Genomic DNA, 66,953 nt, shown 5'->3' with positions numbered 1-66,953 from the left:
CACAACTAAACAAACAAATGCCACTCCTTATAATAATAATAATAATAATAATAATAATAATAATAATAATAATAATAATAATAATAATAACAATGACGCATTTATAAAAGGCACATTTCCACTCAAAGGTGGTCAGACAAAATTGCATTACTCTTTACTGAATATGCATGCATACATGTAGATAGTAAGAAACAATTGAATTGTAAATAAATTATATGGAGATAAAAATTACTTGTTTTGTTTTTAAGGGTTTTTCGGCGCTTGCACCACATTTAGGTCATATCAGCGCCAGTAAAAAGGAAAAATAATGGATGGTGAAAAGATTCTAGATGTACAATAAAAAGGACTTGAGGAAAAAATTAAGACACAAAGGGGAGTGGTTCAAATAGGGAACAGATGTAGATTCCAAGAGCACACCATCAATGTACTTAGTTTGAGATCACCTAAATGTCTCACCCACACACCAGCACAAGATCCCAGTAAGAGGAAAACACTCAAATGCTTACATCATACATTCAAAATAACAAACATAACAATACAGATTATAGAGATGATTTACAAGGGAAAAAAATATCATCTCCCAAAACCCTAACTATGCATTTGACTGTTTCACTCCCAGCCAAGCACTTCGGCCAGGACAAACCAAGTAATCTCATTCCAAGACAAAGACAGAAAGCAGATTGGAAAACAGATATAGGGGGATAGAAGACACAGTAAGTGCCACCCTACCCAATATGGGAGATAAAAATTACTTGGAAAACATAAAATATTAATATATATTATATTCAATGAATGCTTTTAGGTGTGATCTTTCGGGGTATTGTTTTCACAATATAAATTAAATCATATGGAAAACATCCGTTATTTCTATTGGATTTCCCTTTTTTTTTACATCGTTAAAAATACATCTGGACATCATGGGTAGGTTACTTTGTAGGGATTTCACTTTTTTTTTTAATAAATAAAAAACAGAAAAACATTTGTACAATATGGGTAATTTGCACGGGTTTTTAAAAAAATATTTTTACCTTTAATAAAAAAAACAACCTTCTGAATAAAAATAAAATAATGAATAAATAAATAAATAAGTATAAATAAAATGATAATAATAATAATAATGATAATAATAATAATAATAATAATAATAATAATAATAATAATAATAATAATAATAATAATAATAATAATAATAATAATAATAATAATGATATATAATAATAATAATAATAATAATAATAATAATAATAATAATAATAATATATTTTTATATAGCGCTTTACCCCATATCTCAACACGCTCAAAGAGATAATATCAGTTATTCTTAGGGTTTTCTGCTTTTCAAATAATATAATTGTGAACAGTATCGGTTACTTGTAATTTATAAACGAAGAAAAAAGTGAATTAAACAATTTTTAAATGGTAAATTGTTAATCTATAGCTTTTGGTTTAGTTTTGTTCCCCTACTTGGTAATGTAAATGTTGCTTCTCGAAGCTTGAAGAAATAAATAACAATGTGAAATTGAATGTAAGCTTCAATCTAATATTATTCGAAAACAAATAAAATGGATGTTTTGGGTTTCCCCTTTATCAACAAAACAGGATGAATGAAACACTACAGACGAATGAGATAATATGGTAGTGGCGTTGTTTGTTTGTTTGTTTATAAGGGTTTTACGACACTTGCAACACATTACGGTCATCAGCACCAGTAAAAAGGAAGAAAATGGGATAGGAAAAAGTTCTATAATTAAGTTAAAGCACCCAAGAAAAGGTAAGACAAAAGAGGAATTGGTTCAAATAGGAAACAGATGTAGATTCCAAGAGCACGCTATCAAAGTACTTAGCTTGAGATCACCTAAAAGTCTCACCCAGACACCAGCACAAGATCCCACTAAGAGGAATACACTCAAATGTTTACAAATACATTTTAACAATTTAAAAATAACAATACATAGAGAGATGATTAACAAGGAAAAAAAATAGCATCTCCAAAAACTATAACTATAAATTCGACTGTTTCCCTCCCAGAAAAGGACTCCGGCCAGGGTCAGGATAAAGCTAAGTAATCTCTTCCAAGACAAAGACAGAAAGCAATTGGAAAACAGATACAGGGGGATAGAAGACAACAAGTATCTCCCTGCCCACTATGAGAGGTCAGGAACCCCACCCAGGTAGTGGCGTTGTTATCATTCGTTTGTATTGTTTCATTCATCCTGTTTTGTTGATAAAGGGGAAACGCGAAACGTCAATTTTATTTGTTTTCGTATATTAAATTGAAGCTTGCATTCAATTTCACATTGTTATTTGTTCCCCTACTTGACACATAAACTGTAAAGGCAAATAAATTCCCAGATCCAAATCATACTCAAAAATTCGTTTGTTTTTTTTTAACAGAACTATGCTTCAAAATCAGGGTGGAGATTTCATATCATACTCTCAAGAAAGAGAAATTAAAACTTGAGATTTTATATAGTGCAATATCCACTAAACACTCTCAAAGCGCTTTACAGGGGGTCCCTTGCCAACAGCAACACCTAACATGTAGGACGACATTATATTTATATGACACCTGTTAGACAATATTACATTTTTTTCGGATAGTGACAACACTGTTAACAGTCAGATATCATTATACACCTGAGTACGGTGAGAGAATGTGAATAAAAAGCTGTTTCCAAGGACTCAATAATGCGCCACCCAGAGCAGGACTCGAACCTTGGACCTTCCGATCCGAATGCGAGTGTCATACCACAAGTCCACATAGCCGCACAAATTACAAATATTATTATTATAAAACAAATGTCAAGAAATTTTCAAACAACCCATAATTCGAACAAATCTTAAAATGTTACCCATGCTGCAACATGGTATTATGTGAACCGAAAAGTGAATTAAAAATAATAAATAAATAAAAAAATAAATTGACCAGAAAAGTGAAAGTTCAGCTTTTTCTCACTTATGGAAAATATAATATTTCCTCCCCACATTAAAACGCAACCACTCAACTTTCATATTTTTATCACTACCAATTCAACATTCAGCATCTAAAAATAAAAGCCTGTATAGTATATTACCATTTTGTAGGAATTGGTCACAAATGTACAATTTTATCTATTCTATTTATTTATTTATTTACTTATATATTTATTTTTCTTATAGGTTAAATAATTAATTTATCTATTTATTTATTTATTTATTTATTTATTTATTATTAATTATTTATCTATCTGTTTATTTATTATTTATCTCTATGTATTTCGGACTTTTTATTTATTTGTTTATTCATCTCTCCATTTTTTTAAAGGAAATAAAATAACTTTTTACAAAAATTATAATAACTATCTTTCTTTAAAACATAACTTTGGGGTAAAATCTTGTGGTGACTGGAATTTGATGGCAGGTTCTTTGGAATCGTGCGTATATATAAAGATAATAGCTGGAATATTGTTTGTGTTAAATGGTTTTACGGTATCTGCAACAAATTTAGGTCATAGCGCCAGTAAAAAGGACGAAATGGGATAGTCAAAAACATTTCTAGATTTACATTTGAAAGCGCACAAGAAAAAGTAAGATAAGAGGGAATGGTTCGAAAAGGGAACAGATGTAGATTCCAAGAGCCCACTATTAGTGTACTTAGTTTGAGATAACCCAAAATTCTCATCCAGACATCAACAGTATCCCACGAAAAGGAACACAGTCAAATGCTTACATTAAACATTTAAAACAACAAATATAACAACACGTGACAAAGAGATGATTTACAAGGGAGAAAATATCATCTCCCAAAACTATATATTTGACTGTTTCCCTCTCAGCCAGGGACTCCGACTAGAGAAAGGACAAAACCAAGTAATCTCACTCCAAGACAAATAGAGAAAGCAAGTTGGAAAACAGATGCTCACTGTGGGAGGTCAAGAACCCCAACCAATAATAATAAGGAAGAGAAAAACATCATGACAAAATAAACAAAAATATACAGAAATATGTAAAGCTGTGGGAAAAAAAGCTATATGAAGACTAGAACAGAACAGTAAAAATTAGAGATGTAGCAACTATAACAATACCGTGAAATGAAAGGTTTGAAGTAGGTATTATAGATTTATTGAGCGTTTTTTGAAACGTCAAACAGTTCCTTGTATGGTTATTTTGTATTCTTTTCAGGGGTTTTCTAATATAAATATAATGATGATGATGATGATGATGATGATGATGATGATGATGATGATGATGATGATGATGATGATGATGATGATGATGATATAAATTTTCAATTGGAAGATCATCTTTTTTATGCAATCTAGTACAATGCTGCCTTACTCTGGAAAGAAACGATATTTTAAAATTTGGCCAGAAAACTCGTCCTTCAAATATCGATCAATTTAAATGACCCTCATCTTGGCAAAAACCCTCAAACCTAGTATTTCGTAAAGTCCCAGATTTGAGAGTTTCTGCCAAGATGAGGGTCATTTTCGATATTTGAAGGACGAGTTTTCTGGCCAAATTTTAAAATATGCGTTTTTTCTAGAGTACAGCAGAATGGGAATTGAGCACGATTTCTTAGTTACCGGATTCATCTCCCTCCCCAACCCACCTCCAGTCCAAAAAGATAAATAATATACATCTCATATACTCACATTTATCCTCATGAGACACCCAAACGTGTCAAAGTGCGATTTAAGCTTAAATTTCGTTTTTTTAAACTCAAAACATTTTGAGGCATCAAGTGAGGGAGAATTATGAGACACTTTAGTGATTATGTAAAAATTGCAACAACAACAAATTCTCTTTAAACTAATTAAATAAAAATTAAAAAACAAATAGAGAAATAAAAATAAAAATAATAACAACAACAACAATAATAATAATAATAATAATAATAATAATAATAATAATAATAATAATAATAATAATAATAATAATAATACTAATAATAATAATAATAATAATAATAATAATAATAATAATAATAATAATAATAATAATAATAATAATAATAATAGATAATACTAATAATGTGTCATGTAACGCTTTTCACTAAATGATTTGTTTAAAGTAATGTATTAATAGGGCAATAAGATGAAGACAAGGTGTCCATACAGTGAATGGAATAAATCTAGGATGTCATCAAGGTTATATTATTGATATGATAACAATAATCATTCATAAACTGTGTAGCACCTCTCACCAAGGCCACAAAATGATGTATAGAAACAATTAAAATTAAAGCGCAAACAATGAAAACACATTAGTATTGCATTCAATTTTACATAATAGAAACAAAAACAAAAAAATGTGCAAGCACATATACAAACCTCAACACACACACACACACACACACACACACACACACACACACACACACATAGACACACGCACACAAATACATGCATACATACATACATACATACATACACATAATTTGCTTTGGACCTGAATAAATGTACAGAATTAGAAAACCCACTGCGCTGTGTGGCCTTAAGCGAGTCATCTCGCCCTAGCTCAGCCAACGCCTGGGCTATTCCAGTGTTCCCTTAGAATAGGCCCTAAAAACAAATTTCACCCATTTTTAATTTTTTTTTAAATTTATACACGTGACCGACCGTGTTGAGTACATGTTGTTCATTATTTCATTACAAAAATGATGGGTAGTGGCTACATGATAAAGGATACTTCAACTGCATTGGCCAGGTGCCTGCTATGAAGTATCTAAAAAAATTGGGGGCAGCGTGGCTCTGCGGCACGGTCTTTGGTTTGCACCCAAAATGTACCGAGTTTGATCACCCGCTACTGCGCTGTGTGGCCTTGAGCAAGTCACCTAGCCCCAGCTAAAATGCGACTGTACTGCACTGCGGCTGACGCCTGGGTTATTTCAGTCTTCCCTCAGAATAGACCCTAAAGACAAGTTTCCCCTGTGGAAGGAAATATTATGCAGGAAGGATGGAAGGAGGGTGGAGTTAATGCAAGGCTGTTACATAGCAACAGCCCCTTGAAGGTGTAAAGATGATAGTTACGAAAGTCTCTCATAATAAATGTGATTCAATTCAACTGAAAAGGTCAAATACAAACTGCAACCAAAAATCATGGCACGATCAATAATAGTAATAATAATAATAATAATAATAATAATAATAATAACAATAATTATAATAATAATAATAACAATAATAATATAATAATAATAATAATAATAATAATAATAATAATAATAATAATAATAATAATAATAATAATACTAATACTAATAATAATAATAACAATAATATAAAATGCAGCAAAAGGCATGAAATCAAATTACACAGCAAATAGTGATGGAATAATTCAGGCACATGTGAATTTAAAACATACAGTTTTATTGTTTTCTTTGATGACTGAAGGACCTTCAGTGACCTTCTTATTGGAGACACGAAAAGCTGCTGAGGTGTGAAGAGAGGTGTGAAAAAAAAAAACAACATAAAAAGCCGGAGAAAACCGGACAGTTGGCATCCCTGTATATTGCCATTCTCTAAATTATTTACCTGAGTTGTCTTATCAACACATCATCATAGTGATCCTGAACACATGAGAAAAAAAATATCAATTTTTTAAACATTTCCCAAATAAACAGGAACTTAATTCTTACAGGAATATATTGAGTACACAAGTTGTATCGCAAGGCACGAGTAAAAACACTACAAAAACATTTTTAAAATTTTCAAAATATACAGGAACTTAATTCTTCCAGGAATATATTATTGGATATGGTAAACATTTTGTATCGTAATGCGCTGGTAAAACACAATGAAAATGTTGCTGCTTGAAGCTCGAAGGAAAAAATAAAGATAAATATTGAACTGTAAGCTTTCGATTTATTAAACTAGGAAAGATACTGTGGACATTTCAGGTTTCCCCTATATCACCAATACAAGATGAATTAAACACTAAGGACGAATGAGATATGGGTCCACAGTATCTGTCTTCGTCTACTAAATTGAAGCTAACAATTCAATACTTATTTTTATTGGTAAAAAACAATAAAACCAAATAAACAAAATAAGTACTTGACAGATGATCCATTCTTGAGACAATTAAAAACTCCTGTGAAATGAACTACTTTTAACACGCACCATAAACATCTATCAATCCAAAACATTAAAACATTGTTTCAAATAATCCAGTAGAGAATAAAAATGAAGAATTTATAAAATGGTTTTTCTTAATAAAAACGGAGCACAAACGAAAATAAAACTGGGTTTTCCCTTGATCAAAATATAATTTTTTTAAAAGCCATTTTGATAAAGGAAAAATCTGAAGAGTCGATTTTCACATGTGTTGTAGTTTTAATCAACAACAAAGTGTTGTAGTTTTAATCAACAACAAAGTCCTATACAACTTCCATTACCATTCTTTTCTGAATAAGTAGCTCTAGGAAAGCACACATTTGAGTCCTATTAAGTTCGTTTGTTGTTTTTTAAAATCGCATTCTTCCTTGAGAATTAATAGCTTTCTTCACTTCAAGCAAAACCACTCAGTTCATTCTTCAATTCTGGAAGACTTTACCATTTTCATAATCTAAAAATTCTATAAAGTAAGCATTGATGTGCACAGTGATAAAACAGGGTTAAAATGCTCTTGCTTCATCCAGGAATTCAAAACACAGGACAAAATAGTAATAATAATAATATTATAATATTGCTTTAATGCCTTTTGTGTCCATAGCAATGGAAAAAGAAATTGTTGTGTTACAAAGCCATCACATTTTCTTGTGACTTTGGCACACCGTTCTGTCTGTTGCTGAGTTGTCTCTGATGAGATCGGGCAGCCCCAATCATGTCTTTTAATCTAACGGCCACCTGCGGAGACGAGAAAAAAAGTGGAAGATGTTGGGATAACCACAGTTCTATTTTGCAGATTATTCTTTTTTTTTTCTGAGTTAAAAGAGCAATCAGTAAATTACCCCAGTTTGATTGCGTGTCAATAATTAGGTACCATGCAAATTGGATTATTGAAACTACTGCTTGAAATGCCTCTAGAAATGTATTTTTAATATTGACAGAACTTATTACTATTAGAAGATGATAAAAAAAAAAAAGAATCTACAAGAATTTTGTCCCAAACACTGTTGACAATGGGGGAATCATGTCAGCTTCACAAGCAAAGGAACAATGATTGATCAGAGTTGACATTGAGAATTTTTTCTAATCCTCCTGTCCACCCAGCATTGATTGGGTCCTTGTTTTGTTAAAACTCGTGAAAAATACTAGTTACCTATCCAAAGGGTAGCAAGTAATTGCACTTTTCCATTTAACACTATGGAAATCAGGATAAACTTCAGTTCCATAGACCTAACAACTCTATATAGGACTACCAGGATAAATAATGACATAGAAAAAAAGATACAACTTATTTATTGTACAGCACTGGCATCCATCCTTAATCCATAGACACAATTTACAAGTAACTCATGCATGAGACATGCACAACGATATGATATCATCATATTGCACTTAACTTTAATAAGTGGAAGCCAAAGGCTTACATGGCAGTCTCCATAGCTCAGTTGGTAGAGTACTCGTTTCACACGCAAAAGGAACTGAGATCGATGCCGGGTGCAGTCGAGAATTTTTTTTCTGACCCGTCTGTCCACCCAACAGGTATTGGGTAGCTGGGTCTATTAGACTTGGCATAAAGTACTCGTGACTGTGGGACCTGGTATGAGTGTTGTTTTCTTTTGTTTTGCATAAGGCTATATCAACTGGGATTGTTGTCAGTCCCTGACGGGCCTTAAAGAGGACTTTGGCTTTTCTGTATAATTTGCCTCTCATTATATGTGTACAAACTGAGTTCCCCTGGAATGAATGGGAAAAAATGAACAGAGCACAGACAAATCTTGGGAGAATAGCTGGAAGCATGAAAAAGTGGGTGCTGGCTGAGACTGGCTCATGTACACGTGGATGCCCAGAACAGACGATGGAGCACATCCTTAGAGAATGCCAGGATGGGCCAAGCTGCACTGACCATGACCTAAGAGTCTGCTCCCCAGATGATGTGTAGTTTGTTCGGTGTTGGAGCGACAAGCTATGTTGATAATGATCCAAACGATATTACCAAATTGCAGTTTACTTTATCGCCTTTCCTCTCCCTTTTTGATGAGTGGACTCTTAACGCTTACCTGTTTACACTGCGGCCTCAGACTAGGTCTCTGGTCCCAACACATCTTCATCAAAGATTTGTATGCGGCCAGCATGTCCACATTAGCTGGCGTGTCAGGGCGACCTCCATTCTTTACAACCTCAATCACCTTGTGTAAGTAAAATTGGAAATATGGATGACATTTTTTTTTAAAAGTATGCATGAATAATGAATAACTATAATAATAATAATAATGATAATAATAATGATAATAATAATAATAATAATAATAATAATAATAATAATAATAATAATAATAATAATAATAATAATAATAATAATAATGATGATGATGATGATGATGATGATGATGATGATGATGATGATGATGATGATGATGATAATAATAATAAGAATAATAATAATAACAATAATAATAATAGTAGTAATAATAATAATAATAATAATAATAATAATAATAATAATAATAATAATAATGATAATAATAACAATAATAATAATAATTAATAATATTATTATTATTATTATCATTATAAGCTTACATATAAAGCCTTGTACACCAAAGTCTGGCAGAGTGCTGTACAGAGGTAAATATATATTGATCTTAAATAGCGTAACTCAATCATTTCATTAGGCTCAATGCATTTTGCAATCATAATATACTCATCAGCAGGTCAAGTAGAATTTAATTTCTATTTCATACAGAAAATCGACTGTTAGGCATCCTTTTGGTATTAATAGCACTCTTACACTATCAGTCACTCCCAATAGCCACAAACTCATTCACACCGGAGTCCAGTGCTGATTGTGTGTGTGATGTACCTTGCTTAACAAAGGCATGCAATTGGATCAGGATCAATCTCCATTGCAGTCGAGATTTTTTTTTTCTCAGGAGTGAATGGGTAGATGGGTCTGTTAGATCTGGTGGGAAGTACTTTGCGGTAGACTAGCATCCTATCTAAAGGGTAGCAATCAATTGTAATTCATGCTTTAGAAACCAGAATAAACTTCGACTCCTAAAGGCTCTGAAGGATTAAAGGCATTGAGTCAATCACTCCTTACCTCAGCCTCTGTCTTGATCTGATGGAAAGGGTCCCTCACCATCACCATTTCCCACAAGACCATGGCAAATGAGTAGACATCACAAGCTGTGGAGATGGTGCTGCTGTCTCCTTCTTTGGATCGAGGACTTTGCAAGAGCTCTGGGGCTGTCCACCGAATCATGGCTGGACACGCGCTCATCAGACGGTTGCCTAGGAAAGGGAGAAAAAGAAACAGAAAGATTTGATTTTATCGGAGTCATAAATTAGAGAGCTGAGTATTAAAAGTACTAAAATTAAGGCACGGGAATTAAATTTGAGAGAAAACGAATGTTTAAGTTTGTATTCAGTTATAAAGAGCACACAGAAAATAAAATTGTACTGAGATAGAATGGGATAGATTATTTTTATCATGGAAATAATTGGTGAGTGCACAAAGATGATTATGCCTTGAGTTTATCATAACTTATAAGTAACAATGTGAAATTGAATGTAAGCTTCAATTTAATATACTAAAACAGATAAAATGGATGTTTCAAGTTTCCCCTTTATCAACAAAACAGGATGAATGAAACACTACAGACGAATGAGGTAATATGGTAGTGGTGTTGAATAATTTTAAATGATTATTCTCTGGGACCGGCATGTATGAAAATGCATACATGGCCACATTAAAACATTTTTTAAAATAAATATTTGTACACAATGGTGACTTTTATGTTGATGTTTTGTGAAGAAGTCATTGATCACCGTCTGTCTTTGTCTGGAAGGGTTGATCTCAAACACCATCAGTCCATTGTATGGTCTATCAAGAGCATTCATTGGCTGAAAAACAAGGTTTCTCGTTGGTTACATGTCGTGTGAGTGTGGGATATCATTGGCCGAAAACCAAGCTTATTCATTGGCTATGTGGACAAATTTCATTAGTAGAACAGCTAGTAGTTTCATCAGACCAGAAATTTCAATGTCGCTAATTAGGGTTTTTGCTAAAATGTATGTCGCTATAGAGAGTTTTTCATTACTGTCAATATTTTTCGAAAAATATCAGGACCTGGAAACCATGTCGCTATTGAGGGAATGTTGCTATAACGATTGTCACAATAGAGAGGTTGCACTGTAGTTATGATCATATCAGGGACTTTTTCATCTGAATCTTTTTATTTTTTTCACAGGGCATTTAAAGGCCTTTGACCTTAGCAACCCTTGTTATGATAGGTTATGGTATTTTATGTTAGAGTTGTGCACCTCACACCTCCAAGCAAATGCTCAAATTTGAGATAATTCGGAGTACAATACAGATACAGATCAATATGTCTTTTGGGACCTACAGGAACAGTCATCTGTGTCACATTGTTCCCTCATTGGCTGTAACAATTTGGTCAAGCTGAAGTCTGCCACCTGTGGTATATAAAAGGGTAAAGGTGAAAGGTTGGGGGGGGGGGGGGGGGGGGAATGTGCAACAGTGATGGAGAGGAACATCATTATAATGGAAGATTCAGAAGAATAAGTTTTAAGCATTCAACCTACAATTTGTGTCTTATCCGTTTGACAAAACGATATCTTTGCAAAATGCAATGATTTTATTCGTCCTACCCGTATAAACAACCTTTTTAACAGTGCAGAAATAAAAACAAACAAAAAACGAAACAAGCTTTTAGTTTTTACATGTAAATGGTAGTTGAACAAAACAATATATGTACATGCTCATTTTTAATACATTTTTTTACAATTTTGAAAAGTAGCAAAAATCTCTAGGATTGAGCGAGTTAATCACTAATTTGTAGTTTTACTCCAATCAATCAATCAATCAATCAAACCATTACCTGGAAATTCTTATTTTGTGGTTTAACTAAAAGCAATCAATCAAAAACATCTGGCAATTCTTATTTTGTGATTTAACTAGAATCAATAAATCATTATCCATATCATTTTACCTTGATGAGGTCATTGTCAGAGAGAAATATATTTCCACACCGCAAATCTCGGTGTATGATGGGTGGTTTGGTGTTGTGGAGAAAGGATACGCCTTCAGCAATTTGTTGGCACTGAGTTTGGGGGTTGAAAGAAATTGGTTGGAGGGGACAGAGAGGGAACAGAATTCGTATTCAATAAATTTGATTTGGTGAGTTTGGAGGTAGGACTAAATAAATAACTCTAAGTGAAGGGCTCACTGACCTAAATGCAGGAATAGATCAGTATCACAATAACCTAAAAAACAAACCATAAAAAAAACACAACAAAACAACACATTTAAGTAACTTGGATCTTAATAATAATGTTTATTTATTCATTTATTCATTCATTCATTCATTTGTTTTTGTTTATTTGTTTGTTTATTTATTTATTTACTTACTTATTTATTTATTCATTCATTCATTGATTCATTTATTTATCGATTTATTTATTTCTTTATGCATACACGTTTTACAACTGACCATTCTGACCCGTTGTGGCCAGGTCAACAAGTGTCCATTAGACTTGAGATGGTCTTTGACGCAGTCTCCTAAAACGTACTCGGTCATCAGGAACGGTAAGCGCCCATCAAGACTCAGTCCCATCACACTTACAATGTTCTTGTGACGCTGACGACTGAAATGATATCATAATGACTATCAATTGTTTAAAGCATATCGTGGGTTAAAGGCTAATAGTAATAATTCCTTTAAGTGCCTTTGACAAAACTAGGAATGAGAATAATTAAAAATAGTCACCAATCAATGAATAAATTTCTTAGGATTGAATGGTCTAGACATTATTCATTATCTGTGTAGACAAAAAGAAACCTCAATAATTAAGAAATTTAAAATGATCACGAGAACATGTATTTTTAGTCTCAAACTCTTTACTATTCTACATTCGATTTCTGAGGAATTTTGTCTGATATTAGTAATAATAATAAGAAGAAGAAGAATTATAATAATAATGATAAAAATAATAATAATAATAATAATAATAATAATAATAATAATAATAATAATAATAATAATAATAATAATAATAATAATAATATTAATATTAATAATAATAATAATAATAATAATAATAATAATAATAATAATAATAATAATAATAATAATAATAATATTAATAAAAATGATATTTGTTGAGCACTCCTCCATATCACGAGGAAGTGCTCAGAGCGCTTTACAGGGGCATAAACAATTCAAGTCTTAAGATGCCTTTTAAACATATCTTCCAATAAAGAATGATGTATTTCTTTTGGAAGTTTGTTCCAGAGGGTTGGGATCTAAAATGTATTTCAAAACACATTTTGAAGCAAATGAACTCAAAATTGAAAACTTCAGCGACCTGGAATGTATGAAAACCATTGCACAAGATCAGTAACACTGGAAAGACGCAATTGGGGATTTGATCCCTTACCTGATCCAGGAGACTTCTTCTTTCATTTTTTCCATCATCTCATTGGTCAGTTGGTCCAGGTGAATGGACAAAGTGAGTCTCTTCACCGTCACAGTCATACCGTTGAATCGACCCAAGTGGGTGTCCCCAAATCTTCCACCACCCAGGCTACAAGAGACAATATAAGTGTGAAAATAGATTAGCATTAGGAGAAAATGCAAATATGACTTTACAGGAGGGGGGGAGGAGTGGGAGGAATTTTGAAATTTCAAGCTCATCCGTCAAAGAAAAAAAAAAAACAACAAAAAAACTTGAGCTTTTATATAGTGCAATATCCACTAGACATGCTCAAAGCTATTTACAAGGGGGTCCCTGATCAACAGCAACAATATGAAGAATGAGACATGAAGCCTGTTAGGCATTTTTTTTTTCGACAGAGACAGCATTGTGAATGGCCAGGTACTCATTGTACACCTGAGTAAAGTGAGAGAATATGAGTAAAGAGCCTTTTCCAAGGACTCAACTATGCATTGAGCGAGCTCGAACCCAGAACCTTCTGATCCAAAAGCAAGTGTCATACTACAAGACCACACAGCTGCACACTATAACACTTTCCCTCACTGCTGATTCTTTCACATATCGCACACACCAATTTCAGAATATTGAGAATTTGATAATTTGAGCTGTCATATACAATAATTAAGTGAAAACACATCAAAACATAACAAATCTGGATGTAAATTATGCTGAGGGAAGTAGAAATGTTACCTTACTCCCTCATGTAATTTTGTTGAGATTCGTCAAATCATTTTAAGCAAGTTAATTCGCAGTCTGCAAATTGCGGCTTACGTCCCAAATCTTAAAATCATTTAAGCCGCAAAATGTGGAGGTGAGGGAAAGTGTTGATATAGAGGTGAAAGAGGGGTAACCTTATATAGTTATACACAATTTTCAATGGTTCAGATCAAATTGACTATAAAACATTCTTTACGTACTCTCACGTAAAATATAATGGTGGAGACTACATTCTGCTACAACTGTTCATTAAAAATATATCATTGCAAGGACAGTAAACTGATTCGACCCTGTCCTGTCACAGATAGTTCTTCTGAGCCATTTTTTTTTTTTTAGTGCTAGCTTAGTATTTACTTAAGAGAGAAAAAAATATTGCATGACAATTAATGGAGGAATTCTGATTTTTGTTTTCAGATAGGACTGGAATAAATTGTTAATAATAATGTGTAAGATTGAAAGTTACAACAATAATTATTTTCTATACCACTTGTGTGATTTAAACAAAAAAGTAAAAATGAAAAAAAAAAAAAAAAAAAAAAAAATAAGACTACATATTTGATTCTTGCCAATAAACAAATATAACAAAATATCGTTATTTTTCAAATATGAAGTTAATATTAGATATGAGCAACATATTGATAAAGTTTGAAGCATCAGATTAAAGCATTTTGCATTCACATTAAGATGGACTCAGAGAGGGAAAAGAAGGCTCAAAACAATGGGGTATAGGATGGTGGAAATGGTGAGGAATGAAAATGGATGGCACTCCTGACAAGGGACCAGGAATGTAGCCTAAGACTGGATGAAATGGAAGAAAAATGCCCAGCATTATGCGCTGTGAGATTAAGGTTAGGTTATGGTGAGGGGGAGGGGACAAGGAGTTATTTATCCATACCGTTTTCCCATCTCTACCCTGGTAGAAGGAATACAAGAATCTTCCAATACAGGCAACAGTTTATGTCGGACACCAGCCATAGCCGATGGTTCGTAATCTCTGAAGTCTGTCGCTCCCTTCCCATCACCCCCAGCTCCATGGACACTCCCTGCTCCCATGCTGGACCGGACACCTGGAAAGGTAAAAGTGAAAACAATAAACTCAAGTGATATTTAAGACGCACAAGAAATCTGAATTGAGGAAGAGAAACAGGAGAAGGAAGAGGAAGAGACTGACGATAAGGAGATGATGAAAAAGAAAAAGATGAAGTAGAAATGGGAGAAGCGGGAAAGGGAAGATGATGAAGAAGAAGAAAAAAAAAAGAACAAGAACAAGAACAAGAAGAGAAGAAAAAGAAGAAGAAGAAAAAAAAAGAAGAAGAAGAAGAAGAAAAAGAAGAAGAAGAAGAAGAAGAAGAAGAAGAAGAAGAAGAAGAAGAAGAAGAAGAAGAAGAGAAGAAGAAGAAGAAAAAGAAGAAGAGAAAAATAAAAAGAAAAAGAAAAAGAAGAAGAAGAAGAAGAAGAAGAAGAAGAAGAAGAAGAAGAAGAAGAAGAAGAAGAAGAAGAAGAAGAAGAAGAAGAAGAAGAAGAAGAAGAAGAGAAGGGGTAGAAGGAGGAATAGAAGAAGTAGGACGAGGAGGACTAAGACAAAGACAACAAGAAGGAGAGGAGGGAGGAGAAAGAGGGAGGATGAGTCCTTCAGAGCCGTTAGGCCAATGGAGCTGAAGTTTATCCCAGTTTCTGTAGCGTGAGATGGAAAATGGAAATTGCTTGCTATCCTTTGGATAGGACGCTAGTCTATCTCAAAGTACTTTCCACCGGATCATACAGACTCAGCTACCCAATCACTGCTTTGCTGGGTGGACAGGGGGGTCAGAATAAATAAAAACTGCACCTGGGATCGATCTCGGTCCCATTGCGTGTGAAGCGAGTGCTCTACCAACTGAGCTAGCAGGACCCTCATAACCACAGATACATTACAAAAAGAAACTAAAAGTTAATATTTCCTTTCATTTAAATTGATTTAAATTCTTAATTCAGTTTTCATGCATCAATTCCTCTAGATAATAATACTGCTTTGACACGATTGGTCACACCCAACAATACAGACACACCCACCAGGAAGCTTGGAGTAGAATTGGACATTGGTCCGCTTGACGTAACACAGCCCACCAATGAGGAGGACACTGAGAAGAAGGCCCACCACTGTCCCCACAATTACCAGCATTGTCTCTCCGTCTTCATCTATGATAATAAAGGAAAAAAATAAAAGAAAGAAAATGTGAGCTTATATATGACCCACTAGCATCATCTTCCCATCTGCATCTAAGATTTTTAAAAATAAAAATAAAAGAAAGAAAATGCGACACATATAACTCACTAGCATCATCTTCCCATCTGCATCTACGATTTTTAAAAATAAAAATAAAAGAAAGAAAATGCAACACATATAACTCACCAGCATCGTCTTTCCATCTGCATCTACGATATTAAAAAATATAAATAAAAGAAAGAAAATGCAACACATATAACTCACTAGCATCATCTTTCCATCTGCATCTACGATTTTTTAAAATAAAAATAAAAGAAAGAAAATGCGACACATATAATTCACTAGCATCATCTTTCCATTTGCTTCTAAGAGAATAAAATGAAAAAGAAAAGAAAGAAAGCAAGGGCTTTTCTACAACTCAATATCCACTGAAAGTACTCAAAGCATTTCACACTGGGACATTAAACAAGATTTTAGGTACCACATCTTACAAAGGCCAACTCTTCATGAGTGTGTCTACTGCTATGATATTTCAGTTTGATTAATAATGTCATTAATCGACTCCAAAAGACACAGAACAAAGCAACTCGATGAGTAACGTTATCTAGAAAGCGCGAGCATATTAACCCCATTTTGGAGGACCTACACTGGCTACCTATAACGTTTAAACAATTCTGCTCCTGTTTACCGTCAACAACTTATCCACCTTTATGAACCCGTCGAAATTTAAGATCTGCTAATTTAAACCTCCAAGGGAACCCCCAAAAATCAATAGTTTTGCATGATAAATCTTTTGACCACCATGTCCCCGATTGTGAAATCAGAAGGTCTGAGGTTCTATCCCCAGTCGAGGTCGACTGATTTTTTGAGATGTTTTTTTTTCTTGTATTTTTCTTTCTTGCTTTGTCTGGCAACTTTCATACACACTTGTTCAGTTCTTTATCATATATCTTTTAGCCTACCTCTCTGTACACATAATGCCATTTATAATTATGACACCTCAACTTTTAGCACGAAATTTTATGACTTGTTACCCCATTCATGTGAGATTGTGTGATAATGTGTGCCATCTTGATAAGCACACTGCCTGTATTGTGATAAGATATCATATCTGTTCACATGCATTCATTCTCTACTCGCTGCTTTATATGATGTTAAAGCATTCACAAAGTTCTTCCCTCCATCATACATTCATTCACGCATCAATTCATTCATTCATTCACCCATTCACTTATTCATACATCCATTAATTAATTATCATTCATTCATTCATTCATTCATCCAATCTCTCATTCATCATTCATTCATTCATTCGCCAATTCACTCATTTATACCTCCATCCATTCATCCATCCATCCATCCATTCATTCATTCATTCATTCATTCATTCATTCATTCATTCATCCATTCATTCATTTACTCATTCATTCATTCATCCAAAGATAAAAAAATCATCAAGACAAAATCGTATTGTGTGATTTGATATTTGTAACCAACCATCTCAACACAGTGGTAATATGCCTGGGTAACCCCGAGGCATCAAATCAGACCTCCACAAATACACCATCATCTTTGAGTTAACATTATGTAAGTAATTTCTTGAGTTACAAAAGTGTGTAATTGTGGTCACTTCAACTTTTAACTTATTTTTCTTTATTTGACCCAATACCAGATTGACACTGTGGGTCAATTCTGTTTTTTCGCTCAATATCCACTACATGTTCTCAAAGTGCTTTACAAGAGGTCCCTAGCCAACAGAAATAATGAACATGTAGGATGAGACATGACGCCTGTTGGGCGATATTACATGTTTTTTTCAGACAGAGACAACGGTGTTAACAACCAGGTAATCATTTTACACCTGAGTACAGTGAGAGAATATGAGTAAAAAGCCTTTTCTAAGGACTTAACTATGCACCACTCATAGCAGGATTTGAACCCAGGAGCTTCAGATCTGAAGGTGAGTGTCCTACCACTAGACAACATAGCCGCACATATTACTTGCTTGCTTACCTTTTCCCTCTTTCTCTTTATTATTGCCATTGTTGATAAAGCTTGCATCTCTGCCTGCACTTCTAGTGTTATTATTACCCTCTTTATTTATGTTGATGCTTGCATCATTGCCATTGCTAGTGTTAACACAAGCCCCAGCACAACAACAACGATGATGAAGCTCAGCAAAGAAATACAAATGAAATAAAATAGAATGATAATTAAAAATTAGAGAACGTAGAGATAGAAAGATGATTAATAATAATAGAAATGATAAAGAAGATAGATAATAATAATAATAATAAAATAATGAAAAGAAGAAGAAGAAGAAGAAGAAGAAGAAGAAGAAGAAGAAGAAGAAGAAGAAGAAGAAGAAGAAGAAGAAGAAGAAGAAGAAGAAGAAGAAGAAGAAGAAAGATTTCCAATGTCATGTGTGGGATGCCCATTTTCTAGAAACATTCAAACTCTCCTCCTCCTCCTCCTCGCCATCGTCCTCCTCCTCTTCCTCCTACTCCTCCTTCTTCTTCTTCTTCTTCTTCTTCTTCTTCTGCTTGCTCCCCCTCCTCCTCCTCCTCCTCCTCCTGCTCCTCCCCCTTCTTCTTTTTTCTTCTTCTTCTTCTTCTTTAAGGCAGATCCTTATTGGATGTAGCCTCCCAAACTTTGTTTAAACACCTTCGAAAATTTATTGTTTCTGATATTGTCCGTTTAACAAAATGTTCAAAGAGCACCAAAACACTTTGCTTAATGTAAAACTTATATGTCTTTTGTAAAGAGTTCAAACAATCTCCTTGTGGTATAGGTCAACAAATGCAATTATGATGATGATGATGATGATGATGATGATGATGATGATGATGATGATGATGATAATGATGATGAAGATGGTCATGATGATTATTATTATTATTATTATTATTATTATTATTATTATTATTATTATTATTATTATTATTATTATTATTATTATTATTATTATGATTACAATTGACTCCACTTAAACGCACACCATCGGGTTTTCGGGGTAGTGTGTTGAATAAGCGGAGTGTGCGTGATAAACTCCGGCACCATATATCCTATGGCTCTGAAAGACTACTTCTTTAGCTCGCTTGGTTTTAGAAAGCTTATCGAATTATTTCAACCCTTACATTACCCCAACTAAAATTGGAATTTGCATCTTTACATGGTGCATATATATTATTCATTTCTTTCTATCAAGTCCCTTACACTATCAATATTACCCTCTGGCGATATGCAAAATCTCAAGGGGACAATGCATGCTTCCAAAAAAAAAAAAGAAAAATGACAAAGCATGCAGTCCTGATAGCTCAGAAGGTAGAGCACCCGCTTCACACACAAAGGGACTGAAATCAATCCGGAGAGAAGTTGAGAATTTTTTTACAGCCCCCTCCCTCCCCCTCCCCTGTCTACTCAGCAGTAATTGAATAGATGGGTCTGTTAGGCTTGGTGGAAAGAACTTTGCGATCGATTAGTGTCCTATCTAAACTAAAGGCTAGCAAGCAATTGCTAATTTCCTTTCATGCAATAGAAACCAAGATAAGCTAAATGGGTGTAATGGAAGGACATTGAATATTTCTGAAAATAACAAATTAAGAATAAAGAAACTACGGAGCAGGCACCGGTGTAAGATAAAGATCTGAACAAATGTGAATGAAAGGTGCCAGACAATCCAAGAAAGAAAAATACAATTTAAAAAAAACCATCCCAAAAAATCAGTCCACTTCGACTGGGGTAGACTGAATTTTTGGGATGGTTTTTTTTTTCTTGTAGTTTTCTTTCTTGCTTTGTCTGGCACCTTTCATACACACTTGCTCAGTTCTTTAATATTTCTGAACACTGATAACACTATCTTAGTCATATCTATTTTATCAACAAACAAAAAAAAGAAAGAAATTGTTACTTACAACACTGTATTTCCCATCGTCTGCTACAATTTTAAACAAACCCTGATCAGTTGATGACCTTAAGGGATCACAGACCAAAGTCACGACTGTTTTGGCCACACGCCTTGACCTGTAGTGGATGGAGTGAAACGATAAGGGTCACACACTAAAAACCATGGCTAAAGTCATCCTGAACATGAATTAAAACTGATATAAAAAGGTGTTTAGTCTAAGATTAGGGGGTCCGGATAGCTCAGCTGGTAGAGCACTCGCTTCACACGCAAAGGGACCGAAATCGATCCCGGGTGCAGTCGAGATTTTTTTCTGATCCCCTTGTCCACCCAGCAGTGATTGGGTAGCTGGTTTGTTAGATCTGGCAGAAAGTACTTTGTGATAGACTAGCGTCCTATAGAAACCGGTATAAACTCCGGCTCCATGGGCCGAATGGCTTTGACGGACTACCAAAATAAATAAAAATCTAAGATCAAGCCACAAATCTTTTAGAATACTTGACCACTAGGTGCATATATTGGTAGGTCTGATAACCGAACACAATTAGGAGCTTGCTTTAACATTGTTGTAATAGGCAATACTTTGCATTGGTTTGAGAGTACATTTTATTTCCATTACAACAATGAGCCCACAACAATTTGGATTATCAAACCTGTAATAAAGTACACGTCACTCAAGCACAATTCCGTTAAAAGACAATAAATCGCAAGCTTGTTTTGTTTGTTTTTTGTTTTTTGGGTTTTTTTTTTTGTTTAAACTCTCTCCTTACCGGAATTTCCCCAAAACTTCACAACTAACCAACCCAAAAATACTTTTTTTTCACTCAAACTTATCCAAGGTCTATCCATATATATTTTTTTATCAGCAAAACAAGCAGTACAAAACAGTGTTAAATATAACAAACATTTTTCGTTAAAAAGTTTGTGATGTACAAAAAATACATTAAAAAATAAATAAAATTCCATTTATTCATCCCATAAGGAAAATTTGTCTTTAGGGTCTATTCCAAGGGAAGACCGGAATAACCCAGGCATCAGCCGCAGTGCAGTGCCGCAAATTGAGTTAGGGCGAGATGACCTTGGGTGATTGAACTCGGTACCTTTCAGGTACAAAGCAAAGACTGTACCATAGAGCCACGCTGCCCCGTAAAAAGAAGTCGGAATGAGAAAAATGTTGGCTATATTGTTACAAATGTGATGATTTTCCTGTGGTTGGTAATGAAAGGGTTTAGGGTTTTACAGAACTTGCAACACTTTAAGGACACTTCATCACCAGTAAAAAGGGAGAAAATGTGATAGTAAGAAAATAAAATTATAATTTTACAATAAAAACAATGATAAAAAGTAAGAAAAAGGGTATTGGGTCAATGTGTTAATTTATCTTAAAAGTTGAAGATGAAACAGTATGATGTTTTTTTTTAATGGTTTTTATGGCGCTTGCAACACATTTAGGTTATACCAGCACCAGTAAAAAGGAAGAAAACTGGTTAGTAAAAACACTCTAGATGTACAATTAAAAGGACTTGAGGAAAAAGTAAGACAAAGGGGAATGGTACAAATAGGGAACGGATGCAGATTCCAAGAGCATAACATCAATGTACTAAGCTTGAGATTACCTAAAAGTCACACCCAAGTACCAGCACAAGATCCCACTAAGAGGAACACACTCAAATGTTTACAAATCATATGTAAAAAAAAAAATTAATAACAGTACAGATTATAGAGATGATGTAAAAGGGGGGAAAAAAACATCATCTCCCAAAACTATAACTATACATTTAACTGTTTCCCTCTCAGTCAAGGACTCCGGCCAGGGTGAGGACAAAAACTAAGTAACTTCATTCCAAGATAATGACAGAAAGCAATTGGAAAACAGATACAGGGGGATAGAAGACACAGTAAGTACATCCCAGCCCACTATGGACCCCGAAACAGTATGAATTTGACCGGATGCCACCCTGGAAATGTAACGTGTAAAATGTTATAAAATAAAGTAGACTTACTTGATACCCACATAGACCAGGGAAATCCTGGTATCGTTGTCCGGTCCCCGCCATCCCGTGACGTTTACCTTGTCAGGACTTTTGATGCCGAGGGTAAAGTAGTATTGGTTAGGATTCTCCTGGCTGTCCGTGTATTTACACAACTAGTTGGTGGGTGTGTTTGGCGGTGGGGGAAGGGTAGTTTGGGGATGGGAGGGGGGGGGGTGGGGAAGGAGTAGCAAAAAAAAAAAAAAAAAGAAAGATTAACCATTTAATAACGTGATAATCAAAAGTGAATATCGATGGTCAGTGGATCAAAACTTTGAAGTCTACATACGAGTTTTTCGTGCCGTTGTTTTATTCAATTCTGGGCGGGTCAGACCTCTGATGTGACAATGTCATTAGAGGTCTGATCCGCCCCAAAATACATAAAACATGGTGCCCAAAGCTCGTATGTAGACTTCAGAGGTTTGATCCACTGATCATGAAAATCAAGACTTCAGAGGTTTGATCCACCGACCATAGATATGTAGCATGTCTCGTTCTTCATCTTGTGTGTAGCTGTTGAACAGGGACCCTTTGTAAAGCGCTTTGAGCATATTTAGTGGATATTGCCCTATACAAAATCTCAAGTTTTTTTAGCTTTTTTTTTTTAACCACTAATCTCAAAGTGGTATTATATCAATGTGAACCTAATGCACAAAATTCAATTTAAAGCCCAACATGTGCACGTTTAGTTAAAAATTATATACGATTTCACTGAAAAGTTTGATTTTTGTTTCTTAAAGATCAGAATATTAAATTTCCCTTATTAGATCATTTTTACTTTAAGATCAAAATTTATTCTTCTCTTCCATTCCGACATAACACCACACCAGATTGACAATTCATTCCGACATAAAACAGTATATAGTAAGATTAACTCAGTGAGTCACAAATGAAAGACTTTATTCATTCAACACCAAATGTTATTATTTCTGGGGGGGGGGGGGGGGGGGGGGGAGAGATGTCCTTTTTAGAAAAATGATTTTTCTTACATTTGTCATATATTCATTGGTGGACCTGATACATTTTTTGTGAGAATTTTTTATTGGCTCCCGACAACTTGCACATATATTGATAACTCAATAGTCTGATGTCACGTCGCCCAGCAACAGCGGCGATCTTGGTTCTAAACAAAGAAAATCGGTACTTTTTATTCTTCATGCTGACTAGAACTTTTCATATGTCTTGTCATCAGAATGTGTAAAAGTCAAAACATGATCAGATTTATAATGCATTTTTTCCCTAGGGATACGCTTTTATGCTCGTCGGAGAAATATTTCATAAGGGCGTCCGCCATTGTTCCGATAGCTAAGAGCCAGTTACTAAGTTACCATGCTTCATTACGAGGGAAGTGACGTCATGATTGTTGAAGGCTATTTCAGGCTTGATTTAATACTGTTGTAAATAGACAGTTTATTGCTTTGGTTTGATATCATTTCCATTACATTAGAAAGCCCTTGTCACTTTGGGTTATTACAACTGCAAAAAAATAGGTTTAAAAAAAAAAAAACATTAGCTTTTTTATATAGGGCAGTATCCACTAAACGTGCTCAAAGTGCTTTGCAGAGTGTCCCTAGCCAAAAGCAACACAACTCATGGGACGAGACATAAATGACGCCTGTTAGGAAATATTGCAATTTTTTTCCCGACAGAGACAACGCTGTTAACGACCATATACTCATTTAATACCTGAGTACGGTGAGAGAATGTGAGTAAAGAGCCTTTTTCAAGGACTCAACTATGCGCCGCTCAGGACTCGAACCCAGGACCTTCCGATCCGAAAGCGAGTTTCATATCACAAGACCACATAACTGCACGTCAGATCAAGGCAAAAAAAACAAACAAACAAAAAACCCTTTCTAAACTTACAATAGCGTTATGACAACCATCCCCAAAGCTGTCGTGCGGGTTGTCCTTGGGCAGGGTGTAAGGCACACAGGGGTTGTACGTGTAGTTGTAGGCACTTGTCTGGGTGGCCGACGAGAATGGTAATGTCACGGTAACCTTAAATGTTGACTCGTATCTGTAATCAAGAAAGAAAGAAAATAAATAAATGGTGAATAGTCTTGCATAGAAAAAAAAAAGTTTTGCTTATTTTGCAATATTTTACACTATATAACCAGAACATAGATAACGCATCGAGCAAAAATTCATTATCTCCCCTTTTTATAGCAATAATGCTTATCTTAAAAAGTGTTAACCATTGTTAAAACATAGGGGTCGAGGTTAAAGACAATTACTCAACTCCAATAGCAAAAAAAAAAAGCTGAAATTTCTTTTTAACATCCTCTACTTCAAAAAGCTTATTGAATATAATATATTCAAAAGCTCCTCAAATGCTATGCATTCAAAAAGCTCATTGAATAACGTATTCAAAAGCTCCCAAAATGCTCGAAATTGTATATATAATGACACCAAAAAGGAATTTGAATAAAATATCCTTAAAAACTCCTTACAATTAATGCTTATAAACAGCTCTTTGAGTTGTAGCTAATTAAAAACCACCATTGAACTCAAACAGCACAAAAATCAATCCGAAAAGCTCCTTGAATACACTGTATCCTAGAAGCCCCCAGAATAAATTTATTGTACAAAAGCTCACGGGAGAAAGCGGAAAAGCTCAGTTAACCTCCAAAAAGCTCCTTGAATACACTATACTTGAAACGCCCCAACAATACAATGTTCAATACCCAAAAAAGCTCCTGGAATACACTCAACTCAAATAGCACCTACTCTGAAAACGCAACAAGCTCAAAGAAAATAGCGGACTCAAAATGCACATTGAATATTTATTCAAAAGGCTCATTTCAGTTCTAGTACGTCTTTATCTGCAAAAGGCGAATTATCCAGATTTTATACAATTATGTGGTGCCTTTCTTCATTATTGGGCTATTGGGTTGAAAGATAAATGTTTAATAGTTGATCAAATTAAATTTCTTGTTGTTTGTAATATCTAGGATTTCTGGTGGGAGGGTGTTCCATTCCTTGATGGTTCATGGGAAAAAATTGTTTTTATATGTGTTGGTTCTATGTGTTGGAATTGTGAACTTACTGCTTTGATAATTTCTCGTGAATGTACAGTGTTGTTTTGTAAAATATTGTGGTAGAGTTACTGCTGTTTTGTTGGGCTGTTCTGTGGAGAAGTTGTAGGCGTTTTATTTTCAGTCTACTCCCCAGTGTTTCCTCAGTAACGCATCCTGGTTCACGCAAGTAATTGTTGGTGACAAACCCCGAAACCGTCCTTTGAACTTGTTCGATTTTCTTGATGTGGCCTTGCTGATAAGAATCCCACACTGTACACGCGTATTCTAATACGGGTCTAACTACAGCACTGCATGCCATGTTCTTTCACCTTTGGGGAGCACTGGTAGGAGTTCCACCTCAGGAAGCCAAGATACGATTTGCTTTTGCCACAATATATGATTTATTTAAAAGAGCTCATATAATATAATGTAATGTAGGGTGGGGGGGGGGGGGGGGGGGGGTTAAGTGACAAAAACTAAAACCTCATTATTTCTGGCCATTTTTATTTTTAAAATCACTTTTGTGCGACTATGTGATCTTGTGGTATGACACTCGCTTTCGGATCGGAAGGTCTTGGACTCAAGCCTCGCTCGGCGCATAATTGAGTCCCTGGAAAAGGCTCTTTACTCACATTCTCTCACCGTACTCAGGTGTAAAATGAGTACCTGGCTGTTAACAGTGTTGTCACTGTCGGAAAAATGTAACATCGACCAACAAGGCGCCTTGTCTCGTTTTATGCGTTACGTGTTGCTGTTTGTTGCTCAAGGACCCCTTGTAAAGTGCTTTGAGCACGTTTAGTGGATATTGCGTTATATAAAATCTCAAGTTGGCAACTGGTACACCACGACATAATGAGACGATAAGTTTATTTACGTGTTGAACCAGGATGTGACGTTTGGATGGGGGGGGGGGGGGGAGTAGGCGATCACGGGGTCTCACGTTTGATGGGTGTTTTTTGTTTGTTTGTTTGTTTTGTTTTGTTTTTTTTTTTGGGTTTTTTTTTCGAATATGACGGTCATTTAAATCGATCGACAGTTATTATGAAGGACAAGTTTTCTGGCCAAATTTTTAAACACGCGTCTTTCCAGAATATGGCAGTTAACTGGTTAAACAGTAGTGACAGAAGCTATAATCCCTCTTGTCTAGCCTTTGTCGTTCTTTTTTTTCTGTTTATCTTTCATATCAATTTTTGGCCACTGGCACATCCCGACACAATGCCGTTTGGAGACAAGGTGTGGTCACTTGTGTGAACCAGGATGTGACGGTTGAATGGGAACTAGTCCTGGTAGAGCCATTGGGCCCAACGAGCCGAAGTTTATCTCGGGTTTGTTTGTTTTTTTGTTTTGTTTTTTTTTTAATAGCGTGACACTGACAATAGCAATTGCTTGCTCTCCTTTGGATAGGGCGCTAGTCTATCGCAAAGTACTCTCCGTCAAATCTATTAGACTAAGTCAGCGACAATTTCACTGTTGGATGGACGGGAGGGGGGAGGGGGGGGGTCAGCAAAAATAAAAAAATCTCGACTGCACCCGGGATTGATCTTGGTCCCTTTGCGTGTGAAGCGAGTGCTCTACCAACTGAGCTATTGGAACCCCCTGGTCGAATGGGAAACAATAATGAAACCTACTCTATTTAGGGAGGAAAATACAAATCAGTGCAGTCATGGTTTGACAAAAATCTTTTTCGGCAAAATATTTATCTATTTATATACGTACTTCACTTGTGCGACCGCAAAAAAATCGCAAAATATCACTGATTTGCATTGCGGCCGCAAAAATCCAAACAAATATCTTTCTCTTTCATGAACTAATTATGGGTTTTTAAGAAAATGAATCGCAAATTTATGCAAATATTTTGCAAATTTTGCCGTTTTCAGCTTGCAAAATTTGGAATTAAAAAAAACAAACAAACAAAAAAACCAGCAGTTTTAGTTGGTAACTTAAAAAGGTAGATACTCGTCTTTTTGCGTTAAACACTGTGGTGTAATGGTAGCACGTCGGACCGGTAATCAGGAGGTCTGATTTCAATCCCCCGTCGAGGAAGACTGAAGTATTGGGACGTTTTTGTTGGGGGTTTGTTATTTATTGTATATTCCTTTCTCGCTTTGTCTGGCACTGTTTCATACACATTTTTTTTTCAGATGTTTAAATTTAAAGCTCAGTAACCTGAATGATTTTAAAATTCTAATTTTCCTAGTGATTTCAAGGCGTAGATACGATTAATTGAATGAGTGTTAACCCATTTGTAACTGAGTGTGACTGGGGACTGATTTTTGGGGGATGTTTTTTCTTTTTCTTGTATTTTTCTTGAGTTCATTTTTCTTAACTGGATCCTAAACTTGTAATTCATATCCCCGTTATAGCCGAGTTCCAAGAACTAATACCCCGTTATAGCCATCCGTGATTTATACGAGTTATATAGAGTTCGTAGAACGGGGATTTAAACATTTCCCGTTGTAGCCATGCTCCGGTTGCATCCGAGGGCACTGTACGCGAGCTGTACCGTATCGCCTAACAAGCGTCATGTCTCGTCCTAAGCTAAGTGTAGCTGTTGGCAGGGGACCCCCTGTAAAGCGCTTTGAGTACGTTTAGCAGATATTGCTCCATATAAATGCTCTAGGTGTTATAATTTCTTCGCGAAGTCCCAGGTTTGAGAGTTTGTTTTGCCAAGATGAGGGGTCATTTAAATCGATCGATATTTGAGGGTCGAGTTTTCTGGCCACATTTTTAATGCGTGTCTTTCCCGAGTACGGCAATTACTGGTTAACCCCCTTCTCCTGACCCTATTTTTTTTTTTAAAACAACTAAAGAAACAGTAAGGCAAAGGGGAATACGTTCAATTAAGGAACAATAAATGTAGATTCCAAGAGCATACCATAAGTGTTCATAGTTTGAGATTACCCAAACGATTCATCCAGACACCAGCAGCCTGTACAACAACAACGCCAGGGTTGGCACGACAAGCATAGAATAGAACAACTTCGGCCAAGAGGTTATTGACTGACAGACGCAGATACCATCTTATCGGGTTATCCATCTCTGCTTCAAGGCTTTGATATATTTTATAATATAATAAATGAACAAGAATATGCCTTGAGAGGCCATGAGGATCAAGGGACTGAATCAGGTGAAGCAAACGCAGTCACTCATAAAGTTGGAAGTTGTGTGGATTGTAGACCATAGCAATCTTAAAAGCTTGCCTAATGAATACAACTTAATGTGCCCACCACCGCTTAAAAAGATAGAATGTCGGGACGATTTAATTAATTAAGATTGAATTTGAAGCCAGAAACATCATTTTGAGACTATTTCCAGCATTTTATTTTTAATTATTTATTTATCTTTTTATTATCGTTATTATTATTATTATTATTATTATTATTATTATTATTATTATTATTATTATATTATTATTATTATTATTATTATTATTATTATTATTATTATTATTTATTATCATAATTATTATTAACATCATCCTTATCATCATCATCATCATTATCATCATTTTGAGACTATTTCCAGCATTTTATTTTTAATAATTTATTTATCTTTATTATTATTTATTATTATTATTATTATTATTATTATATTTATTATTATTATTATTATTATTATTATTATTTATTATTATTATTATTATTATTATTATTATTATTATTATTGTCATAACCATCATTATTGACGAAAATATACTATCTATCTACTATAGATTCTTAACGTGCTACAAAGTAAAATGTCATATTTATGATCATTTAAAATGCTCGCCACCTGGTTCACCCTGGCCCAGACGTGTACATAATAATATTAGCACTGATAATAGCAGGTTTGAGAAACGCGTTGGTTTGGGAGTATTCCCATTACACAAATGAGCCCATAACAATTTGGGTTATCAGACCTGCAAATATTTACACGTCAATAAGATCACAAAGCCGAACAAGCAATATCACCAACCTTCACGTTAAGCTCATTTTTACGAAATGTGTTAACGAGCCAAGGATTGGAAATTTATTTTCATCTATTTCATAATGCAGCCGTCCTCATTAAAACGGATATATCCCTCTAATTATTCTACTAAAATAAACCTTAAAATCAAAACTAGGACTTTTTGTTTGTCTACATTTTAATATTAAGGTGATGTGACGTCCATTGATCTAGGGGGGATTAACCCCATTAATTTCTATGCTGCAAACAAGTTCAGGTCTCAAGTAAAAGGCGATAAGTATTATAGGGGCAGCGTGGCTCATCCGTACGGTCTTTGCTTCGTACCAAAAAGGTACCAAGTTAGACTACCCGTCACGGTGTGTGGCCTTGAGCACGTCAACTCGCCCTAGCTCATTTTGCGGCGCTGCACTGCGGCTGACGCCTGGGTTATTCCAGTCTTCCCTTGGAATAGACCCGAAAAAGATATTTCCCCTTGGGGATGAATAAAGGGAATTTATTATTTATTATTATAATGATCTCAATGACGTATTTAAAAACGCATTGTTAAAATACTGGGTAACAAATGGGGTATCTATGTGTGTGTATCTAGAGAGCGAGGAAAAATTATTTGTTTTAAGTATGTTTATGCCCCAAGAAATTTAAATACGTTGGCCATACTAAGCGGTATATCACCATTTGTAAAACCATCGCCGAAGGAAAATTAGAGAAAAAGCGGCCAAAATGTATGTCCATCCCCAAAGATCATGGCTAGACGACATCAAAGAGTTGGACTGGGGTGGCAAGTGAAAATGCAACAGACTGGCAGAAGAAGAAGAAGAAGAAGAAGAAGAAGAAGAAGAAGAAGAAGAAGAAGAAGAAGAAGAAGAAGAAGAAGAAGAAGAAGAAGAAGAAGAAGAAGAAGAAGAAGAATTGTGCTATTGTTATGAAGGCTGCTCTGGATAAGTAACAAGCCAGGGCATAATTTGATTTTTCTAAAGATGTCCTCTCCACATAATTCTTTTCAACTCCCTGCAACTTTCTATTGATTATCGACTGTTGTTTAGCCAACATCGTGTGAAAGGATTGAATCAGATGAAGCAAATTAAATGCAGTCACGCATTAAGTTGAAGTTGTGGACTGGATACAAATCTTAAAAGCTTGCCTGTCGCCCGAAAAAAATCAGCCCGGACAGATCCTGAACATCACTCACAATGGGCATGATCTAAATTGCATTTCCATGTATTCGAGGTCACTGGTCACATTGGAATATGTGCTCAAAGTGACCCACATAGTGAAACGTATTCACAATAATATTTGAAATATCAAACGTCACGCTTGGTCATTGTGTTCAGCTTGACATAATAATATGAGTATATTTACAACTTTCATAAACAAAGCAGCGTGTTTACATTTCTGAAGAAATATCCAATCGTTGGACAGCAACAAATCATGTGATTGATGTCTGGGTTGGACGAAAACATGAATATTGAGAGTATGCCGATGACGTCACGCATTTACCATCCACGGTTATTTCCCTTGCACTAAGAGCACTGTCACTTTCTATCGCGTTGTTGTTAACAGGAGAGAGAGAGAGAGAGAGAGAGAGAGAGAGAGAGAGAGAGAGAGAGAGAGAGCAGAGAGCGAGAGAGATGGATGGAGAGAGATATATTTTTTTAAAATAAATAAATAAATAAGAGAGAGAGAGAGAGAGAGAGAGAGAGAGAGAGAGAGAGAGAGAGAGAGAGAGAGAGAGAGAGAGAGATGTTCGCTTTACCGTGTATTCATTGGGAATGGGAGGGAGGGTGGGGTCTTTTGAGACAATAAACAATGTGAGTGAACCCAAAGAAAAAGGGGGGGGGGGAGTTTAATAGCTGACAATTGACCACACGGGGTTGTGATACCGAGTGGCATGTCCTAAATAACTCGAGGTTGCAGCTCAAACAAGAAGATTCAATTATACGATTTCATGTAAGTCATTGCAAATTAGGCCCCACCCCCTCCTCTTCAAGCTGTCATCTGACTCAAAATGGAAACAATGCAACAAATGATTTGACCAGTCCCATTTTTTAAATTGCAATCTCATTGGTCAAGATGTTTCCCATTGATTGACTTTGACTTCTTTTGAAACGAAGGGCTTTCTTATACTATCACTACCTATTCTTTGCTCCACCCCTCCCTCCTTTTCCCCCTTTCTTTATCTACCAGTCTCGCTCTCTCTCTTTGTCTCTCTCGTGTTTCTTTCACAATACAAACACACACAAACACACACTCACACGCGCATATTTATATCTTTATTCTATTTAGCTCCCGCCCTCTACAGTGCACATACAAGCACTTCTCTCTCTCTCTCTCTCTCTCTCTCTCTCTCTCTCTCTCTCTCTCTCTCTCTCTCTCTCTCTCTCTCTCTCTCCCCCCCCCCCCCATTCGGGGCGGAGGGTCACATAAATAATAATAATAATAATAATAATAATAATAATAATATATATGATAATAATAATAATAATAATAATAATAATAATAATAATAATAATAATAATAATAATATATTATTATTATTATTATTATTATTATTATTATTATTATTATTATTATTATTATTATTATTATTATTATTATTATTATTATTATTATTATTATATTATTATTATTATTATTATTATTATTATTATTATTATTATTATTATGTATATAATAATATAACAATAATAATAATATAATAATAACAATATAATGATAATATATAATAATAATATATATAATCATCATCATCATCATCATCATCATCATCATCATCATCATCATCATCATCATCAATATATAATAATAATAATAATAATAATAATAATAATAATAATAATACTGATAAGAGAAGAAGAAGAAGAAGAAGAAGAAGAAGAAGAAGAAGAAGAAAAGAAGAAGAAGAAGAAGAAGAAGAAGAAGAAGAAGAAGAAGAAGAAGAAGAAGAGAGAAGAAGAAGAAGAAGAAGAAGAAGAAGAAGAAAGAAGAAGAAGAAGAAGAAGAAGAAGAAGAAGAAGAAGAAGAAGAAGAAGAAGAAGAAGAAGAGAAGAAGAAGAAAGAAGAAGAAAGAAGAAGAAGAGAAGAAGAAGAAGAAGAAGAAGAAGAAGAAAAAAGAAGAAGAAGAAGAAGAAGAAGAAGAAGAAGAAGAAGAAGAAGAAGAAGAAGAAGAAGAAGAAGAAGAGAAGAGAAGAAGAAAGCAAATACATCATCATCATCATCATATCATCATCATAATAATATATATAATAATAATAATAATGATAATAATAATAATAATATAATAATAATAATTAATATAATAATAATAATAATAATATAATAATAATAATAATAATAATATAATAATAATATATATAATATATATATATATATATATATATATATATATATATATATATATATAATTATATATATAGATAGATAGATAGATAATGATAGATAGATAGATAGATAGATGTAGATAGATAGATAGATAGATAGATAGATAGATAGATAGATAGATAGATAGATAGATAGATAGATAGATAGATAGATAGATAGATAGATAGATAGATAGATAGATAGATAGATAGATAGATAGATAGATAGATAGATAGATAGATAGATAGATAGATAGATAGATATAGATAGATAGATAGATAGATAGATAGATAGATAGATAGATAGATAGATAGATAGATAGATAGATAGATAAATAGATAGAGATATGATGGTACGTGATTGGAGGATAAGTGTTAATAAGTCTTTGTCCAGTTTTCCGATTTTATGTCGCATTCAATTTTTTCTTTGTAGCTTATTTTCGATCTAGTGTCCATTATGTTAAAAGGATTGGTCGCCATTTTGAAGAAATATACGCTTCAGTCAAGGGACTAAACCGTGTAAAATGTCAAAAATTAACTCCCTTAGTCTAACCGCATACTCTCAATAGATAGAATGCGCTTGGCCAAGGAGTTCACAACATTGCCATCCGGAAGTATAACGGACCAACACACAAACTCTGTGTTACCATGAACTTTTATAGTCTGGTTAATACAGTTTAGTGAGAACAACTCACAAACGCGGATGGCAAAAACAATAACAAAGGCCTGAGTGACGTCATCTGCATACTATCTATAGATCGCTCCCATTTTACCACAGGCGATTGAGAGAAAAAAAATAGAAAAAAGCATAGCGTTGCAATTGGATTCAATAGTCTGATGTCACGTCGCCCGGCAACGGCGCCATCTTGGTTCTAAACAAAAAAAAAAATCATTACTTTATGCTGGCTAGAACTTTTCATATGCCTTGTGATCAGAATGTGTAAAATTCAAAACATGATCAAATTTATGGTTTTATTCCTCTGGATACGCTTTTATGCTCGCCGGAGAAATATTTCATACGGGCGTCCGCCATTGTTCCGATAGTTTAGAGCCAGTGTTACTAAGTTACCATGCGTCATTAGGAAGGAAGTGACGTCACGACTGTTGGAGAGTATTCCCTCATCAGTGTGTCAAAATGTTGTGAGAAATAATCACAAATTGTGGGGCTGATTGCTTTTGGTGACAGGCAAGTATCTACTTAAGGTGACAATATCCCTGGAGACCAATGACCTCAGATCTCAATAAAAGAGATCGTTACTCAGCATATCATTTATCTAAAGTGACACACACACACACACACACACACACACACAAACACATACACAAAGACCTTGACATCCTGCCCAAACGTTCCTTATCTCATCTCCACTTACTACAAATTCACCACAATGTGAAGTGTATTGTCAAGATAACATGGCGTGAAAATATGCGACCCACCTCCCCAAACAGGTATCATCTCGGGGTGGTTTTGGTGCTAACATTTGATTTCATAGACAAATTATATAATATTATGAAACGTGGGCTAATTTCATGTCTTGCTGAAGACAATAGAAAAACTATCTTTTGCTGACATTTCCTATCACTTTTACTTTATGGCTAATTTAGACGTTCAGTTAATTTATCCACGACTTAATAAACCAGTAAAATTTTGACCAATCAAAACATGGAATTTTTGACACACCGTCACACGTGCGCGGACAAACATAGTTGTTTGTTTATAAAACATAAAGTGAATGAGTTCGATCTTTCTCTGAACATCGTTATTGTTTTCATACCGCCAAAATAAATAAATGGGTGACTAGTTGTCACACGATTTTCTAGATCATATTATAAACGTTTAAGTTCACACATAGATTTTTGTATTGGTTTTATTCTTCAAGCGGAAGAACAATGTGACACATTACTTAGACACATAGGCCTACCATCGATAGTAAAACCTGTGTAGTTTGCTATGTTTACCAATCACTGTCATTGTTTACATTGCGAGAACTGTCCGAGAGGCGTGGTTATCTAAGTGTCTATTATGCACCACTCAGAGCAGGACTCAAATCCTGAACCTTCCTGTCCAAAGGCGAGTGTCATACCACCAGACCACATGACCCACCAGACCCAGCTACCAAAATCACATGATAGGGGACATTGGTGTTTTTTTTTTTTTAAATTAAAAAGCAGTGTCCATTAATAAACAGGGGTCAAGATTTACATTCCTTTATCAGACCTGCAAGTATGTGCACATCGGCGTTGGCCCATACAGCCACTCTAGTATAAAGTCTGAATGAACCAGAAGAAAACTCAGTGCTGTTGTCTTTATATTATTTCCCTGTTCGAGTTCGTGTTTTATTGTAAAGCGCCTTAGAGCATGAATTCGTGGAATTTGCGCTCTATACAAATGATTTATTATTATTATCATCATCATCATCATCATCATCATATTATTATATTATTATTATTATTATTATTATTATTATTATTATTATTATTATTATTATATTATTATTATTATTATTATTATTATTATTATTATTATATCAAAAGGATTCGGATTAGACAATTTTACGTTGTTGTTTTTTTCTTTTGTTTTTTGGGGTTTTTTTTTGTTTTTTTTTTAATATCAGACTGAAAACTTCCTCTCCTCAATGAATGATTTGTTTAAACTCAAAACTTGTAGTTGAAGCTTTATATGTTATTATAAGCATCAATTTCACATGTCATAATACCATTTTGAGAATATTTGTCACACTTATTATGTACCCAATGGGGTCTCGATAGTTAAGTTGGTAAAGCACTCGTTTCACACACAAAGGGACCAAGATCGATCCTGGGTGCAGTCGAGATTTTTTGCTTTTTTTTTATGGGGGGGGGGGGGGGGGGGGGGGGGGGCTCCCTTCCAGCAGTGATTGGATAACTGGGTTTGTGAGAACTGGTGGAAAAAAAACGTTGCAATAGACTAGCGTACTATCCAAAGGATAGCAAACAATTGCTAGTCCATTTCATGCTTTAGAAACTGGGATAAACTCCGGTTCCATGGGCCTCATGGCTCTGAAGGTTTATTTTTTATTATCTACCCATCTTTGTAATTTTTAATAACTATGTCAGTTATCGGAAAAAAAATTACCAGTTGAGCCCATCAAATCTATAAATATGTCAGTACCCTATCCCCCCCCCCCCCCCCCCCACTCCCAAAAAAAAACAAAAAAAAACAAACAAACAGTTTAACAGCTTAAGAAAAAAATAAAACACATGAGAACATGATGGACAATGGAGATGTGTCCATGATCTGTTCCCTGACTCGAGCATTTATGTGACATAATATCCACTTAGTGTGCTCAAAATGCTGTAGGCTCCCAAGCTAACTTAACATGTAAGACAATGTATGCTACAATATATAATAAGGTACTATTACAATTTTACAATAATTTTTACTGAGAGAGTCACATAAGATGGGTTATTGTTATATAATGATGATCAATATCTTATTTATTTAGAATTTCAACCCAGGGAGTTGTAATTCAGATGAGGTGTGTGCTCCGTGGCTATTGATGCTATATGCATCCAGCTAAAATAACACACAACATCCATCAGCCGGATAAAATGTACCAACAAATAAATCTATGTGTAACCTTAAATGTTTGTAGCTTGATTGATAGAATTTACAGGGAACTTATCATTAAAATGGCTGTCTAAATCCTATAACAAAGAGCTGAGTCAATTTCGAACCATCTATTATCTATGTACAGTCCACTCTGGATAATCGCAACATTTTCGCTGATCCCAAAGTGTTGCGATTATCCGGAGTGGACTGTAATAACATGAAATTGAGAGAGTAGAGAAGTGCCCTGAAAAAACAACTTTAGCAGTGATGAGAAATGAACCCTTTGTCCGACAAGTACGGCGCCCTTCAATCGTCTCTGTGAAACTAACCTGAGCAGAGCCATTACCTTGATAGAGATTTTATTTTAAACCTTATTTTTGGGTAAGCGTAGCACCGGAGTGTTCATTTATCTAATGAGTGAACAAGTACAATGAGAGTGCGTTGCATTTGTCGAATCTTATTGTGGGAACATATTTATTGTTGTGTTTCAACGTGTTCCAGGTTGTTGGTGTTTGGCTACTAAGTTGTTAACTGTTTTCATGCTGGGTAACCTGTTGGGTGGTTCTATGAGTTCGTTCACTGTTGTGTATTCTTTCCTTCTGTAAGTTTGTGATGTACAACAGGTAAAAAGCTATCTTGCCTTCATGTTCAAAGCTCTTCTTTCTACGATATTCAAAAATGGATGGTTAATTATCAGTTAAGTCAAGTGTTGACTTTATATTTTATTATCAGACTACCCGGACTATTTGTGTGATGCCTAGATGCACGGATTAGAATTGTGATGCATGGCATGTTGAAACAAGCCCGATTCGGTGGAAGAGGCATTCCGAAAGGTCCTCATGCTAAGGGAAACAACCCAAATATTCCCTCAACTAACCCTAAGAAAAAAAAATAAAACCTAGTATCTTTAACTAACCCTAATAAGACAAACAAACACCCCGGCACCTTAACTAAGACTAATGACGAACCCTTATTGAAAATAAATCCCCCGACCTCGAGCTAACCCTAATAGAAAAAAAATTAGGACTGCTTTCAATACTTCACAAAAGAAAATGGTGGTGGAAAACCAAAGCAATAGTCGTATTAGGAAAGTTTAAACATTTACTAATCTAGAGTTTTTAAAACACTCCTATATATATTGACAAATTGAATTAATAAACGCATGACAAAAGATTCAAGGTGAAAATACAAATTGAAAAATATGCTATAGTATAGTAAGAGGAGCTTTTGGAAGTATCTCTCTGATACTTTTCTTTAATCTTTTACTTTATTTTACTTATCGTTAATAAGGTATAGAAAACCGTTCACGACACTGTAAACAAATTTTAACCATCTTCCTACTTGCCTCTACCAAAACTCTTACCTTGGTAATCCATCCCGCCTTGCTAGACTCGTCAGATTCACTATCTGCTGGTCACCTCCAATGTCTGCATACGTGATCGTACATTTATTGCTGTCATAACTGGGTCCAATTTTAATTCCTGGATGTACATCCGTCCTCGTAGACTTCGAATTTGAAACATTTTCCAATTGTGACGATTTGCTTAGATCCACTGCTGCTGAATCAACTGTTGCACTGACTATGACTATGTGCAAAAGTAACAAGGAAGAAAACAAAGAAAACTTAGGTCTAGAACTAGATGTGAGTTTATGCCCTCGACTTCGACTGATTAATATCATTTTTGTGGTACATCACAATGCATTATATTTGATTCTTTAAGTGAATTTCAGTTTTCAAAAAGTTAGCAATCAAACCTTTCCGTCACCAACATATGATTGATTGATAGAGCTGCTGACGCGTTTATTGACCTGACCGCATTATCTGAGCTTATTGCTTACCAACACTAACAGCAGCCTAGTTTCGGTTTTATTGTCAGATCTACACACTATGTCCAGGGTGTGTTTGTTTTGAAGCACAGCAGCAGAAGGATTCACTCCTTGATTCACTACCTATTATTCAGGATGTTCGTCACTGAGGAGTTTCCTATACCAATAAACACTCGAATATGATTGGCTTCAATTCCCCATTCTCTTCCTTCAACCTTGACCCTCGACCCTCCGTGTCGACATGTGCTGAAATCACTTTTACTGAGAGCTGACGACAAACGAGAACAAATTAATACATAATAAACATTTAACAAGCCTAGGGAATCTAATTTTCAAGTTATTGGTTCGCTTTCTGTCGAAAGGTTTTTGACACGAATCAATCATCTTTTGTATCTAGCGATCTGCAACGATCACGGTCCAAAGAGCCAGACGTGTACATAGATAGTACCTATATGAATATGCTGGTCTGACTACGAACCCAAATGGGCCTATCTAGTTCATTGTTGTAATGGACAATGTTTTACGTCATTTTTCAAATATTTCCATTACAACAATGAGTCCATAATGAATTGGGTTATCAGACCTGAAAATAATTGCACGTCGGTAGAGCCCCTTCCCATCTCCCTTTACCGTCGTCGACCCTTATCACTTTATCCTTTTGTTGATATAATGTAATAAGCGTTTTGCTCTATGGATCAGGGTGTTTTGAAAGATCACAGAGAGTATCATCTAGAAACTTCAAGATATTCTGGCCAAACACAATCTCAAACGAGTACCTGAGAGCGAGAGCTGAAGTGGAGTCTCTGAAGTCTCATTACAAGGAGATGGCAATAGTTGGGGACACCCCAAGGAAAGAGGAAGCGAGGCCGCCCCAAGGAGACTTGGAGACGAACCGTAGAGCGAGACCTAAAACAGTGAGGTCTTTCCCTCGAGGTGGCCCCAAGAATAGCTGCTGACAGGACCAGATGGAGATCCCATGCATCGCCTCAAGTGTCAGCAAGCCCGGAGACGATTGAGTGAGTGAATGAGTGAGTGACATATAACCTATCTTGTGATAATAATATTCATTGTTTCCTCGTCTGGAGATCATTCTTTTCACCGAGAAAAAGTGAAACATTCTTCAGTTACGAGTGTTGGTATTTAACAATAAAAAATGAGAAAAGGAGTTGGGAGAAAGTGGCACGTGACAGATCAAGGAAGTCTTCGGGTCTATGGGTCACTATGAGTACCTACATATGTGACCCACCGCGTTAATATGGTATTATTATTATTATGTCGGATTGGACTAGTACAAAAGGGATGGAATTGACGTCACAGCGCGTTGTTATTGTTTTTAGACAGCCGATGTAGTGATACGTTCTCACTAAATTAAATCAATCAAACTATAAACGTTCAGGGCTACACATATTTTTGTGTGTTGGTGCGTTATATCCGGCTAACAGATGTTTTGAATATTTTACCTTAACTGCATTAAATTTTCCTCAAAGTTAAGCGACAAAACTCACTCTACTAAATGAATGTATTTATTCTGCCGTTATTTAAAAAAAACAAATTCAAAATGACAGTCTTTCTCCTAAATAAAGCATAAAAACTTGACCCCACGTATCGTAGTTTGACAATAAAATCAATTTTGTAGCATCTAAACCACCGTAATGTAATACCATTTAGCGGGGAATCAGCTGCCGGCTTTATCTCGGAATTACGAGATAGAGCGAGGATGGATGATTCTTATTGATGACAAACAAATTATTATGTTTAGACTAGAAAATAAGATACCATCACTCTGAAACCAGAGAATCATTTACACAAAGTATTATTCAGTCCTCTGGATGAGTAGTTTTACGCTTCCAATGTGATTGGAACCAGTTTTTCGACATCACACTTTTATTCTATAAGTAGTCTTTTAGAGGCAACAACAAGAGATGAATGAGGCCAGAGATGAAAGGATGGCGTTCTTTAGACGCATACAATTTTATTTTCACTTTAACAACGCCATATTCTCATTTGTCTTCAGTGTCTCCTTCATCGTGTTTTGTTGACAGAGGGGGAAACTCGAAATGTCCATCATGTCTTTGTAAATTAAATTGAAGCTTCTATTCCCTTTTAGTGAGACCCATTAGACCCACGAAGCCGAAGCTTATACAGGTATCTTCCATTTATTGGTTATGTTTGTTTTTGTTTTTAAGGGTTTTACGGCGCTTGCAACACATTTAGGTCATATCAGTGCCAGTAAAAAAGAAAAAAATTGGATAGTAAAAAGATTCTAGATGTACTATTAAAAGGACTTGAGAAAAAAGGAAGAAAAAGAGGAGTGGTTCGAATAGGGAACGGAAGTAAATTCCAAGAGCACACTATCAGTGTACTTAGTTTGAGATCACCTAAATGTCTCACCCAGACACCAGCACAAGATCCCACTAAGAGGAATACACTCAAATGCTTTCATAATCTATTCATAATAACAAATATAACAATTCATAACAGAGATGATTTACAAGGAAAACAGTATCATCTCTCAAAACAATAACTATGCATTTGACTGTTTCCCACCCTGCCAAGCACTACGGCCAGGGCAAAACCAAGTAACATCATTCCAAGACAAAGACAGAAAGCAAATTGGAAACCAGATATAAGGGGATAGTAAGTGCCACCCTGCCCACTATTGGAGGCGAGGAACCCAACCCAGTATCATTTGGTTAGGACGCTAGTCTATCACAAAGTACTTTTCACCAGATCTAATAAATGCCGCTACCTAATCACTGTTGGGTTTTGTTTTCGTTTTGTTTTTAGAGGTTTTTTTTTTTGTTTTGTTTGTTTGTTGCTTTAGGTCTCTTCCAACACAATTGAGGTTATATGAGAGACCGCTGAAACAAAAAAACAAGCAATCTAACAAAAATAGTACAAATGTAAATCAAAATCATAACCTAAAGATATCATAAGCTAAATTATAAATAACCAAGAACAAACAGGCAGAAGATTTACAGAAAAAAAATGTCCCCTGTCAAAAATGCAATCACAAACCAAAGAAGCAGGATAGGCTAGTAAAGAGAAGAAGAAACGACATCACTATCGGATCGTATACCCATGCGAACATCATAGGTATATGATTCAAGGGTGATCCTCCCATCCAACCACCCGCTTAGAGGTTTTACGGCGCTTGCAACACATTAAGGTCATATCAGCGCCAGTAAAAACGAAGAAAATGGGATAGTAAAAAGGTTCAGGAATTACAATTAAAGCAACCAAGAAAAGGTAAGACAAAGGGGAATTCGTTCAAATAGGAAACAGATGTAGATTCCAAGAGAACTCTGTCAAAGTACTTAGTTTGAGATCACCTAAAAGTCTCATCAGACACAAGCACAGGTCCCCACTAAGAGGAACACACTCAAATGTTTACAATCTTATATAATATTTTAACAAAACATAATACAGTGCATAACAGAGAGATGATTTCCAAGGAAAAAAATATCATCTCCCAAAACTCTCACTATACATTTGACTGTTTCCCTCCCAGTCAGGGCATCCGACTATTATAATCGTTAGACAGTCCAAAAAGGATTGGATTTTTTTGTCAACAAAAATGCCATATGTAAAATAAATATAAATAAACAGAGAACAAACCAAAACTATTGTCAATTAACATACATTTATTTAAAAGGAGATTGCACATGAAAAAATTATTCATTTACATAATTGGGGAGAAAAAAGAAAGTTTAACCCTAAATTTGAGGCAGAAAAAAAAAAAAATAAAGATATAGCTTCTTTTTTTTTTCTCATACAATGGCCAAATTGGTGACACGAATGGCGTGTGTGGATGACTACAATGAAACATTATCACATAATATCCAATTATACCAACATTCTGGCTTATTATTGACTTATGTAGTGCACAATATATATCAAATAAATGACAAAACTACATACAGTGCACTCCGGATAAGACGATGCCCAGGGGAACCGAAAAAAAAATCGACTTAACCGAAAATCAAGGTAACCGGAGTGTAAACAAATGAGTAAAAATGCGTGAAAACAAAGCCAGCCAGCCAATCTTGAATAATTATGGCCCTAAAAAGGGCTGTTGATGGCCCTAAAAAGGGCCGTTGAAAAGGATGGCCCTGAAAAGGGCCGTTAAAATGAATGGCCCTGAAAAGGGCCGTTAAAATGAATGGCCCTGAAAAGGGCCGTTAAAATGAATGGCCCTGAAAAGGGCCGTTAAAATGCATGGCCCTGAAAAGGGCCGTTGGCAAACGACATCACTTCCTCTTGAAAAAATCAGAAATCTTCTGCTGAACCATCTGGCCATGATGGTGAGAATCAAGGAGGGCGTCTAACTTGAGAATTGCACTCGAGATTTCACCACTGCAGCCTCTCTGCATAGCATACAATGCGAGCGACTGCAAGCTGTCCTGCACAACGGAATAGGCGACAGGAGGCTGAGCAATACCGAGATCGTCCACCTCATCATCATCGGCATCGTCTGGACCATCTGTCGTCAAATTGCTGGGGTCTGTGGAAATCACCGCATCGTCGACTGCCACATACTGAGCCGGACCAATGTTGTTCTCAGCATACAGACGAGACAGCAGTGGCTCTATGTCCATAGATCCCTCCATAGACACGTCATCGGCGATCGGGTGCTCGGGTCGAACAAATCCAGCCCTACGAAAACAGTTGATGATCGTGGCAGGCTCAACTTTCCCCCAAGCCGTCCGCAGAATCGTCACCGCATCTAGCAGAGATGGTCGGAATGAATCGAACGCATGCCCGCCGTCCACGTGCCCCAACAATTTCTTTAGCAGCAGTCCTCGGTAAAAGGTCTTCAGATTTTGTATTACACCTTGATCACAAGGCTGCAGCTTCGCCGTCACATTTGGTGGCAAGAATACCAGCTCCGTTGCCTTCAGGCCGCTGACTCTGGGGTGCGCCGCACAATTATCCACCAGCAACGCTACACGGCGTCCCTGGATAGCCATGGACCGGTCGAAGTCTCGCAGCCAGCCGTCAAAGAGAGAGGACGTCATCCACGCATTCTTGTTGGCTAGGTACGTGACGGGCAGCTTCCGTATATCCTTGAAACAACGAGGCCTCTCGAACTTGCCAATCACGAAGAGGGGTCGCTTGTCACTGCCATCCATGTTGGCACATAGCAAAACGGTGATTCTCTCCTTTGACAGCTTCCCACCATGGCAAGCTGTCCCCTTGAATTCCATAGTTTTGCTCGGCAACAGCCTCCAAAACAGGCCAGTCTCGTCGGCATTGTAAATATCTGTCGGGCGGTATTTCTGCAACAGGTCAGCCAGCACTGTACTTCTCCAATGATCAACGCTCGTGCCATCAACAGCATTGCCTTCGCCGCAGATCGCTTTGAAGATAATGTTGTGACGTGTCTTGAACCGTGACAGCCAGCCTTCCGAGCACGTCCAGTCGATCCCAAGATCACTGGCCAATTCATCAGCTTTCGCTTTCATGATTGGTCCACTGATAGGCACGTTGTTTGTCCTTTTTTCAGTGAACCAATCCAAAAGCATCGTCTCCACGTCTTCATGCTGTGCTTTCCGCTGACGTTGCTTGTTTGCATCGAATTGACCAGAGAAGTAGAGGTCCCTGTAGTGATCACGCTTCTTGAAAATTGTTGAGACTGAGTTGGCTGGTATGCCAAATTCCTCTGCTATGACTTTCTGTCGCTTGCCAGACTTCTCAACTGCATCGATCAGGTCGATCTTCCTCTTCAGTGATAGGGTTGTCAACTTTCTGTTTGCCATTTTGACTTGACTTGACTCGACTTGATTTGTAGACTTGATTTGAAGTTGCGACGATGTAAAATGTGAGATGGATAAATCAAAGCTGTTCGATACTTCTTAAGTACATTGAGCGCGGACGTCAGGGAAAGCACCTACGTCACATTGGCGTGCGCCAATCGTTCGCGGATTTTTTTAACCAATGAAAATTCTTACTGGAATTTTTTTTAACTGATGGAAATTCTTGTTTATTTGTGATTTTATTGTGGTCATGAGTGATAATAACATCGACTTATGCGACATCGACTTATGTGGAGTGGTTTTTTTTTTTACTAATGTTATATAGGAGGACGGGGGTGGGACCAAGAAAAAAAATCGACTTGGGTAAAAATCGACTTAGGCAACGTCGACGTATCCAGAGTGCACTGTATTCGTTTTATAGCCGAGTCGAAGGTCTGTTTTTAAAGGGTTTTACGGCACTTACAACACATTACGGTCATTTTAGCACCATTAAAAATTCAGAAAAATAGATAGTCATAAAAATTCTAGATTTATTTAAAGCACACGAGAGTAAGTAAGACAAAGGGGAATGGTTCAAATAGGGAACAGATGTAGATTCCAAGAGCACACTTTCAGTGTATTTAGTCTGAGATCACTTAAAAGTCTCGTCCTGACACAAGCACAGAATCCCACTAAGAAGAATACACTAAAATGTTTACAAAACATTATATGTTCAGAACAAAAAAAAATATATCGGTACATAGCAGAGATATGATTTACAAGGAAAAAAATACCATCTCCATGAACAACTGCTTTTCTCTTCCAACCGGAGACTCCGGCCAGAGGCAAGATAAACCAAGTAATCCCATTCCAAGACAAAGACAGAAAGAAATCTTGAAAACAGATGAAGAAGGATAGAAGACACAGCAAGTGACCTCCTGACCAAATATGTATATGTCCTAGATGAGGTGGCATAAAAAGTTATTACTGTATGCTAACAACAGCTTTTATTGAAAATAAATATTTAAAAAATAGGGAAGATGATAATGATAGTAGGTATGTATAAGTCCTGATGTGAAGAAAACTTGGAAGTCAATGGCAGCAATGTGCCTTGATCTAAGTTAAAACATCACAGCCTCATCCGAAATCTTTGTCATATACGAAAATATAGTCATGCTCATATCAATACTATAATAAAATTATAACCTTAAAATAAAATTAAAGATGGATAAATGTAGATCATCAAACGAAGAGTTGTTGAATATAGCTTAGAATATTTAATCACAAATAAAGGAGTTATATTTGTTATAATATCATCAAACATTTCTTTGTCATTGTCACATTTTTACAATGATTCTCACATAATTTTGTGACTGAAATGGTAGTTGGTGGTTTGTAGTAAGCTCAGTGATGGGTTAAAAAAACAACAAAAAAACCCAAAGTTTTTCCACCATTTGAGATTTTAAAATGTCCAAATACAAAATACTGGATAAACAAACAACAATACAATTAAATAAACAAAAAAACATTTTTTTTAAAAACAAAAAAAAACAAAACAGAAATTGCTCCATCACTGTTAATAAGTGGGCAAATTCAGTGGCATTCAGTTATAATAAGAAGGAACCCATCTCAGCAATGTTAAAAGAGTGGTTTTCAAAAATGAAGCCAAGTGGTCAAGCAAGGTGTTGTGATTTCTATCATCCTCATGGTTAGTCCCTGTGTGACACTAGAACCATAAGAAGGTTTGTTCAAACATGCGGATAGACTCAAATTTATACATGATATTATTACACGCCTGCAGCAGCTTAAATAAATAGAAAAGTACCCATGGTATGGGATCCTTCTGTGGTAGCAGGAGAAGAGCATTGTAATAATGAAATGGAAGAGAGGGGTGGAAGAAGATACCAAAATCAGCAGTAGGGAATTCTAAGGTTTAAACTAACAAACAAACAAAATATAAATAAATCCTGACCCAATTACAATTACAACACAATGAAGATGTCAAATTTATGACCTCGGTTCAATCCTGGATATATGTCTAAAGAAGTTGGTTTGAAATATGAGTAAGATTTCTGATGTATTATATCTTAAATAAAAGTAACTGATTAATTTATTTTATATGTAAACTGCTTTTATATTTTTCTCTTTTCCAATGCAAACCGGGATGTGTAAAAAATAAGCCAATAGTTTCATTCATTTTCATGTTGTACAAAATAAATTTAGCAATTTGTCGACTTGTACAGATTGTAAATAACAGCCTTGCATTTTCTCCCTACCCCTCTCATTCCTACAGTCACAAAATACTTGAATCTGATGTGGTAAACAAAACTTCTCTCTGGCTTTGTTCATCCCCACTATCATCTGCCATATTAACATTACCACCACCACCACCACCACCACCACCACCACCACGACTACTGCCAATACCACTACTACTACTACTAATGCCAATGGCACCAGCACTGATATTACCAACACTGCCACGGTGAACATTACTAATACTGATACCCCCACCAGCACTAATATTGCCCATGCTACCACGACGGCGTGCTCCACTTCCTAAGCTACCACTACTGAAACTGGCTACCATATCACGACTACCACTACCAACACCACCGCCACCACCACTTCCAGTACTGCTATAACTAGCTACCATATCACTTCGAGCAGAAGAACCACCACCACCACTTCCAGTGCTACTATAGCTCGCTATCATTTCACCACGACCACTTCCACCACTACTGATACTAGCTATCATATCACCTCTATTACTACCACCACCTCCACCACCACTACCAGTGCTACTATAGCTAGCTACCATTTCACCACGACCACTACCACCACAACTGATACTTGCTACCATATCACCTCGACTATTACCACCACCTCCACTACCAGTGCTACTATAGCTTGCAACCATATCACCATGACTACTGCCACCTCCTCCTCCACCCACACCACCACCACTACCAGTACTACTAAAACTGGCCACCATGATATCCCGGCCACTACCACTACCATTGCCATCTCCTGCTCCCAAGTCACTGTAAGAGCTGTTGCTGTGACCACTTATCCTTGGACTAGCCAGAGAGGAGGAAGAGGATGATGCAGCCACTGGAAGTGAAGACATAGATGGCCCTGGTGACACAGCTGGTGGCACAACTGTTATTGATGTCCCACTTGGTGGTGTAGTAGTTCTGGCAGTGGTCATAAGTCCATGACTAGGGGATGAGGGAGTGGAGACACCTGTTGCACCCTGAGGTCTGGGTGTGTTATTGGCACTACTACCACCACCAGTGCTACTAAGCTTGATGTTGATCTCCATCAGTTGACTAAAGAGACTGGATAGGTCAAGGTTGGTAGGGGTCAAGGCAAATACTCCTATGGAGAGAAAAAGTAGGAGGAGGGAAGGGGATAAAATCAAAACAAATTGAATTCATTATGTGCTCTTTCCTTAAAATCTATGTGAAAAATTGAAATCAAAATTTTGTACATGAGGAAAGCAGTCAATCATTCGTATTGAGTATATAAAAAATATTATGAAGATAAAACTGAGTATTAAATGAATCAAGACGATTTCAATTTGATCTTTATTATTACAATTTTTATTTTTAGACCATCAGTTGGATGATGAATAGTAGTTAAGTTCTCTATGACAGACCTTAAATGTTTAAAGTAATGCATAATTTTGTTTGTTGGTAAACTTGATCTAGCGGACAATGGGAGTATTTTACTAAAACACATACATCAATATGCGTTTAAAAAAATCATGTGCATTGGTTACCCCTTTTGGTGAGCAGAGCTGGTGAGCATCCTATCAATACAAAAAGTTTGTAACATGTTGTTATAACTTAGAGTTAAAGTTTAATATCAACTACATTAAAAAATCTAATATCTGTATATTTTGTATGTTTCGTTAACCCACTCTAATTCTTTTAAAACCATTTTTATCACAATAAATCAAACCACACATCATCTCAAGCTTATTAATAAAAAAGCAAAAGATAAATGACCAGACTAACCCTGTTTCTTCTCGGCAAAGCTGTTGCAGTAGACATTGAGGAGTGCGATGACATCATCCTCTATTGTCATTCCAAACACGTCATTGGGCCAGAGAGACCTGATGTTGACAAACATTTAATATAGGTTATAAAAAGAATGAAATTGACATCACTCAGCTCTGTGTTATTGTTTGTAGACAGCACAATTTAATGATTGATTAGTGCTCACTAAATTCTATCAATTAGACTACGTTTAAGGTTACACATTGTTTTGTGTGCTGGGCTGTTATATCCGACTGGAGGATGTTGTGAGTATTTTACCTAAACGCACAGCATCAATATTTCCTTTAAATGTTGATATAGCACAAAATGTAAAAGGTGACAAAAAAAGTAATATAAACAAAAATGATCATAACAACTTCGAAATAGAACAAAATACCAAATACAGAATGGTCCAGGTTTGGTATTTATATTCATTTTTTAGTTCATTACTTTTTACAGTCCACAGCTTCTAGCAGCTTAGTTTTCACTTTGACAACACATTGAGCAAAACAAAAGAATGACCAGAGATTTGGTGATTTCTCTTTCTGCTTCTCATTAACAAAAAATATCCCAGTTTCTATAGTGTGAACAGGACAATAGCAATTGCTTGCAACCTTTCGTTAGGACGCTACTCGAAAAGTACTTTCTACAGATAAGAGCTTTAAAAAAAAATAAAAAAATAAGAGCTTTTATATAGCACAATATCCACTAAACGTGCTCAAAACGCTTTATAAGGGGTCCCTGTCCAACAGCAACATTTAACATTTAGGACAAAACATGACTCCTGTAAGGCGATATTATAATTTTTTTCGGACACAAGACAATGCTGTTAACGGCCAGGTACTCATTTTACACCTAAGTATGGTGAGAGAATGTGAGTAAAGAGCTATTTGTTTGTTTTTGTTTTGTTTTTAAGGGTTTTACGGCGCTTGCAACACATTAAGGTCATATCAGCGCCAGTAAAAACGAAGCAAATGGGATAGTAAAAAGTTCTAGAATTACAATTAAAGCACAAAAGAAAAGGTAAGACAAAGGGGAATTGGTTGAAATAGGAAACAGATGTAGATTCCAAGAGCACACCGTCAAAATACTTAGTTTGAGATCACCTAAAAGTCTCATCCAGACACAAGCACAGGCCCCAACTAAGAGGAATACACTCAAATGTTTACCAATCATATAATATAATATGTAAACTAAACATAATACAATGCATAACAGAGAGATGATTTACAAGGAAAAAAATACCATCTCCCAAAACTATAACTATACATTCGACTGTTTCCCTCCCAGCCAAGGAACTCTGGCAAGGATCAGGACAAAACTAAGTAATCTCATCCCAAGACCATGACAGGAAACAATTGGAAAACGGGTATGGGGGGATATAAGACACAGCATGTACCTCCCTGCCCACTATGGGAGGTCAGGATCCCCAACCAGTGAGTAAAGAGCCTTTTCCAAGGACTCAACTATGCGCAGAGTGAGGCTCGAACCCAGGACCTTCTGATCCGAAAGCGAGTGTCATACCATAAGACCACATAGCCGTACAGATCTAATAGACCCAGCTACCCAATCACAGGGGGTCATAAAAAATCTCAATTTCACCAGGGATCAATCTCATTTCCTTTAGCATGTGAAGTGAGTGCTTTACAAATGAGCTATCGAGACCCACTTAGTTTAGCATACCAATCACTTAAAATCAGAAGAGAGAGAAGGCCTTGTTGCTCACGATCTTCAATTAACCAATGTTTTAAAGATCGGAACAAGTGTGTATGAAAAGTGCCAGACAAAGCAAGAAAGAAAAATAAAAGAGAAAAACTATCCCAAAAAAAACAGTCAACCTTAAGGTCGAATGATTCTTTGGGATGGTTTTTTTTCTTGTATTTTTCTTCCTTGATTTGTCTGGCACCTTTCTTTCACACTTGTTCAGATCTTTATCTTGCACCAATGCATGCCAGCATTCATTGGAAATTGACAAATCTCCTATCCATCCACAACTGAAAAACATTGTGAAAAACAATTTTGTTTGTTTGTTTGTTTGTTTTAAGGGTTTTACGGCACTTGCAACACACTTAGGTTATATCAGCGCCAGTAAAAAGGAAGAAAATTGGATGATAAAATTCTAGAATTACAATTAAAGCACCCTCAAAGGGGAACTGGGAAGAAATAAAGATCATATGTAGATTCCAGGAGTACACTATCAATGCACTTAGGTTGAGATCACCTATAAGTCTCACCTAGATAACAGCACAAAATCCCACAAAGAGGAATACACTCAAATGAAATGCTTACATTATACATTCAAAATAACAAATATAATAATACATAACAGAAAGACGATTTACAAGGAAAAAAAATTATCATCTCCCAAAACAATAACTATGCATTTGACTGTTTCCCTCCCAGCCAGGACTCTGGCCAGGGCCAGGTCAAACACAGAAAGCAAATTGGAAAACAGATATAAGGGGATAAAAGACACAGTAAAGACACACTATTGGAGGCCAGGAACCCCACCCAGAAAAAGCAAAATTTAATGATGTTCTTAATACCTGAATCCCCTAAGTATCTGCAAGGCTCTGAGATACTGTCCTCCGTGTAAGTATTCCACCAGAGTGACCACAGCCTCCTGTTTGCTTCCCATCTGTCCTGCATCCACACTGTAGGGAGAAGCCTGGCCCTTGTCCAGTTCATGGAGGGCAACCAGCAGTTCTTGTTGGATGGACATCACAGGATGTGACTTGTCTAAAACCTACAGCACAAAGACGATGTAATAAGAAAATATAATTGCTTAGCAAAATTTAAAATTAATTATGAAAATGGAAGTAAATTGTTGAAAGATGATTACAATATTCAGTTTCTTCTCCATCAAAAAAATTCGATAGAGAATGTTTCGTCTTTAAATTTGTAAACAGATGAAGAAATTTGGCTACCTCTACTGGTAGGTGTAGTGAGCATCAAACCTTTATCATTTGTGTAGTTTTAAAAATTAAAGAAAAATCACTGATGATGTAATTCTACTTTTTTTTTAAATTACGCCCTTCTGATGTGTAGGTATTCCAGGAGGGATTATAGATAATCCGTCAAACAAACGTCCGATGTCAACAGGAATTGTTCATATTGTCCAAAGTGAGCAAATTGGCGATACAATCAAGGGTATAATAAAACTTAAGATATTAAATGATCTTATCATGATCATAGGTTGTTTTCCTGATCCTACGAAAGCATGAGAGTAAAAATAAGTGATTGGATGGGAAAGTATTCCATACTTGTGGGTTGTTGGTGACAGGCTGGTAGATGTCCAACAGCTTGAGGTAGGACTCGAATAACAAAACCAATTTGAAGATGACTTTGTACAGGCTCTGACACAATTCTGATTTCTGGAAATTGGGAAATTGTTTTAGGTCAATGATCCAAATGATTGATAATGCATAATAGTCTTCCCATTGATACAAGCATTTTAAAGAAAATATGATAGGAAAGGTTACTTTATGGTATGAAAGTATGATTACTAATATCTCAGGTGGTAAAGAACTCGCTTCAAAAAGAAAAAACAAAAAAAAAAACACAGTATCAATCCCGAATACAGTTAAGATTTTTTCTGACCACCCCCTGTTTACTCAAAAGTGTTTAGGTAACTGGATTTCTTAGATCTGGCATAAAGTAGCTTGCAATAAACTAGCAATCTATCTAAAAAGTGTAAAAAGCGATTGTAATTGCTAGAAACTGGGGTAGACTAGAGCTTCTTGGCCCTTATGGCTCTGAAAGACTAATTTATTTTATGAAACTTACATTTAATTTATAAAAATTAAAATTAAAATTTACTTTAATAATCATTTGAAAGCTTACCAATCAAAGAAATGTACGCCCTAAAATAGTTACCAAAATGTCAAGGTTGTATCATCTATCTTACAAATCTCCCCTAGCACTTAGATCTTAAAGCTCTTAAACCAAATGTGAATGATAGTGCAACCACCTAACTTCAAAACATTTCAAAAATTCCACTACAATATTGACTATAATATAAAAACATATCTAGGTAATACATCCTTTCAAATAGTTAAATGAATGTATTGTTACCTGTTCCTCTTGACACATGACATGAGATCCTCCATCTCCAAGGGATTGTAACTTGATGGAAGACTTGAGATTCTCTAGGCTCTAAAATGAGACAAGAAAATGAATGTCATGGTGGAATAATTGATGTTGATGATGATGATGATGATGACAATGATGAGGATGATGATGACGATGATGATGGCGATGATGATGATGATGATAATGATGATGATGATGATGATGATGATGATGACGACGATGATGATGATGAAGAAGAAAAAGATAAATATGATGAGGATGATATTTTGTTAGATTATCCAACCTGTTCAGCCTGATCCTTCCTAAGAGAATACGTCTCAAAACATTCTTGTACCTCCAACACACAAAATCTGTGTTTGTCCACCAAACGACTACCTAACAACTGAAAGAAAAAAAATATCAAAAGTCTCGGTGACAAATCATTATAGCTCCTATATTTTTACATTAAAACAATGTTTTATCATTATTTTAGTTCTTTTATTCGAAAGTCTTGTTGCAGCACCTCCCACGCATAATTTATGAATTTATGAACATAATACAACACTTTAAAAAGTAAAAGGCATGATTTCAAAAAGCATATCATAAAAAGACAAATGTAATGAAAAATACATTGTAATTGATGGGTATCTCATCATCGGAGGTAACAACACTTCTAATATCCCAAGTAACTATTTCCAGTGCTTTTACAAGTTTCCAATGTAATACTCTAGAAACTGTGAGGTGATCCTCCATAATATAGGAGGTTTCAAGATGGAAGAAGAAGAAGTAGAAGCAGAAGAAGAAGAAGAAGAAGAAGAAATAGAAGAAGAAGAAGAAGAAGAAGAAGAAATAGAAGAAGAAGAAGAAGAAGAAGAAGAAGAAGAAGAAGAAGAAGAAGAAGAAGAAGAAGAAGAAGAAGAAGAAAAAGAAGAAGAAGAAGAAAGAGGAGGAGGAGGAGGAAGAGGAGGAAAAGAAGAAGAAGAAGAAGAAGAAGGAGAAGAAGAAGAAGAAGAAGAAGAAGAAGAAGAAGAAGAAGAAGAAGAAGAAGAAGAAGAAGAAGAAGAAGAAGAAGAAGAAGAAGAAGAAGAAGAAGAAGAAGAAGAAGAAGAAGAAGAAGAAAGAGGAAGAGGAGGAAGAAGAGGAAGGGGAGGAAGAGAAGAAGAAGAAGAAGAAGAAGAAGAAGAAGAAGAAGAAGAAGAAGAAGAAGAAGAAGAAGAAGAAGAAGAAGAAGAAGAAGAAAGAAGAAGAAGAAGAAGAAGAAGAAGAAGAAGAAGAAGAAGAAGAAGAAGAAGAAGAAGAAGAAGAAAGAAGAAGAAGAAGAAGAAGAAGAAGAAGAAGAAGAAGAAGAAGAAGAAGAAGAAGAAGAAGAAGAAGAAGAAGAAGAAGAAGAAGAAAAAGAAGAAGAAGAGAAAGAAGAAGAAGAAGAAGAAGAAGAAGAAGAAGAAGAAGAAGAAGAAGAAGAAGAAGAAGAAGAAGAAGAAGAAGAAGAAGAAGAAGAACTAAAACAGGGATAAACTCCAGCTCGATGGACCCCTAGTCTTTAAAGTCTTTTTGGTTTACCCAAAGGAGAGAACATATGGTACTCACCAGTTCTGAGTCACAGTAGAAGAAAGGACAAGTCAAGTGTTGGTTGACTAGTTCCAGAACTTGGACTAGTGCAATGTTAAGGAAAAGGGATTTCAAATATACTATTTACGTATAAAATGGAGGAGAGATGTTTTTATTGAAATTATCAAATAAATAATGAAAAGATTTTTTTTAATGGTTTCTAAATAAAGATTGTATTTATTTTGATTTAAGTAAAGATGTCATCTATTGCTGTGATGAGTCATTTCAGAAGAGAAATTTTTAAAAGTGATATCTGATTGTTTTCCGGGGCAAGGTATCCTACCATATGTGTCCTAAAGCTGTACGACATTACATTCTCTTTATAATAAGATAAATATGAAACCAATAAGGCATCCATGGGACTTATTGTAAAAAAGGATACGAATCTTGGTTGTGACAGTCTTAAGGTGTTCAGACTTGGTGATGTAGTAACAGGCCTCCTTGGTCATTATAGTCAGTCGTTTACGCAGCTCCTGAGGGTCAACATCATTTAAAATTTCAATTCATATCAACATTTATTTTCCATTGTTTAAAATTTACGTAATCTGCTTACTGTTGGAATAGGACAACAGATTTACTTTAAACGTTTTAGGGTAAATATACCTGTTTATGGCTGCTGATCAGAGCATATAACATAGAGAAAGAGTGATAATTTTATAAATCCATAACATAATGTGACAAATAATATCACTCACATTTAATAATATTTTTTTTAAAAATTTAATTCTCTTTATTCATCCCTAAGAAGAAATATTTATCTAGGATCCATTCCAAGGGAAGACTGGAATAACCCAGGCGTTAGCTGCAGTGCAGAACAGAAAAGTGAGCTAAGGCTAGGTGACCTCCTTAAGGCCACACAGCATGGTGAGTAGTGAATGCGGCACCTTTCGGGTATGGAGCAAAGACCATACCGCTGAGCCAATTTGTCTTAATATGGAAATATATAAAATAAAATTTCGCTATTTGAAATATTCACCATTTTCCACTACATTGTCAGATACAACCTTTTGGACATTTACAATGACCTGTCTTTTTTCATGAGCCGTCTCTCTCTATAAACAATACAAAACTATATTAATTCATTAAATCTCGCATTGTTATTGTTCGCAGTAACTCTACCTATTCATGTTATGCGTTTAGATTTTAAAAACTCACAACAAACACCAGCCGGATATAATGTACCAACACACAAAGCTATGTGTAACTTTAAACTTTTATAATCTGATTAATACAATTTAGTGAGAACTACTCATAAAAATGGCTGGCTAAAAGCAATAACAAAGAGCTGAGTGACGTCAATTACGTTCCTTATATTCACTATAATGAAATGTGTGGTAACACAACCTACTCTGAAAAGCCTTGGAAACAGTTGGCACGTCTTGGCCATATGTGACAGAGAGGAGTGTGCCATAACAGATGATACATGCGATTTCCACGTCTCCTCCAGTTCATCTGCCTGGAGGTTGAGGAGTGCAGTGGACAGTTGGGAGAAGGCTGGAGATGCCTGGCTTGAGTTGAGATCTATGGTGTCTGTCTCACTCACACCATCACTATTCAGACTTTGTCTAAATAAGAAAAGCGGTAGACGGAATGCTTTTTAAAATGCTTTTAAAATTGTTTACCTTACTATGAAATGAAACCAAAAAAAAATTTGCTCATAAAAAAGTTGGTAAATTGATATGAAGTTGAGCAAGAACTGCTAAAGAACACTGACATTCTCGAATATATGTAGAGAGCAAATATATGTAGCAAGAATAGTCAAAGCTAGAACATTTCTATATTTTAGTTTTCTAGACGACGACAGGTCAGTTTGTACTATATATGAGAAAATGACAGTAACTGACCAATGATACTTCACTGATGAAAAATGAACACACTATTGTAGAATAGTTACAATCTCAACATTGAATACACAGACTAAATTCATATTCTTTTATGAAAAGTTTAATTATATTTGAATATTCCAGTAATTAGATGACCTCTCGTTGACTTAACTGTTGGCTACTTACATGGATCCAGTGAGAGACCTAGAGGCTATCTGACCAAGACTGGTGTTGTGTACTTGAATGGACAAAGATGTGCCAGTGTCTGAAGTAGCTGTAGCATGGCTGTCCTCATGGTCTGAACCCTCAGACTTTGAGTTATAAGGAGAGGAAAGAGAGGGCAGGGTGGGGATGGGACGTTGAAATACTTAAAAACTAATCTTTCCAAAAAAAAACAAAAAAAATTTAATTAAATATAAATTCATGTACTATTTATATGCTTGCGATCAAAAGAAAGTATATATATTTAAAATCGTCGTTAATTTTTTATCCATTGACGTAGGCTAATGATTTTCCACTGAGTTGTTTACCATTAGCCTTTCTGTGTACCGATTGCTGATGTTTTTGTTTTTGACCTGAAATTCGCTCACCACGTCGCGCACATGCTAAAATGACCTTTTAGCCCCTTACTCTGGACAGGAAGTGTGTAGATTAATTTTTTTGCCATCCGTGTCTTCTTGAAACATTTTCAAGAAATGAAAACACAATGCAAAATACCATCCATTAATCTATGCAATGTCACGACTTTTTAAGAACAACATGCACATGCCATTGAGTACCTGGCCATTTCTCTGTCCGAAAAAATTGTAATATCGCCTAATCGGCGGCTTGTCTCATTCTACATGTTTTGTGTTGCTGTTGGTCAGGGACCACCTGTAAAGCGCTTGAGCATGTTTAGTGGATTTTGCGCTATATTAAAGCTCAAGCCCAGCACCTTTATGATATCATACCTCTTCATCGGTTGAGGGATCCTCTGTGGCACTCTCCCTTGGTGAATCAGGGACCTTAGCCAAGGAATTACCCCCCATCATCTGAAGGTTGGGGACACTGTAGTTGGAGTGCCCTGATGTGTTGGTGGGAGACTCAATGTTGAAAGAATGGCGTCTGTCTCCTATGCCACTAAAATAATCATCGGACTGAGGATGGATAGATCATAATATATCATGATATCAGCAGACACTATGAACTATTATCACTATAAAACATTTTTAATCATTAATAATGAGAGTATGAAAAATTAATACAAACGTGTATTTATTGAGAAATTAATGTCAGAAAGCTAGTCTTCATGAAGTAATATATCAAATTGTTTGTAATCATAGTGTTATCATCTTAAATTAAACAATATATCAAAACAAGCTAATTTAAGGCAGTGCGATCACTTGAATGGGGATCCCGTAAGATCAGATGGTAGAGCATTTGCCTCACAAGTAAAGGGATTGATATCATTCCAGGGTGCAAAAATAATCTTTATCTGACCCTGGTTATTTAAGCTTCAATTTTCAGCGTCTAGCTCACCCCATGATACCAGATTGAGGGTAACGACTGTTTAGCAGAATTCTAAGCTTACATTGCTTTTGCCATACCTCAGATTCCTCCAATTCGTTATCCAGGAAATCAAATCCTTTGAAAGTAACCACCAGCTCATTGCCGCTACTTTCATTACCAAGCAAAGTGTCATCTATTGGTCAAAAGGGACAGGGAGGGGGGGGGGGGGGGGGGGAATTAGATAAAATAATAAAATAAAGTGAAATATGTTATCTTCTTTGTCATTATGAATCAGTGAGAATTTCAATACAATATATTTGAGACGATAAAGATAAGTGTTGATAAATGGGAAACCTGAAACGTCCAAAGTATCTGTCTACGTCTATCAAATTGAAGCTTACAATTCAATACCTATCTTTATTTCTTCTTTCGAGCTTCAAGCAGCAACATTTTCATTATATTTGAGACAAGATTTCTCTTTATATTAAATAAAGTGCAATTATGTGATGTCAAATCAATTTGATCTAGAAGAGAGAAGGGCAGCTTCTGATGGTTTCACACTATATATTATGACAATTTATCCAACAGGAGAACACTCTTATGCACTCGTATGGTGTCAAAACCTGCCAGGCAACTGCATCACAAATTTTACATCCAACCAAATGCTCTGCAGTCTTCGAACTGTTGCCCTACTTGTGAAGAGTGGCTGTCATTAGACACAGCCTGGACCTTGGTTATTCTATATTTCTGCCAAACACTCTTGAAATGGACTCGATGGGTAAGGCTGTTGTCAATTTGGCCCTAGACAATGCTCTGAGCAAAATAAAAGAATTAAACAACGACACCAGTCTAAAGGGGGCAGCGTGGCTTAGCGGTACGGTCTTTGCTACGTACCCGAAAAGAAAAGAGTTGGATCACCCACCACTGCGCTGTGTGGCCTTGAGCAAGTCACCTCGCTCTAGCTCAATTCGCGGCACTGCACTGCGGCTGACTCCTGGGTTAATCCAGTCTTTCCCTTGAAATAGACCCTAGAGACAAATTTCCCCTATGGGATGAATAAAGGGAATTTTATTTTATTTATTTTATTTTATTTTTCAATACATACTAGACGATGCTTCAGGCAGGGAAGTCTCCTCTCCACTGGATCCACCTCCACTCTGTTGGTGATCCAAGGTTTCACTTGACTGGCTGAAGATTACCTAATGGTGAAAAACAAACACAAAGCAATGTTGTTAAAAAAAAATTTTTAAATCAAGAGACCGTTATACAAATATATATTATCATTATCACACATCATAGATTTATAACATTCTTAAGCTATTTACAAAGTCATTGATCATCTGATTTATGAAATCCGAAAGTATTTCATGAATTTAATACTTCTGGACTCAGAAATATACCAAGATGTCTTAAGATTAAGAGACAAATTACATATCAAATAAATATAAGTCAGTTCCTGAAAAAGCTATTGAGATATAATATTTAATATTATTGTGAATAAAATAAAAGCAAAATAAAATACAAAGGAGCAAGGAAATCAGCCAGCATTTATCCATCCCGGTTTCACTTTTATATCTTATTATCAAAAGAATTGGTTACATTGAACAGGGTAGGGTAATGATTGGGTGAAGTAAATATATGCATGTAAACAAAGTGGGGGATATCAATGTAAAATGGCCTGGAACCCTGGATGCAAAGCAAACCACTAAACAAATATACCCGACATTATATCATCCCAATCTCATATGGAAGTGACCAAGTCACTCCATGGTATGGCAAACCATTGTACAGTCATTGATGTGTTTGTATGGAATTCTAACAATGTTTTCATCTCACTCATTGTATACTGACAAGGTTTTCACTTCACTCATTGTATAGAATACTGACAAGGTTTTGACCTCACTCATTGTATAGAATACTGACAATCTTTTGACCTCACGTATTATATAGAATACTGACAAGGTTTTGGCCTCACTCATTATATAGAATACTGACGAGGTTTTCGCCTCACTCATTGCATAGAATACTGACAATGTTTTGACCTCATTCATTATATAGAATACTGACAAGGTTTTGACCTCACTCATTGTAGAGAATACTGATACTGATAGGGTTTTCGCCTCACTCACTGCTTAGAATACTGACAAGGTTTTCACTTCACTCATTGTACAGAATACTGACAAGGTTTTCACTTCATTCGTTGTAAAGAATACTGACAAGGTTTTCACTCCACTCATTGTGTAGAATACTGACAAGGTTTTCACTTCACTCATTGTATAGAATACTGACAAGGTTTTCACTTCACTCAATTGTATAGAATACTAACATTGTTTTCACCTCACTCATTGTATAGAAGAATACTGACAAGGTTTTCACTTCACTCAATGTGCTCCAAAATTATTATCACTATCAAGCTGTATGTGTCCACTTTCTATTTCCTACAGCCCCAGTAATGAAAGTATAAGGCTTCATTTTTGTATGTACACTTTTATAAAAGTTATCACATTACTAGTTCACAACAGAGTAAATTATTACATGTTCATGAAATGCTTATTTTGCCATCTATCAGACCACTGGTTATCCAGCTGTTAATTGACTCGGTTATGGCATAATCACTGTTGTGAAGGTATATACAACTGTACAACGTTTCTGATCTAGCCTTGACTATGCTGTTTACAATTTTGATGTTTCATTTCTGCAATATTTATGCTCCATATGAGTGTCAAAAACAAAAACAGAGAGCAAAGAACTGTGAAATGTTTGGTGTACATTGTCAATAAATCATTGTCATCCTTTTCAAGCCTTTAAATATTTTATAACAAGTATTTAACTATCAAATCAACCACTACAGTTTCTTTATCCACAAGAAAGGAACCAGGAAATACATCCTACCATCAGTAACCGGTTAAGGAGAAAAGCACACCAACCCAAAATCATTCAATCATGATGAACAAAGGGAATAAAATCAAACAACATTACGTAGAGTAATGAACTAATCCCAAATTCAAATTCAAATTGTATTCATTCCTCATTTTCTAGTTTCTTACTTCAGGAATTGAGTATTTAGAAATGAATATCAAATGTTTAAAAAATTAAAAAACAAAACATCAGCTCATTGATGGAATGCATTTGCTAACTAATTCAGTCCCTTGATTTGGCCCAATAATATTTACGATGAGCAACATACATGGGATGGGTATCTCTTGACTTGAATAGGAAAAAAATTGTTTACAGCAGTGGTTGATCATTAAGGAAAATTCCGCTCCTGTAAAAGATTACGAATAACTCTCTCTCTCTCTCTCTCTCTCTCTCTCTCTCTCTCTCTCTCTCTCTCTCTCTCTCTCTCTCTCTCTCTCTCTCTCTCTCTCTCTCTCTCTCTCTCTCTCTGTGTCTCTCTCAGTCTCTCTCTCTCTCTCTCTCTCTCTCTCTCTCTCTCTCTCTCTCTCTCTCTCTCTCACTCTCTTTCAAGAGATATTAACTAATATTTCACTAAAGCAGTACATTTGTCAAAAGATTAATAGATGTAAATATGTATAATATGTCAAGCATATAAACTGTTCGGAATGTACATCACAACTATTTATGCCACTTTTGTTTTTAAGGGTTTTACAGTGCTTGCAACACATTTAGGTCACATCAGGGCCAGTAAAAAGGAAGAAAATTAAAATAAGAATTACAATTAAAGCACCCCAGAAAAAGGAAAACAAAGGAGAAATGGTTCAAATAGGGAACAGATGTAGATTCCAAGAGCATACCATCAATGTACTTTGAGATCAGCTAACAGTCTCATCCAGACACCAGTTCAGGATCCCACTGAAAGGATCACACTCAAATGTTTACAAGACGTGTTCAAAACAAAAATATAACGATCAGTACATAAAAGAGAGATAATTCACAAGGAGTAAAATATCAACTCCCCAAACTAACACTAATATATTTGACTGTTTTTCTCTCAGCCAAGGACTCCATCATGGGCCAGGACAAAACAAAGTAATCCCATTCCATAAAACATATAAGAGGATAGAAGAAGACACAGCAAAAAGACCACCTGTCCACCATGGGAGGTCAAAAGACCCCACCCAGCATCTTGTCTTACATAAAACTTGATTGAAGAAAAAAAAGGAGATAATTTTATGATTTAGTTATCATATAAAACAATCCATGCTAATTGGGAGATGAAACCAATCCTGTCAAAAGACGAGTAAATCAGACAAATAATAATAATATGAAAATACCGGCAAATTAAATAACGATGACAATTTGACAAAATAGCAAAATTAACTTGCTCCGCTTGAGAAATAAACGTGTTTTACATAATGTTCCAGCATTATTGTAGCAATAATGGATTAAAGTCAACAACAAAAAATGTAAAACAGAAAGGAAAAGGGTGGGGAAGTGATAAATATTGCAATAAAAAAATAAAATAACCCTCCATTTGTTTGTGGTTTATGTTGATTGTGTGAATGTGGATGTGTTAATAGTGGTCTATTTTATTTTTTTTAAAGTTAAAAAAAAATGATAAGCTTTTGTACAGCAAATGTCAAAACCTAATGGGTATTGATGGCAGAACATGAAACTAGCACCACAAGGACCCCGAAATCAACTCTCCCATTCCTAAGAACTTTATTTTTTTCAGCAGTTCCCCCTGCCACAACAATTCTGACTGAATAGCAGTAACTGAGTGACTGGATCTATATATAGCAGAAATCACAATACCACAGATAGCTTCCTATTCAAAAGAGAGCAAGATTGTGATACCCTCAGGCGTCATGGATCATATGATTCCAAAGGATCACAATAATGAATGTCAGAATTTTCAACGCACATCTATATTTGACCGTTGACATTTTGGAAACCCAAAAGTATCATATGATAATATAACCCTTGTTTAATGTTCCTGTTTGTGATTAAAATAATATAGAATCCAACATGCAAACATTCATTTGTGTTTTGTTTTAACTGACACAAGTTTTTTCCCCTTTTTTAAATCAATTATAATTGAAATGGGCAAACTTGATTTCACATTTGTTTTTTATTTGCTATTGTTCTTCTCACTGAATTTAGGTAAGGAGATAATATTTAATTTTTATATCAAATCTGTTTGTAAAAAAAAAATTGAAGAAATTAGCATTATGCTTCAATATCTAAATACATTCGTATTAAAACAGATTTTCAAAATAGATTTCAAATGTTAATAATCACCTACATTGATATGATTCACCTAGCTTTTAATATCTTAATAAATTATAAACATTTTAAGATAATAGTAGAGAACCCCCAATATTTGCTGAAAAATAAAGGCTATTACTATTACAAACAGGCAGTCATATATTATACTTATTATACCACTGTAAACTACTATAGTGTGGAAATTAACATAGATCGAGATGAATGTTTGTCAACAGGTAATAGAATTACCTTGAGTTTAAGAAAGTTTGATAACTACTCGTATCTGTAAAAAATAGTTATATAATTTTTAGATTTGCTGGTAATTCTGTGTTCCATTATAAAAATTTAACATTGGCCTTACGGAACAATGTTGACCCCCTATCCTATTTTTTAAAAAGAATAGATTATTATTACTTGATGGTAACAAGAGAGATTTAAAATTACCATTTTTCATTCATTTTGTCTTTGTTACTGTATCTTCAGATAGTAATAACATAAGGCTTTTAAATAGTTTGACTAAATGGATTCATAAATTAGTGGGAGTACAATACTGTACGGTGTGTGATTGTGATTGTTAAGTGTGTATGGAGTGCCCAAATAACAACAGTGATAACACAAGTCTTACCTTGTTGATGACAGTATCCTGTCCATTGAGACAAGGAATGGAACAACAGAGGGAGTCAGGTGTGGAATCACACACACACACACACACACACACTATACACAGCACACCACATGGACACACAGTTATAGATAATGGGACAGTAGGATAGTACACGCTTCGGGGACTGCCTTAAGATAACTATGATCTTTTATTGCAAAATGTTGCAATGTTTTCAAAAAGAAAACAGCTTATAATTATAGAAATGGGTTTCATATAAAGATCATAGAAATATATCTGATCACAAAAATGTATTCAGTGACTTGAAAATGAGCATAGTTTCTCTCCTTCAAAGTTAACTCGCCGTTTAAACTGTTTATCGTATTTTACAATTTATCTGACTTAGTGAAAGATGATTTTTTAAAAATACTAAACAGGAAAGTGCTGAGTGTGTGGTGACTGCCAGGGTGTGGACAATATAAAACATTACCTTCTTTCTAGTTTTCAACCTATGCTACAAAAAGAAATGCTGTATTTAGAGCACTCACTCCATTTTAAAGTAATAGTAAAAAAAAAATATTAGCAAGTAACACCTAACTAGCTGAGTATTCTGAGATAGATAGGCGTGGTTTGTATTCGTCTCTTTCTTTCAATAGAAAATAGAACACATTAATTATAACTTTATCAAGGAAATTTTAAAAATAATTTCATAGAAATTGAGGCAGAGCAATTGTCATATAGGATAAACTCATTAACTCTCAAGAAATGACAATTGATGTCTGACATGAAAAAAAGTCTACAGCACAAATACTACAATGAAAAATGGACACAATTTTTTTTTCTCGAAATATATTTTAAAATGTCGAAATATATAAGAAAAACAAACCGATAAAATATCAGCTTTTTAAAAACATTTTGTGACGTAATTGGCTTTATGTGATATAATTGAAAGTTCTAAGCTGTGATTGATCTCCTACACATCTACTTTGAATATGGCTTTACATACAAAATTAATAATCGCCTTAGATACAGGAAGAATTCTGTTCACTATGAGACACAATACAAATAAGTGCACTAGCAAAATAATAAAAATAGTAAAAGGAGAGGAGCAGAATAATTGTAGAAAATGTACTGGAGTATGAATAACCCTAAATGAAAAAAAAAGAAATTATCACACATAAGAAACAACACAAAAACGACAAGAAACAATGAATACAATATCAATATTAAATACTTTGAAGGTAGCCACAGTCATAAAACATGTCATGATGATGATAAGTGTGCAGAATTAGCAAAATCTAGGTATAACTTCTAACAAAGCATTGATAGATCATGGTTAACTCCTTAACCAAATAACTGTAAAGTACTCCGATAAGGATGTGGCCTATTGCAGCCAAATGGCTGTTGAAGCTTATTGCTACCATCTGCTATACTCAAAATAAAATGGAGACAACAAACACATGGGATACAATTCCAGGCTAAAAAGTTTTTTTCTGCAGAACAACATAAAAGTTTTCAATCAATGGACCTCTCCAAAGCATGTTATTTTCATCTTGCGAAATTAAAAAAAAGATTTGCTGATGGATTTGGGTCAAAAATATCCATCTCCTGTATAGTATAGCAATTTGGAGCCTTTCTGTTTGACCATTGTTTTAGTCATTTTCACTTTTCAAATTGCCAGGGATGGAAAACTCTTATTCCAAGTCCACCTTAGACAAGTAGAGAAGAAGTCTACTCTAGGCTTCCAGTCTCCTACCTTGAGGCTTAACCCACTTTTAGAAGTGAAAAGCGGAAAAATTATGAACAATTGTTAGTCTTGAATAGAGAATCAGTTTTAAGTAGCTTTGACTAAGTACAACTTGAAAGGATTACAACTCGGGATGTTCATTTGTCCACTTTATACATTTATCAATGGTTTCCTTTATAAAATAAAACTGGTGGAGATTCGGATAACTTTGTCGTTTCTCCCTTTTAATCCATTTCATTTTTTTTTTTCCTTTCGAAAGACATATCTCCATCAACATATATGCATGAAAATAGAGAAAATATCAAAATTGATCTTAAAAGCCAAATGTATGCATTTGCAAGTGTCATCTTCCAACTTCCGGTAGACATCTTTTGCAGTCAATCAAGATTAGAACCAAACCTTTTATGTAAATTATTTAAAGAGTGCTTTTTAATACAATCAATATGATTTCAAATGTGTTAGTAATGGTTATACAACACAACAAACAGATGGCAATGAAGGAGTTACAACAGTGAGAGTAATGGTAATGTTTGTATCTTACCGAGGGACTCTTTGGAAGTCCAACCCTTTGACCAAAACAGGTCAGCAAATTGACTAGTCTCTCCCTTGTCCTGGCCTGGTAGAATAATGAAAAAAAAATTATGGAATGTTAATGTGTGTAAACAGAAGTGAAATAAATAACACATTATACCGGAATGGCAGTATACAGATCTAAAGTGATTAACTTGAGACCAAAATAACTGAAATGAGCAGTTATCAAATTGGTCTTGTTTTGTTTTTGTTCTAAGAAGGGTTTTTTATGATGCTTGCTATACATTTAGATCACTTCAGCGCTAGTAAAAAGGAAGAAAATGGGATAGTCAAAAAAATTCTAGATTTACAATTAAAGGACTATAGAAAAAGTAAGACAAAGGGAAATTTTTCAAATATGGAACAGATGTAGATTCCATGAGGATAACATATTTAGTTTGAGATCACCTAAAAGTCTCATCTAGATATAGCACAAGATCCCATTAAGAGGAATATACTAAAATGTTAACAATTCACAGGTTCAAAATAAAATATATAACAGTGCATAACAGAGAGATGATTCATAAGGAAAAAAAATATCATCTCTCAAAACTAACACTATACATTTGACATGGACTCCGGCAAGAGCTAAGACAGAACCAAGTAATCTCATTCTGAGACATACACAGAAAGAAACTCAGAAAACAGATATAAGGGGATAGAAGACACAGCAAGTGACCTCCTGCCCACCATGGGAGGTCAAAAGACCCCACCAGGGGTGCACAGCATCTAAAAGATGTGCTAAAACACAACCGATATAATACATAAATGATTTAACACTATAAATTCAATATTGAAATCCCTTAAAAAATACACATGGACAGACAAAACTTCCTTATCACTGAGCTTCATTGAGGCATCTGGGTTCGAGCCCCGCCTCAGGCACTTCCATTTTTTTCCTCTGGCAAGATTGTTAACCCCCAATTTGCTCACTTGGACAACATGGGTGACTCCTGTTGACATCAGACATCCTGTTTGATGGATTATCTATATTCCTTCATGGAATGCATAGCAGACGGTATCTTATGATGCTGTGGCAGGAGGGCATAATTTTTTTTTTCCATTGATTCTAGTAGTATCACAAGAATGTGCACATTTTAAAAGTGGATAATTTAGAGAGAGATTATGTTGCATTAGGTCCAGTATGTGCAATACATATCTCAAGTGATTCCTTACAATGTATTGCTGTAGACAAAAGAATTCTATCAGAAACTTAAAAATCTGGGTCACCAAATGTGATTATCACCTGTGAAGCTTGAGGCCTCCTCCAGACAGAGTCCAGGTCTTGATTGTTGGATGGTTTACGTGACAATGAGACAGCTGAGCCACTGGTGGCAGGTTGTCTGTCCCTGTCATCTGCTGGGATGTGTTTGAAAGTGTCAGGGGTGATGAACTTGCACCCGATGATGGGTGTTTTAGACAAGTCAATGGTAAAGTCCAATGTGCGTCCTGTGGAGGGAAAAAAAAAAAAAAAAGAATATAGACTACTAAAGACAAAAATAAATAACCCATAGCTATCTGCTTCACTGAAGTTATTTAGGTTAAGTAGTGAGGCGATATCTCTCTAATCACAATAATTTAAAATAAATAATACTATGCCTAAAAAGGCAAAGGAATGATGAACATCCCCTTTTAAAAAGGGAGAAAAAGAATGAAGAATAAGAATAATTGTGACCCCACTCTACCCCCCCCCCTCAAAAAAAAAACAAAAAAACATTTCAAACATTTATCAATACACTGCCTAATCTTCATTTTGTACGGATAATGTCCCACTCTCAGAGGTTAAGTTCAAAGATAAAACCTTTATGATTTTGTAATTTGGTGAAACAGCTAAATTATAAATAATGTTATAATGAATAAAAGGAGAGGAGGGGGTGAGGGGGGAGGGGGCAGA

At 35.5% G+C, this 66,953-nt stretch overlaps 2 protein-coding genes across 7 annotated transcripts in view; both read right to left on the bottom strand.

Annotated features, from left to right (window-relative positions):
* Window positions 1–6,272: 6,272 nt before the first annotated feature.
* On the bottom strand, window positions 6,273–38,576 carry LOC144970542 (uncharacterized). Its single transcript, XM_078910287.1, has 14 exons — window positions 37,741–38,576; window positions 24,331–24,484; window positions 22,438–22,580; window positions 20,445–20,553; window positions 18,544–18,712; window positions 16,377–16,502; window positions 15,220–15,391; window positions 13,551–13,697; window positions 12,605–12,758; window positions 12,104–12,214; window positions 11,498–11,567; window positions 10,192–10,382; window positions 9,149–9,277; window positions 6,273–7,829 (listed from the first exon to the last, which is right to left on the bottom strand). Exons 1-14 carry the CDS (start codon window positions 38,055–38,057, stop codon window positions 7,719–7,721), a joined length of 2,103 nt encoding a protein of 700 aa, XP_078766413.1. The 5' UTR covers window positions 38,058–38,576; the 3' UTR covers window positions 6,273–7,718.
* Window positions 38,577–41,830: 3,254 nt separating this feature from the next.
* LOC144970541 (protein furry homolog-like) overlaps window positions 41,831–66,953 on the bottom strand; it is an 87,414-nt gene continuing 62,291 nt past the window's right edge. For 2 of the 6 annotated variants that reach the window (XM_078910281.1, XM_078910284.1), the window contains 16 exons: window positions 66,306–66,508; window positions 65,031–65,105; window positions 63,233–63,256; window positions 58,078–58,171; window positions 57,071–57,165; window positions 56,435–56,620; window positions 55,671–55,795; window positions 55,010–55,226; window positions 54,044–54,134; window positions 53,641–53,705; window positions 52,358–52,456; window positions 52,057–52,137; window positions 51,246–51,356; window positions 50,529–50,728; window positions 47,962–48,059; window positions 41,831–47,320 (listed from right to left, as the gene is read on the bottom strand). In XM_078910281.1, the coding sequence (XP_078766407.1) occupies window positions 46,233–47,320; window positions 47,962–48,059; window positions 50,529–50,728; window positions 51,246–51,356; window positions 52,057–52,137; window positions 52,358–52,456; window positions 53,641–53,705; window positions 54,044–54,134; window positions 55,010–55,226; window positions 55,671–55,795; window positions 56,435–56,620; window positions 57,071–57,165; window positions 58,078–58,171; window positions 63,233–63,256; window positions 65,031–65,105; window positions 66,306–66,508 (2,852 nt within the window). In that variant the 3' untranslated portion in view covers window positions 41,831–46,232. Of the gene's footprint in view, window positions 47,321–47,961; window positions 48,060–50,528; window positions 50,729–51,245; window positions 51,357–52,056; window positions 52,138–52,357; window positions 52,457–53,640; window positions 53,706–54,043; window positions 54,135–55,009; window positions 55,227–55,670; window positions 55,796–56,434; window positions 56,621–57,070; window positions 57,166–58,077; window positions 58,172–62,766; window positions 62,785–63,232; window positions 63,257–65,030; window positions 65,106–66,305; window positions 66,509–66,953 lie in introns of all 6 variants that reach the window. The other 4 variants (XM_078910282.1, XM_078910285.1, XM_078910283.1 and 1 more) reach the window with 2 other exon arrangements.

The sequence above is a fragment of the Berghia stephanieae genome, chromosome 4, assembly GCF_034508935.2.
Source record: "Berghia stephanieae isolate SIO BIC M18660-M18661 chromosome 4, UCSD_Bste_1.3, whole genome shotgun sequence".
Taxonomy (NCBI): Eukaryota; Metazoa; Mollusca; class Gastropoda; order Nudibranchia; family Aeolidiidae; genus Berghia; species Berghia stephanieae.
This window is presented reverse-complemented; position numbering and strand designations above follow the sequence as displayed.

Excerpts from the sequence above, each read along its gene's own strand:
- LOC144970542 (XM_078910287.1), bottom strand. The coding sequence starts at position 38,057 with ATGATATTAATCAGTCGAAGTCGAGGGCATAAACTCACATCTAGTTCT. Across the intron at positions 18,713-20,444 it reads ACGATGGGAAATACAGTGTT|TTTGCTGAGCTTCATCATCG; the intron begins GTAAGTAACAAT and ends CATTTGTATTTC. Across the intron at positions 13,698-15,219 it reads AGGGTAGAGATGGGAAAACG|CCTGGGTGGTGGAAGATTTG; the intron begins GTATGGATAAAT and ends TGTCTCTTGTAG.